The sequence below is a fragment of the Oncorhynchus tshawytscha genome, unplaced genomic scaffold, assembly GCF_018296145.1.
Source record: "Oncorhynchus tshawytscha isolate Ot180627B unplaced genomic scaffold, Otsh_v2.0 Un_contig_5137_pilon_pilon, whole genome shotgun sequence".
Lineage (NCBI taxonomy): Eukaryota > Metazoa > Chordata > Actinopteri > Salmoniformes > Salmonidae > Oncorhynchus > Oncorhynchus tshawytscha.
In genome coordinates this window covers 1-55,000 of record NW_024609438.1, presented here as the reverse complement: position 1 = coordinate 55,000, position 55,000 = coordinate 1, and the positions used below count along the sequence as shown (strand labels likewise).

Sequence of the window (55,000 nt, the reverse complement as noted above, 5' to 3'; positions counted from 1 at the left end):
GAAAGAGAGGGAGATAGAAGAGAGTGTCGAGATGGAGAGGGAGCGAGTGAAGGGAGAGGGACACAGAAAGAGAGGGGAGATAGAAGAGTGAAGGGAGAGATGGAGAGGGAGCGAGTGAAGGGAGAGGGACACAGAAAGAGAGGGAGATAGAAGAGTGAAGGGAGAGATGGAGAGGGAGCGAGTGAAGGGAGAGGGACACAGAAAGAGAGGGAGATAGAAGAGTGAAGGGAGAGATGGAGAGGGAGCGAGTGAAGGGAGAGGGACACAGAAAGAGAGGAGATAGAAGAGAGTGTCGAGATGGAGAGGGAGCGAGTGAAGGGAGAGGGACACAGAAAGAGAGGGAGATAGAAGAGTGAAGGGAGAGATGGAGAGGGAGCGAGTGAAGGAGAGGGACACAGAAAGAGAGGGAGATAGAAGAGTGAAGGAGAGATGGAGAGGGAGCGAGTGAAGGGAGAGGGACACAGAAAGAGAGGGAGATAGAAGAGTGAAGGAGAGATGGAGAGGGAGCAGTGAAGGGAGAGGGACACAGAAAGAGAGGGAGATAGAAGAGTGAAGGGAGAGATGGAGAGGGAGCGAGTGAAGGGAGAGGGACACAGAAAGAGAGGGAGATAGAAGAGTGAAGGGAGAGATGGAGAGGGAGCGAGTGAAGGGAGAGGGACACAGAAAGAGAGGGAGATAGAAGAGTGAAGGGAGAGATGGAGAGGGAGCGAGTGAAGGGAGAGGGACACAGAAAGAGAGGGAGATAGAAGAGTGAAGGGAGAGATGGAGAGGGAGCGAGTGAAGGGAGAGGGACACAGAAAGAGAGGGAGATAGAAGAGCGTGTCGAGATGGAGAGGGACACAGAAAGAGAGGGAGATAGAAGAGTGAAGGGAGAGATGGAGAGGGAGATAGAAGAGAGTGTCGAGATGGAGAGGGACACAGAAAGAGAGGGAGATAGAAGAGAGTGTCGAGATGGAGAGGGACACAGAAAGAGAGGGAGATAGAAGAGAGTGTCGAGATGGAGAGGGACACAGAAAGAGAGGGAGATAGAAGAGAGTGTCGAGATGGAGAGGGAGCGAGTGAAGGGAGAGGGACACAGAAAGAGAGGGAGATAGAAGAGAGTGTCGAGATGGAGAGGGAGCGAGTGAAGGGAGAGGGACACAGAAAGAGAGGGAGATAGAAGAGAGTGTCGAGATGGAGAGGGAGCGAGTGAAGGGAGAGGGACACAGAAAGAGAGGGAGATAGAAGAGAGTGTCGAGATGGAGAGGGAGCGAGTGAAGGAGAGGGACACAGAAAGAGAGGGAGATAGAAGAGAGTGTCGAGATGGAGAGGGAGCGAGTGAAGGGAGAGGGACACAGAAAGAGAGGGAGATAGAAGAGAGTGTCGAGATGGAGAGGGAGCGAGTGAAGGAGAGGGACACAGAAAGAGAGGGAGATAGAAGAGAGTGTCGAGATGGAGAGGGAGCGAGTGAAGGGAGAGGGACACAGAAAGAGAGGGAGATAGAAGAGTGAAGGGAGAGATGGAGAGGGAGCGAGTGAAGGGAGATGGACACAGAAAGAGAGGGAGATAGAAGAGAGTGTCGAGATGGAGAGGGAGCGAGTGAAGGGAGAGGGACACAGAAAGAGAGGGAGATAGAAGAGCGTGTCGAGATGGAGAGGGACACAGAAAGAGAGGGAGATAGAAGAGAGTGTCGAGATGGAGAGGGACACAGAAAGAGAGGGAGATAGAAGAGAGTGTCGAGATGGAGAGGGACACAGAAAGAGAGGGAGATAGAAGAGTGAAGGGAGAGATGGAGAGGGAGATAGAAGAGAGTGTCGAGATGGAGAGGGACACAGAAAGAGAGGGAGATAGAAGAGAGTGTCGAGATGGAGAGGGACACAGAAAGAGAGGGAGATAGAAGAGAGTGTCGAGATGGAGAGGGAGCGAGTGAAGGGAGAGGGACACAGAAAGAGAGGGAGATAGAAGAGAGTGTCGAGATGGAGAGGGAGCGAGTGAAGGGAGAGGGACACAGAAAGAGAGGGAGATAGAAGAGAGTGTCGAGATGGAGAGGGAGCGAGTGAAGGGAGAGGGACACAGAAAGAGAGGGAGATAGAAGAGAGTGTCGAGATGGAGAGGGAGCGAGTGAAGGGAGAGGGACACAGAAAGAGAGGGAGATAGAAGAGAGTGTCGAGATGGAGAGGGAGCGAGTGAAGGGAGAGGGACACAGAAAGAGAGGGAGATAGAAGAGAGTGTCGAGATGGAGAGGGAGCGAGTGAAGGGAGAGGGACACAGAAAGAGAGGGAGATAGAAGAGTGAAGGGAGAGATGGAGAGGGAGCGAGTGAAGGAGATGGACACAGAAAGAGAGGGAGATAGAAGAGAGTGTCGAGATGGAGAGGGAGCGAGTGAAGGGAGAGGGACACAGAAAGAGAGGGAGATAGAAGAGTGAAGGGAGAGATGGAGAGGGAGCGAGTGAAGGAGAGGGACACAGAAAGAGAGGGAGATAGAAGAGTGAAGGGAGAGATGGAGAGGGAGCGAGTGAAGGAGAGGGACACAGAAAGAGAGGGAGATAGAAGAGTGAAGGGAGATGGAGAGGGAGAGAGTGAAGGGAGAGGGACACAGAAAGAGAGGGAGATAGAAGAGTGAAGGGAGAGATGGAGAGGGAGAGAGTGAAGGGAGGGACACAGAAAGAGAGGGAGATAGAAGAGTGAAGGGAGAGATGGAGAGGGAGCGAGTGAAGGAGAGGGACACAGAAAGAGAGGAGATAGAAGAGTGAAGGGAGAGATGGAGAGGGAGCGAGTGAAGGGAGAGGGACACAGAAAGAGAGGGAGATAGAAGAGTGAAGGGAAAGATGGAGAGGGAGCGAGTGAAGGGAGGGACACAGAAAGAGAGGGAGATAGAAGAGAGTGTCGAGATGGAGAGGGACACAGAAAGAGAGGGAGATAGAAGAGTGTCGAGATGGAGAGGGACACAGAAAGAGGGGAGCGAGTGAAGGGAGAGGGACACAGAAAGAGAGGGAGATAGAAGAGAGTGTCGAGATGGAGAGGGACACAGAAAGAGAGGGAGAGAGTGAAGGGAGAGGGACACAGAAAGAGAGGGAGAGAGTGAAGGGAGAGGGACACAGAAAGAGAGGGAGATAGAAGAGTGAAGGAGAGATGGAGAGGGAGCGAGTGAAGGGAGAGGGACACAGAAAGAGAGGGAGATAGAAGAGCGTGTCAAGATGGAGAGGGAGAGAGTGAAGGGAGAGGGACACAGAAAGAGAGGGAGATAGAAGAGTGAAGGGAGAGATGGAGGGGAGAGAGTGAAGGGAGAGGGACACAGAAAGAGAGGGGCGAGGGAAAGAGAGAGAAACTGTAGCAATGAATTATTCACGGATGTGCCTGGACCCTGTCTGCATGGTGAATCATGTTGCACATTATTTCAACCGACGTCTTTTAAATTATCCCCCTCCATCATGCTGCTGCGTGTCTCTATTCTTACTGCTCTCTTAAGGAGTCAAGGTAACATTGCTGGAGTGTTTGTGTTGTAGACAGGACATTGGCTGCTGTACTTAACTTCCTTGACATTAAAACACAATCACGTAACATTTCTGTTTCCACACAGCACCAGTTGACTGATGTGAAGCAGGGAACTCTACAGTAAGTGTTTGTTCCCAGTGTTATTAGACCCACTCCACCACACCTCTGAGGAGGAAAGGAGAGAGAGAGAGAGAGAGAGAGAGAGAGAGAGAGAGAGAGAGAGAGGAAAACACACAGGAGGGTTGGTTTCAATTACATTTCAATCCCAGTCAATTCAGGAAGTCAACCAAATTCTAATTCCAATTCCAAACTTCCCTCATTGAAAAGCATTGAGTTGGAATTTAAATGTGAATTTCAGTATACTTCCTGAATTGACTGGAATTAAACTAAATGTTTTACACCAACCTTGGCAGACAGGCAGTAGCCCCTCAACAGACTAAGAATAGTATCTGACCAATCACGTGTCTGGGCTGTGACATCAGTCTAATATCCGTTGCGTGGAGACACAGAGTGGACAGGAAGAAGAGAAAAGAGAACACTTCCTGCACTTCGCCCTCGTCTGCCGCTGAATCAGAGAAAAGCTCTGACCAGTGGGATGAACTGGACCCTGACACTGTTGGGGTGTGTGTGTGTGTTTTAATGTGTGCATGTGCCTGTGTGTGTAAACATTCCTGCCAGAGTGAGAGCAAGTTGGAGGAGTCAGTTCGTGTTTGTGTGTGTGTGTGTGTGTGTAAACATTCCTGCCAGAGTGAGAGCAAGTTGGAAGAGTCAGTTTGTGTTTGTGTGTGTGTGTGTGTGTGTGTGTGTGTGTGTGTATGTGTGTGTGTGTGTGTGTATGTGTGTGTGTGTATATGTGTGTGTGTGTGTGTTTTAATGTGTGCATGTGCCTGTGTGTGTAAACATTCCTGCCAGAGTGAGAGCAAGTTGGAAGAGTCAGTTTGTGTTTGTGTGTGTGTGTGTGTGTGTGTGTGTGTGTGTGTGTGTGTGTGTGTGTGTGTGTGTGTGTGTGTGTATGTGTGTGTGTGTGTGTGTATGTGTGTGTGTGTATATGTGTGTGTGTGTGTGTTTTAATGTGTGCATGTGCCTGTGTGTGTAAACATTCCTGCCAGAGTGAGAGCAAGTTGGAGGAGTCAGTTCGTGTTTGTGTGTGTGTGTGTGTGTGCGTAAACATTCCTGCCAGAGTGAGAGCAAGTTGGAAGAGTCAGTTTGTGTTTGTGTGTGTGTGTGTGTGTGTGTGTGTGTGTATGTGTGTGTATGTGTGTGTGTGTATATGTGTGTGTATGTGTGTGTGTGTGTGTTTTAATGTGTGCATGTGCCTGTGTGTGTAAACATTCCTGCCAGAGTGAGAGCAAGTTGGAAGAGTCAGTTTGTGTTTGTGTGTGTGTGTGTGTGTGTGTGTGTGTGTGTGTGTGTGTGTGTATGTGTGTGTATGTGTGTGTGTGTGTGTGTATGTGTGTGTGTATGTTTGTTGTGTTTGTGTGTAAGCAACTGGGTAAATATATTTACTGTGCATATCAAAATATGAGTCTTCTCAAAACAAGTTGGGAATCAGTTCTAATCACGTGGGAAAGAGGGGGAAGGAGATATGAAGACAGGGAGAAGAGGCAGGAGATAACAGCCCTAGGTAATCATCTGAGGCTAATTCCAAGAGGCCTGTTAGATCCCAGATAAACACAGACAATAAAACCGAGAGTGACAAGAACAGCATCAGCCTCCTGACAACAACACAGCACTGGAGCAGAACCATTGTTCCTCAGACAGACACACACACACACACACACACGGCTACGGATGCTCAGCGAACCGACACACACCGCTCTGGTCCAACAGCTGACTCTGTCAAGATGAGTGTGTAGGGAAATGGAAGGCTGATGATTCCAATCCCATAAGCAGATGCATTATGGGACAAGGTATATCACCTCTACTGCTATTGTGTGTGTCATCACCTACAGTGGAATCTGACCTGAATCACCTCAACATACACTGGGCTTTAGATAGGTCTACCATGTAGGCTACATGTCACAGCGGATTGAGTTGATTATCCTCTGGTGCTGAGAGAATAAGCTACAGCCTACAACACTATGAATGGTACGTAAAGGAAGTGTTAAGGGCCTTGGCGACTTGGAGTTAGATCCCATCTAGTACATACAGTAGTGGCTGGGATTGTATAGTGTATACAGTATCATGTGAATATGAAGAGGATCCAGGCTGTACCACATCTCCACGGAGGGTTGGAACAGCTGGCCAGGCTGGGGATTGCTAAAACCATTTGTTAAACATGAACTGTTACAAGAGGGAACAAGCACTATCGCGGTTGAATGAAATCTGTAAACGCGTGTGCACGCACAAACGCACGCACACGCCAATTAACTAATGTGTGAATACACTTCATGGACATTGATAGCTATAGCTCTCTGATTTGAAGGGAAAATAACTGTTTTCAACGCACTTATTTCAGTGTAAACAGCTAAATATTTACTGTTTCTATGGATGACATGTACGGTTAATCATTCTGGCTGTTTTCAGTTGGTTCTAATGCTGTGATTTCTATAGTCTTTACCAACCATAACCCTTTAGTCTTATGTTATATCACTCTTCTCTTACCCACTCCTACCTCCCTCGTGTCTTTTTCTATATCAGTCAACCTTTATAGATGTTTCCTCCCAGTCCTCAACAGGGAAAGTAGGTTAGGATTTCTCTCTCCCTTTGTCCTTCCCCTCCATTCTTCAACTCTTTCATTTCATGCTCTCTTTTCCCAAAATCTCCTCTGTTAAATCCCTCTAAATTCCCTGTCGCCAGCCAAACAGCTAAGCCACAGCTGCAGATGAGGAACCGAGTATGTCTTTAGTGTGAAAAGCACAGAGATGCAGGAAGAGAGGAGCAGAAGCTGAAGAGAGTGAGAATGAGTGAGTAAAACAGAATTGGATGATGCTGGTAACTGGTCTCTGGGGTGCTGAGTGAAGCACGTCCCTCTGCCAGGACCACTGAGGTGTCTCTGCTTTCTGCCTGAGCGTAAAGGGATCAGTCATCCGTGCTGTGGAGCTGTGACTAACGAGTTCACTCTAATCACATTGCACAAGCGGGTGTATGTCTTCAGCTGTCACATACAGTACAACTAGATACTGGAACATAATCTGCTTATATCATACACATATGTACATTATACACACATACAGTATTACTTTACATGCAGGTATATGTAGGCTCCATCCCTCGGCCAATCAGGTCAGTAAAGAAACCTTCTCAGAAGGAACCAGGCTAATGCTACATGGAGCTGATAAGAGGCAAAGCTCTGCCATAAACTATACCATAAACTATACCATAAACTATACCATAAACTATACCATAAACTATACCATAAACAATACCATAAACTATACCATAAACTATACCATAAACTATACCATAAACTATACCATAAACTATACCATAAACCAAGCTATACAATAAAATACCATAAACTATACAGACTATACATAAACTAAGATATACAATAAAATATACCATAAACTAAGCTATACCACGAACTATACCATAAGCTATACTATAAACTATACCACAAACTATACACAAGCTACACCATACACTATACCATAAACTAAGCTATACCATACACTATACCATAAACTAAGCTATACCATACACTATACCATAAACTAATCTATACCATACACTATACCATAAACTAAGCTATACCATAAACTACATATAAACTATAAACTAAGCTATACCATACACAATACCATAAACTAAACCATAAACTAAGCTATACCATACACTACACCATAAACTAAGCTATACCATAAACTAAGTTATACCATAAACTATAAACTAAGCTATACCATAAACTATAAACTATACCATAAACTATACATAAACTAAACCATAACCTATACTATAACTATACATAAACTATAACTATACCATAAACTATAAATAAACTAAACCATAAACTATCCATAAACTATTCACAAACTATACCATAAACTATACATAAGCTATATACAAACTATACCATAAACTATACATAAACTAAACCATAAACTATACATAAGCTATATACAAACTAAACCATAAACTATACATAAGCTATATACAAACTATACCATAAACTATACATAAGCTATATACAAAGTAAACCATAAACTATACATAAGCTATATACAAACTATACCATAAACTATACATAAGATATATACAAACTAAACCATAAACTATACATAAGCTATATACAAACTATACCATAAACTAAACCATAAACTATACATAAGCTATATACAAACTATACAGTAAACTATACATAAATTATACCATAAACTATACATAAGCTATATACAAAGTAAACCATAAACTATACATAAGCTATATACAAACTATACCATAAACTATACATAAGATATATACAAACTAAACCATAAACTATACATAAGCTATATACAAACTATACCATAAACTGTACATAAATTATACCGTAAACTATACATAAGCTATATACAAACTATACCATAAACTAAACCATAAACTATACATAAGCTATATACAAACTATACAGTAAACTATACCATAAACTATACATAAGCTATATACAAACTATACCATAAACTAAACCATAAACTATACATAAGCTATATACAAACTATACCATAAACTATACATAAACTAATCCATAAACTATACATAAACTATACCAAACTATACCATAAACTATACATAAGCTATATACAAACTAAACCATAAACTATACATAAGCTATATACAAACTATACCATAAACTATACATAAGCTATATACAAACTAAACCATAAACTATACATAAGCTATATACAAACTAAACCATAAACTATACATAAGCTATATACAAACTATACCATAAACTATACATAAGCTATATACAAACTATACCATAAACTAAACCATAAACTATACATAAGCTATATACAAACTATACCATAAACTATACATAAGCTATATACAAACTATACCATAAACTATACATAAGCTATATACAAACTAAACCATAAACTATACATAAGCTATATACAAACTATACCATAAACTATACATAAGCTATATACAAACTATACCATAAACTATACATAAGCTATATACAAACTAAACCATAAACTATACATAAGCAAAATACAAACTATACCATAAACTAAACCATAAACTATACATAAGCTATATACAAACTATACCATAAACTATACATAAGCTACATACAAACTAAACCATAAACTATACATAAGCTATATACAAACTATACCATAAACTATACATAAGCTATATACAAACTAAACCATAAACTATACATAAGCTATATACAAACTAAGATATATACAAAGTAAACCATAAACTATACATAAGCTATATACAAACTATACCATAAACTATACATAAGCTATATACAAACTATACCATAAACTATACATAAGCTATATACAAAGTAAACCATAAACTATACATAAGCTATATACAAACTAAACCATAAACTATACATAAGCTATATACAAACTATACCATAAACTGTACATAAATTATACCATAAACTATACATAAGCTATATACAAACTATACCATAAACTAAACCATAAACTATACATAAGCTATATACAAACTATACATAAGCTATATACAAACTAAGATATATACAAACTAAACCATAAACTATACATAAGCTATATACAAACTATACCATAAACTATACATAAGCTATATACAAACTAAACCATAAACTATACATAAGCTATATACAAACTAAACCATAAACTGAACCATAAACTATACATAAGCTATATACAAACTATACCGTAAACTATACATAAATTATACCATAAACTATACATAAGCTATATACAAACTATACCATAAACTATACATAAGATATATACAAACTAAACCATAAACTATACATAAGCTATATACAAACTATACCATAAACTAAACCATAAACTATACATAAGCTATATACAAACTATACCATAAACTAAACCATAAACTATACATAAGCTATATACAAAGTAAACCATAAACTATACATAAGCTATATACAAACTATACCATAAACTAAACCATAAACTATATACAAACTATACCATAAACTAAACCATAAACTATACATAAGCTATATACAAACTAAACCATAAACTATACATAAGCTATATACAAACTATACCATAAACTATACATAAGCTATATACAAACTAAACCATAAACTATACATAAGCTATATACAAACTATACCATAAACTATACATAAATTATACCATAAACTATACATAAGCTATATACAAACTGTACCATAAACTATACATAAATTATACCATAAACTATACATAAGCTATATACAAACTAAACCATAAACTATACATAAATTATACCATAAACTATACATAAGCTATATACAAACTGTACCATAAACTATACATAAGCTATATACAAACTAAACCATAAACTATACATAAATTATACCATAAACTATACATAAGCTATATACAAACTGTACCATAAACTATACATAAGCTATATACAAACTAAACCATAAACTATACATAAATTATACCATAAACTATACATAAGCTATATACAAACTAAACCATAAACTATACATAAGCTATATACAAACTATACCATAAACTATACATAAACTATATACAAACTAAACCATAAACTATACATAAGCTATATACAAACTAAACCATAAACTATACATAAGCTATATACAAACTATACCATAAACTATACATAAGATATATACAAACTAAACCATAAACTAAGCTATACCATACACTACACCATAAAACTAAGCTATACCATAAACTAAGCTATACCATAAACTAAGTTATACCATAAACTATAAACTAAGCTATACCATAAACCATAAACTATACTATAACTATACCATAAACTATATATAAACTATAACTTTACCATAAACTATAAATAAACTAAACCATAACCTATACTATAACTATACCATCAACTATACATAAGCTATATACAAACTAAACCATCAACTATACATAAGCTATATACAAACTAAACCATCAACTATACATAAGCTATATACAAATTATACCATCAACTATACATAAGCTATATACAAACTATACCATAAACTATACATAAACTATATACAAACTATACCATAAACTATACCATAAACTAAACCATAAACTAAACCATAAACTAAACCATACCATACACTACACCATAAAACTAAGCTATACCATAAACTAAGCTATACCATAAACTATACATAAACTAAACCATAACCTATACTATAACTATACCATAAACTATATATAAACTATAACTATACCATAAACTATAAATAAACTAAACCATAAACTATACATAAACTATTCACAAACTATACATAAGATATATACAAACTATACCATAAACTATACATAAGCTATATACAATCTATACCATAAACTATACATAAGCTATATACAAACTATACCATAAACTATACATAAGCTATATACAATCTATACCATAAACTATACATAAATTATACCATAAACTATATAAACTATACCATAAACTATTCAAACTATACCATAAACTATACATAAGCTATATACAAACTAAACCATAAACTATACATAAGCTATATACAAACTAAACCATAAACTATACATAAACTATTCACAAACTATACCATAAACTATACATAAGATATATACAAACTATACCATAAACTATACATAAGCTATATACAATCTATACCATAAACTATTCAAACTATACCATAAACTATACATAAGCTATATACAAACTAAACCATAAACTATACATAAGCTATATACAAACTAAACCATAAACTATACATAAGCTATATACAAACTATACCATAAACTATACATAAGCTATATACAATCTATACCATAAACTATACATAAATTATACCATAAACTATATAAACTATAACTATACCATAAACTATAAATAAACTAAACCATAAACTATACATAAGATATATACAAACTCTACCATAAACTATACATAAGATATATACAAACTCTACCATAAACTATACATAAGCTATATACAAACTATACCATAAACTATACATAAACTAAACCATAAAGTAAACATAAGCTATATACAAACTACACCATAAACTATACATAAATTATACACTAAACTATACATAAATTATATACAAACTAAACCATAAACTATACATAAGCTATATACAAACTACACCATAAACTATACATAAATTATACCCTAAACTATACATAAATTATATACAAACTAAACCATAAACTATACATAAGCTATATACAAACTATACCATAAACTATACATAAACTAATCCATAAACTATACATAAACTATACCAAACTATACCAACTCTCAGAGAGAAAGTCATGCAAATAAAAAGAGCAACAGAGCAAAAGAGAGAGAAACAGTAGAGAAATGAGAGAGCAAGTGAACCAGATCAGAAAAGAGATAGAAAGAAGCGACAAAGGGATGGAGTGAATCATTTGATGGTGCGATCAGTGTAACGGCTCTGATCGAGCTCAGCAAAGTGATTATCATTGCGGTCAGTTAGATAATCGTTGTGATTGTGTTGAGGCTGAGCGGGACTGTGAAGCTGCCTGAAAATGGTCCTGCTGCACGGATACCAAACAGCACCACTTCACAGTGGCTAAACTAGACACTGTCATTCTCCTTACAATAATAGGTGACAACCTCTCTTTTCTTAATGGTGTGTACTATGTACCTTCACTTCAACCCCTCTCTACTAGATCTATTGTGTTTTTCTCATAGGGAGATAAAGGAAACTCCTACTCTCCCACCATCTCTTTCTGTGCCTCCACACTCAATCTTTCTCTATCCACTCCCTGTATTTCATCATCTGGTACTCTTCTCACCTTTATCAATTTGTCATTTCACCCTTGGCACTCCTCCTTTACCCCCACCCCCTTCCCCTCTGCACCTCTCCCTTTCCTCTGCACCCCTCCCTTACCTTCTCCTCCTCTGCACCCCTCCCTTACCCTCTCCTCCTCTGCACCCCTCCCTTACCTTCTCCTCCTCTGCACCCCTCCCTTACCTTCTCCTCCTCTGCACCCTCCCTTACCTTCTCCTCCTCTGCACCCCTCCCTTACCTTCTCCTCCTCTGCACCCCTCCCTTACCTTCTCCTCCTCTGCACCCCTCCCTTACCACCTCCTCCTCTACACCCCTCCCTTACCACCTCCTCCTGTACACCCCTCCCTTACCTCCTCCTCTACACCCCCTCCCTTACACTCCCCCTTACCTCCTCCTCCTCCTCCTCTGCACCCCTCCCTTACCTCCTCCTCCTCCTCCTCTGCACCCCTCCCTTACCTTCTCCTCCTCTGCACCCCTCCTTACCTTCTCCTCCTCTACACCCCTCCCTTACCACCTCCTCCTGTACACCCCTCCCTTACCTCCTCCTCTACACCCCTCCCTTACACTCCCCCTTACCTCCTCCTCCTCTGCACCCCTCCCTTACCTCCTCCTCCGCACCCCTCCCTTACCTCCTCCTCCTCCTCCTCTGCACCCCTCCCTTACCTCCTCCTCCTCCTCCTCTGCACCCCTCCCTTACCTTCTCCTCCTCTACACCCCTCCCTTACCTTCTCCTCCTCTACACCCCTCCCTTACCTTCTCCTCCTCTACACCCCTCCCTTACCTTCTCCTCCTCTACACCCCTCCCTTACCTTCTCCTCCTCTACACCCCTCCCTTACCTTCTCCTCCTCTACACCCCTCCCTTACCTTCTCCTCCTCTACACCCCTCCCTTACCTTCTCCTCCTCTACACCCCTCCCTTACATTCTCCTCCTCTACACCCTCCCCTTACCTTCTCCTCCTCTACACCCCTCCCTTACCTTCTCCTCCTCTACACCCCTCCCTTACCTTCTCCTCCTCTACACCCCTCCCTTACCTTCTCCTCCTCTACACCCCTCCCTTACCTTCTCCTCCTCTACACCCCTCCCTTACATTCTCCTCCTCTACACCCCTCCCTTACCTTCTCCTCCTCTACACCCCTCCCTTACCTTCTCCTCCTCTACACCCCTCCCTTACCTTCTCCTCCTCTACACCCCTCCCCCTTACCTTCTCCTCCTCTACACCCCTCCCTTAACTTCTCCTCCTCTACACCCCTCCCTTACCTTCTCCTCCTCTACACCCCTCCCTTACCTTCTCCTCTACACCCCTCCCTTACACCCCCCCTCTACACCCCTCCCTTACCTTCTCCTCTGCACCCCTCCCTTACCTCCTCCTCTGCACCCCTCCCTTACCTACTCCTCTGCACCCCTCCCTTACCTACTCCTCTGCACCCCTCCCTTACCTACTCCTTCTCTGCACCCCTCCCTTACCTACTCCTTCTCTGCACCCCTCCCTTACCTTCTCCTCTACACCCCTCCCTTACCTTCTCCTCTACACCCCTCCCTTACACACCTCCTCCTCTGCACCCCTCCCTTACCTCCTCCTCCTCCTCCTCTGCACCCCTCCCTTACCTCCTCCTCCTCCTCCTCTGCACCCCTCCCTTACCTCCTCCTCCTCCTCTGCACCCCTCCCTTACCTCCTCCTCCTCCTCTGCACCCCTCCCTTACCACCTCCTCCTCTGCACCCCTCCCTTACCTCCTCCTCCTCTGCACCCCTCCCTTACCTCCTCCTCCTCCTCTGCACCCCTCCCTTACCTCCTCCTCCTCCTCCTCCTCTGCACCCCTCCCTTACCTCCTCCTCCTCCTCCTCTGCACCCCTCCCTTACCTACTCCTCCTCTACACCCCTCCCTTAACTTCTCCTCCTCTACACCCCTCCCTTACCTTCTCCTCCTCTACACCCCTCCCTTACCTTCTCCTCTACACCCCTCCCTTACACCCCCCTCTACACCCCTCCCTTACCTTCTCCTCTGCACCCCTCCTTACCTCCTCCACTGCACCCCTCCCTTACCTACTCCTCTGCACCCCTCCGTTACCTACTCCTCTGCACCCCTCCCTTACCTACTCCTTCTCTGCACCCTCCCTACCTTCTCCTCTACACCCCTCCCTTACCTTCTCCTCTACACCCCTCCCTTACACACCTCCTCCTCTGCACCCCTCCCTTACCTCCTCCTCCTCCTCCTCTGCACCCCTCCCTTACCTCCTCCTCCTCCTCCTCTGCACCCCTCCCTTACCTCCTCCTCCTCCTCTGCACCCCTCCCTTACCTCCTCCTCCTCCTCTGCACCCTTCCCTTACCTCCTCCTCCTCTGCACCCTCCCTTACCTCCTCCTCCTCTGCACCCCTCCCTTACCTCCTCCTCCTCCTCTGCACCCCTCCCTTACCTCCTCCTCCTCTGCACCCCTCCCTTACCTCCTCCTCCTCCTCCTCTGCACCCCTCCCTTACCTACTCCTCCTCTACACCCCTCCCTTAACTTCTCCTCCTCTACACCCCTCCCTTACCTTCTCCTCCTCTACACCCCTCCCTTACCTTCTCCTCTACACCCCTCCCTTACACCCCCCTCTACACCCCTCCCTTACCTTCTCCTCTGCACCCCTCCCTTACCTCCTCCTCTGCACCCCTCCCTTACCTACTCCTCTGCACCCCTCCCTTACCTACTCCTCTGCACCCTCCCTTACCTACTCCTTCTCTGCACCCCTCCCTTACCTTCTCCTCTACACCCCTCCCTTACCTTCTCCTCTACACCCCTCCCTTACCTTCTCCTCTACACCCCTCCCTTACACACCTCCTCCTCCTCTGCACCCCTCCCTTACCTCCTCCTCCTCCTCCTCCTCTGCACCCCTCCCTTACCTCCTCCTCCTCCTCCTCTGCACCCCTCCCTTACCTACTCCTCCTCTACACCCCTCCCTTAACTTCTCCTCCTCTACACCCCTCCCTTACCTTCTCCTCCTCTACACCCCTCCCTTACCTTCTCCTCTACACCCCTCCCTTACACCCCCCTCTACACCCCTCCCTTACCTTCTCCTCTGCACCCCTCCCCCTTACCTCCTCCACTGCACCCCTCCCTTACCTACTCCTCTGCACCCCTCCGTTACCTACTCCTCTGCACCCCTCCCTTACCTACTCCTTCTCTGCACCCCTCCCTTACCTTCTCCTCTACACCCCTCCCTTACCTTCTCCTCTACACCCCTCCCTTACACACCTCCTCCTCTGCACCCTCCCTTACCTCCTCCTCCTCCTCCTCTGCACCCCTCCCTTACCTCCTCCTCCTCCTCCTCTGCACCCCTCCCTTACCTCCTCCTCCCTCCTCTGCACCCCTCCCTTACCTCCTCCTCCTCCTCTGCACCCTTCCCTTACCTCCTCTTCCTCTGCACCCCTCCCTTACCTCCTCCTCCTCTGCACCCCTCCCTTACCTCCTCCTCCTCCTCTGCACCCCTCCCTTACCTCCTCCTCCTCCTCCTCTGCACCCCTCCCTTACCTCCTCCTCCTCCTCCTCTGCACCCCTCCCTTACCTACTCCTCCTCTACACCCCTCCCTTAACTTCTCCTCCTCTACACCCCTCCCTTACCTTCTCCTCCTCTACACCCCTCCCTTACCTTCTCCTCTACACCCCTCCCTTACACCCCCTCTACACCCCTCCCTTACCTTCTCCTCTGCACCCCTCCCTTACCTCCTCCTCTGCACCCCTCCCTTACCTACTCCTCTGCACCCCTCCCTTACCTACTCCTCTGCACCCCTCCCTTACCTACTCCTTCTCTGCACCCCTCCCTTACCTTCTCCTCTACACCCCTCCCTTACCTTCTCCTCTACACCCCTCCCTTACCTTCTCCTCTACACCCCTCCCTTACACACCTCCTCCTCCTCTGCACCCCTCCCTTACCTCCTCCTCCTCCTCCTCCTCTGCACCCCTCCCTTACCTCCTCCTCCTCCTCTGCACCCCTCCCTTACCTCCTCCTCCTCTGCACCCCTCCCTTACCTCCTCCTCCTCTGCACCCCTCCCTTACCTCCTCCTCCTCCTCTGCACCCCTCCCTTACCTCCTCCTCCTCCTCCTTTGCACCCCTCCCTTACCTACTCCTCCTCCTCCTCTGCACCCCTCCCTTACCTACTCCTCCTCTACACCCCTCCCTTAACTTCTCCTCCTCTACACCCCTCCCTTACCTTCTCCTCTACACCCCTCCCTTACCTTCTCCTCTGCACCCCTCCCTTACCTCCTCCTCTGCACCCCTCCCTTACCTACTCCTCTGCACCCCTCCCTTACCTACTCCTTCTCTGCACCCCTCCCTTACCTTCTCCTTCTCTGCACCCCTCCCTTACCTTCTCCTCTACACCCCTCCCTTACCTTCTCCTCTACACCCCTCCCTTACACACCTCCTCCTCTGCACCCCTCCCTTACCTCCTCCTCCTCCTCCTCTGCACCCCTCCCTTACCTCCTCCTCCTCCTTCTCTGCACCCCTCCCTTACCTCCTCCTCCTCCTCTGCACCCCTCCCTTACCTCCTCCTCCTCCTCTGCACCCCTCCCTTACCTCCTCCTCCTCTGCACCCCTCCCTTACCTCCTCCTCCTCTGCACCCCTCCCTTACCTCCTCCTCCTCTGCACCCCTCCCTTACCTCCTCCTCCTCCTCTGCACCCCTCCCTTACCTCCTCCTCCTCCTCTGCACCCCTCCCTTACCTCCTCCTCCTCCTCCTCTGCACCCCTCCCCTACCTCCTCCTCCTCCTCCTCTGCACCCCTCCCTTACCTCCTCCTCCTCTGCACCCCTCCCTTACCTACTCCTTCTCTGCACCCCTCCCTTACCTACTCCTTCTCTGCACCCCTCCCTTACCTTCTCCTCTACACCCCTCCCTTACCTTCTCCTCTACACCCCTCCCTTACACTCCTCCTCCTCTGCACCCCTCCCTTACCTCCTCCTCCTCCTCTGCACCCCTCCCTTACCTCCTCCTCCTCCTCCTCCTCTGCACCCCTCCCTTACCTCCTCCTCTTCCTCTGCACCCTCCCTTACCTCCTCCTCCTCCTCTGCACCCCTCCCTTACCTCCTCCTCCTCTGCACCCCTCCCTTACCTCCTCCTCCTCCTCCTCCTCTGCACCCCTCCCTTACCTCCTCCTCCTCCTCTGCACCCCTCCCTTACCTCCTCCTCTGCACCCCTCCCTTACCTCCTCCTCCTCCTCTGCACCCCTCCCTTACCTCCTCCTCCTCCTCTGCACCCCTCCCTTACCTCCTCCTCTGCACCCCTCCCTTACCTCCTCCTCCTCCTCTGCACCCCTCCCTTACCTCCTCCTCCTCCTCTGCACCCCTCCCTTACCTCCTCCTCCTCCGCACCCCTCCCTTACCTCCTCCTCCTCCGCACCCCTCCCTTACCTCCTCCTCCTCCTCTGGATGGAATATGGGGAAAAATGCACCACAATTTTTCATCTTCGACCTAATTCATTGAAACTTACAAATGACGGAGTCCCCATGATTCACCAAACAATATTTTGGAAGAGGGAGCAAAGTTGTCATGCTCCCGCTCTCCCTCTCTGCCACTCGAGGCGCCAGGCTGCGCACACCTTTATTACGCACACCTGTCACCATCATTACGCGCATCAGCGCTCATTGGACTCACCTGGACTCCTTCACTTTGTTGATTGCCTTCCCTATTTTTGTCTGCTCCCCCGTTTGTTCCCTGTGTCAGCATTATTTTCATTATGTGTTCATGTCCAGACGCTGTCCTGTCCTGTTCCATGTCCGTTGATATTAAATGTTCACTCCCTGTACATGCTTCTCATCTCTACCAGCGTCGATCCTTACAAAAGTTTCAGTCTCCTCCTCGTTTCAGTCTCCTCCTCGTTTCAGTCTCCTCCATTCAACTTCTTGATGCAATTAAAGCCTTTAAGTCCGGGAAAACTCCATGGCTGGATGGCATAACAGTTGAGGTATACCAAACCTTTTTTGATGTACTCGGAGGACCGTTATTTGCATGTTTTAACCACTCCTATAAAAATGGTAGATTATCAGATACTCAACTTACTTAAACAGGATCCAAGTGGTAAATATAAAATCCAGTCCAGTAAAAAAAAAAATGGAGGCTCCTTACACTTCAGTGTTGTGATGTAAAGATTCTAGCAAAATTCATAGTGCATAGAATTATGAAGTTGAGCCTCCCAGGTGGCGCAGTGGCCTAAGGCACTGCATCGCAGTGCTAGCTGTGCCACCAGAGATTCTAGGTTTGAGCCCAGGCTCTGTCACAGTTGGCCACGACCGGGAGGCCCATGAGGCGGCGCACAATTGGCACAGCGTCGTCTGGGTTGGGGAGGGTTTGTCCGGCAGGGATATCCTTGTCTCATTGCGCACTAGCGACTCCTGTGTCACGCCTGTTGCAGTGCACGCTGACCAGGTCTCCAGGTGTACGGTGTTTCCTCCGACACATTGGTGCGGCTGGCTTCCGGGTTGGATGTGTATTGTGTCAAGAAGCAGTGCGGCTTGGTTGGGTTGTGTTTCGGAGGACGCATGGCTCTCGACCTTTGCCCCCTGTACCCAGACTTTGAACTACTCCCCTCTGGGAGCAGGTATAGGGCACCCCTCAGCAGGAAAAACACAACTAGACAATCATTTGTGCCAGGTGTGATATCCCTCCTAAATAGCTCGGGCTAATGTTCCTATCGACTCAGTAAGGCCAGCAGGCTAATGTTCCTATCGACTCAGTAAGGCCAGCAGGCTAATGTTCCTATCGACTCAGTAAGGCCAGCAGGCTAATGTTCCTATCGACTCAGTAAGGCCAGCAGGCTAATGTTCCTATCGACTCAGTAAGGCCAGCAGGCTAATGTTCCTATCGACTCAGTAAGGCCAGCAGGCTAATGTTCCTATCGACTCAGTAAGGCCAGCAGGCTAATGTTCCTATCGACTCAGTAAGGCCAGCAGGCTAATGTTCCCATCGACTCAGTAAGGCCAGCAGGCTAATGTTCCCATCGACTCAGTAAGGCCAGCAGGCTAATGTTCCCATCGACTCAGTAAGGCCAGCAGGCTAATGTTCCTATCGACTCAGTAAGGCCAGCAGGCTAATGTTCCTATCGACTCAGTAAGGCCAGCAGGCTAATGTTCCTATCGACTCAGTAAGGCCAGCAGGCTAATGTTCCTATCGACTCAGTAAGGCCAGCAGGCTAATGTTCCTATCGACTCAGTAAGGCCAGCAGGCTAATGTTCCTATCGACTCAGTAAGGCCAGCAGGCTAATGTTCCTATCGACTCAGTAAGGCCAGCAGGCTAATGGTCCTATCCACTCAGTAAGACCAGCAGGCTAATGTCCTATAGACTCAGTAATGCCAGCAGGCTAATGTTCCTATCCAGCCAGTAAGGCCAGCAGGCTAATTTTCCTATCCACTCAGTAAGGCCAGCAGGCTAATGTTCCTATCCACTCAGTAAGGCCTGCAGGCTAACGTTCCTATAGACTCCGTAAGACCAGCAGGTTAATGTTCCTATCGACTCAGTAAGGCCAGCAGGCTAACGTTCCTATCGACTCAGTAAGGCCAGGAGGCTAATGTTCCTATCCACTCAGTAAGTCCAGCAGGCTAATGTTCCTATCGACTCAGTAAGGCCAGCAGGCTAATGTTCCTATCGACTCAGTAAGGCCAGCAGGCTAATGTTCCTATCGACTCAGTAAGGCCAGCAGGCTAATGTTCCTATCGACTCAGTAAGGCCAGCAGTCTAATGTTCCTATCGACTCAGTAAGGCCAGCAGGCTAATGTTCCTATCGACTCAGTAAGGCCAGCAGGCTAATGTTCCTATTGACTCAGTAAGGCCAGCAGGCTAATGTTCCTATTGACTCAGTAAGGCCAGCAGGCTAATGTTCCTATTGACTCAGTAAGGCCAGCAGGCTAATGTTCCTATTGACTCAGTAAGGCCAGCAGGCTAATGTTCCTATTGACTCAGTAAGGCCAGCAGGCTAATGTTCCTATTGACTCAGTAAGGCCAGCAGGCTAATGTTCCTATCGACTCAGTAAGGCCAGCAGGCTAATGTTCCTATCGACTCAGTAAGGCCAGCAGGCTAATGTTCCTATCGACTCAGTAAGGCCAGCAGGCTAATGTTCCTATTGACTCAGTAAGGCCAGCAGGCTAATGTTCCTATTGACTCAGTAAGGCCAGCAGGCTAGTCTGACATTGATCAATAAAGTCAGTAAGTATTGTACGGTGATGATTCATGTTCATTTAAATACACCATTTCCTCCACAGCCTCATAGATGATCTAGATCAGTGGTCACAAGCGTTTTCTGAGTCAAGATCACTTTCGCAGTCAAAAGGCAACCTGAGATCTACTGCTCAGATTATTATTTTACATTAACCCACACAAACAGTTGTAGGAATGATGTTTGGGCATTAGGCCTAATACATATCACAGAATATTGTCTGTATGATTGGCCTGCCAATATTGTTAATCAGACCATATTATATTTCAAAACTCGAGCTTTGATAACAGAATAGATCAGTTGGTTTAGCACTTGTGAGGCACAGTGGAGCATGAATTGAAATAATAAGCTTTTTTATTTTACTGGACTGATGGTACCTGCATCTGACGGTCAACGAGGTCAAATCACGACATCAGTGATCTTCAGGTCGAAAAGTCGGAGCTGTAGAAAGATGCCGAGTTTCTGACTCGGAATTCGAGTTGGATGACCGTTCAAAACGATCCTTCCTTTCCTCCGGTGAGACTGACCAGAGAGAAGGGACACAGTCTTCCACCAAATGGCGAAACCCGAGTCGCACCGCATCTGCCTCATGCACAAATTCATGTTTTTCCTATGACCAGAGAAAGTTAAATATTCCTTCATATTAAAATCGTCACGACGAGCTGCTAATAATAAACGCAGGGCTGTCGATACTTGGCCACTCATTCATTGCAGCTGCAGCCCGAGCGGAAGTATGGAGAAGCACGTTTTGTAATAGTGTTGAATATAAACTTAAACATGAACTCACTCAAAAACTGCAGATCTTTGCTGTATTCGTTGACAGGTCTCTCTATGGTCATGGTTTTAAAGGTTATTAAATCTTACGTAGGTCAGTAGCCTTTAAACTTGGCTGTGGCCAGGGTCATGGAAGCTCTGTAGCCACGGTGATTTGAGCTATCCGATTGGGCAGCGCAGTAGATGCACTTGATTTAGTCACAGATTTGCCGGTCCGCCGGGTAGGCGGAGTTTGTCTCATGGGAACATTTCGCTTTCCCGGTGCGCAGGGCTTTTGAAACAAGTGATGAATTGCAATATTTACCTGGAGCCAACTCTGCAAATAGCTGCTGGGTGATTTAAAAGTCATAGTCAGTCGATCAATATAGTAATTCTCTCTGCAAAAATGTTTATCTTTTAATTTACTATCTGTAGAAAGTATGAGATTAGAAAAGTTCAGAACTATGTGAAACAGCCAGTGGAGAAATATGTGGCAAATAAAACCGTATGGTTTTCAGAGATAGATGGAGGGATAGCTGAAGGATGGGACTAAAAACAAACAAAAGACAACTATTGTAAAATATACTGTGTCTGGAAAATGCATATACAGTGCCTTCGGAAAGTTTTCAGACCCCTTCACATTTCCACATTTTGTTACATACCAGCTTTATTCTAAAATGGATCAAAATGCTTGATACCCCATTATCACAAAGCAAAAGCAGGTTTTTAGACATTTTTGTTAATGTATGATTATTATTATTATTTTTAAATCACATAAGTATTCAGACCCTTTACTCAGTACTTTGTTGAAACACCTTTGGCAGCGATTACAGCATCAAGTCTTCTATGGTATCACTCTACAAGCTTGGTACACCTGTATGTGGGGAGTTTCTCCCAGTCTTCTCTGCAGATCCTCTCAAGCTCTGTCAGGTTGGATAGGGAGAGTTGCTGCACAGCTATTTTCAGGACTCTCCAGAGATGTTCGATCGGGTTCAAGTCCGGGGTCTAGCTGGGCCACTCAAGGACATTCAGAGACTTGTCCCGAAGCCACTCCTGCATCGTCTTGGCTGTGTGCTTAGGGTCGTCGTCCTGTTGGAAGGTGAACCTTCGCCCCAGTCTGAGATCCTATGCGCTCTGGAGTAGGTTTTCATCAAGGATCACTCTGTACTTTGCTCTGTTCCTCTTTCCCTCAATCCTGACTAGTCTCCCAGTCCCTGCCGTTGAAAAACATCCCCACAGCATGATGCTGCAACCACCATGCTTCACCGTAGGAATGGTGCCAGGTTTCCTCCAGACGTGGCGCTTGGCATCTAGGCCAAAGATTCTTGTTCCTCATGTTCTGAGAGTCTTTAAGTGCCTGTTGGAAAACTCCAAGCGGGCTGTCATGTGTATTTTACTGAGGAGTGGCTTCCGTTCGGCCACTCTACCATAAAGGCCTAATTGGTGGAGTGCTGCAGAGATGGTTATCCTTCTGGAAGGTTCTCCCATCTCCACAGAGGGACTATATAGCTCTGTCAGATTGACCATCAGGTTCTTGGTCACCTCCCTGACCAAGGTCCTTCTCCCCCGATTGCTCAGTTTGGCCAGGCGCCAACTCTAGGAAGAGATGGTGGTTCTAAATTTCTTCCATTTAAGAATGATGGAGGCCACTGTGTTCTTGGGGACCTTCAATGCTACAGACATTTTTTGGTATTCTTCCCCAGATCTGTGCTTCGACACAATCCTGTCTCGGCGCTCTACGGACAATACCTTCGACCTCAGGGCTTGGTTTTGGCTCTGACATGAACTGTCAACTGTGTGCCTTTCCAAATCATGCCCAATCAATTGAATTTACCACAGGTGGACTCCAATGAAGTTGTAGAAACATCTCAAGGATGATGAATGCAAACAGGATGCACCTGAGCTCTGAGCTCAATTTCGAGCTGTTTTTTGCTTTTAATACATTTGGAAAATGTTCTAAAAATCTAATTTGTCATTATGGGGTATTGTGTGTAGATTGCTGAGGATTTTTTTTATTTAATCCATTTTAGAATAAGGCTATAACGAAACACAATTTGGAAAAACACCAGTCTCAACGTCAACAGCGAAGAGGCGACTCCGGGATGCTGGCCTTCTAGGCAGAGTTCCTCTGTCCAGTGTCTGTGTTATTTTGCCCATCTTAATCTTCTATTTTTATTGGCCAGTCTGAGATATGGCTTTTTCTTTGCAACTCTGCCTAGAAAGCCAGCAACCTGGAGTTGCCTCTTCACTGTTGACGTTAAGACTGGTGTTTTGCGACTACTATTTAATGAAGCTGCCAGTTGAAGACTTGTGAGGTGTCTGTTTCTCAAACTAGACACTCTAATGTACTTGTCCTTGTCCTCAGTTATGCATTGGGGCCTCCCACTCCTCTTTCTATTCTGGTTAGGGCCAGTTTGCGCTGTTCTGTGAAGGGAGTAGTACACAGCATTGTATGAGATTTTCAGTCTCTTGGCAATTTCTCACATGGAATAGCCTCCATTTCTCAGAACAAGAATAGACTGACGAGTTTCAGAAGAAAGTTATTTGTTTCTGGCCATTTTGAGCCTGTAATCAAACCCTCAAATGCTGATGCTTCAGATACTTAACTAGTCTAAAGAGGGCCAGTTGTATTGCTTCTTTAATCAGAACAACAGTTTTCAACTGTGCTAACATAATTGCAAAATGGTTTTCTAATGAACAATTAGCCTTTTAAAATGATAAACTTGGATTAGCTACCACAACGTGCCATTGGAACACAGGAGTGATGGTTGCTGATAATGGGCCTCTGTACGCCTATGTAGATATTCCATAACACAATCAGCTGTTTCCAGCTACAATAGTCATTTACAACATTAACAATGTCTACACTGTATTTCTGATCAATTTGATGTTATTTTAATGGACAAAAAAAAAGTGCTTTTCTTTCAAAAACAAGGACATTTCTAAGTGACCCCAAACTTTTTAACGGTAGTGTATATATTTACAAAAATATATATGGGGATTGGAAATTATGCAGACAATTCCATTGATGGAAGCCACAATCTGTCTGCAATATTAAAGCTGATCTAACCCCCCAGTTCCCAGCCTCTGAGCAGCAGGGAGACGCAGGAGAGAAAACATCTTCTCTGGGTTAAATTGCCATCATCCACATGGTAATTAGAATGTAAGCTAACGAGCAAAGACTCTCGGTCAGCTCCGAGACGAAAGGTGCTAATTGGGAGGTGAGACATGAAGGGTGAGGAGGGGTGAGGAAGGGTGAGGAGAGCAAAGTCAGCTGACAGGGTATGGGACACCTAAAACGTTTCTGTCTGCCAGTTGGATCATGTGCATGAGATCTCACTTCGACTTGGCCTGATGGAACTGTACTGAACAAGCAGTTCTAGAGCTCACCCATAGAGCTAACATCGAACCCCATTTCTAAAGGCTAACTGTTAAGAGACGCTAATCTTAGATGACATCTTACTTACACAATCCCTTATTACTTTGATGTCACTAAAGTAAGAAATAAGAAATGACATGGTAATGGTAACTGGCAACTCTTATCCAGGTTTCCCCAACTGGCAAGCCTGTGCAAATTTGGCCAATTTTCTGAGTAAAAAAATGTATGTTTTTTAAAATTAAATGTGTATTATTTATAATTTTTGTTGTTGGACATATAATACTGTACAAACACTAGGAAGTCAGCTCCAAGTGATTTTAATTTCAGAAATCTCTTCCAAGTATTCCCAAGCAGAGGCACGTGATCGTATACAAATGTAAGCAAGGTTTGAAATTATGTTTTAGTCAAATATTAATTCTGTTTGGGCTTCTTGCAGTTAATTTGCAAATTATTTGTTATTATGTTCCGACCCCACGACCATCCACTCAAGAAAAAAAAACATTGCCCATGGCTGAATTTATTTGACGATCCCTGTTCTAGTCTATTTTAAACACAGACAGAGGAGTCAAAAAACTCTTGTTTCTTCCATTAGGGCTACCTGTCATCCCCATGACCTTTTCCTGATATGAAGAGACTGGATGGGCAGACGTGCTATGGTATGAGCCTATTTGCTAGCAAAACCAAGGACTGCTAGTGTGAATTCCTCAGGTTCCTGTTAGATTCAGCTTCTCCTCAATGAGACACACATAATGGGCACTAAGCACATCGTTTCCATCTGTTCTGTCCTCTCAGATAACTGTTGGAGTAGAAGAGGATGATTTGCCACAGTAGAGTATTGGGATTCACCCCAGATTCAGTATTTCTCTCATAGGCCTACAATACAGTATATGCCACAAAAGTATTCTCTGGTGAGCATGTTTGGTAGGCCAAGTGATAGTCCATTAAGACTGAAGTGAGAGGGCCGTCCAGAGGATCCATCCTCTTTATCTCGGCAGATATTTTGATGGGGGGAACTAATAAAGGACTCTTGGGATGATGCGTCAGATCTCACTACATCTCTGCATGACAATGTAGACACACACATACACACACTCATCAAATGTCAGATAGAATCTACTATAAGACATGTTCTCTCAGGTCAGCCCGCTCCTCCGCACACGCCACTGGCTTCCAGTCGAAGCTCGCATCCCCTACAAGACCATGGTGCTTACCTACGGACTAGCAAGAGGAACTGCCCCTCCCTACCTTCAGGCTATGCTCAAACCTTACAACCCAACACAAGCACCGTGGTCCTCTCACCCCTACAAGGGGCAGCTCCCGCTCAGCCCAGTCCAAACTCTTCTCTGTCCTGGCACCACAATGGTGGAACCAGCTTCCCCATGAAGCTAGGACAGCAGAGTCCCTGCCCATCTTTCGAAAACATTCGAAACCCTACCTCTTCAAACATTATCTTAAATAATCATCCTCCTCACCTCGACCCCCCCACCAATAAAAAAAAAAAAAAACATATCCAGCACTTGACCCCCCTTTCTAGCTCTGACTCCACTCATAGCTACGTTATTGAGAAAATGTTTATTTTTATGCCTGTGATATGTGATTGTCCCAACTATCTATCTTAAGATGAATGCACTAACTGTAAGTTGCTAAATGATGTAATGTAAATAAGCCTCAGACCTACTTCTAAGATTTCCTACAATAAACCAAACTCAAGTGTGTGTGCACGCGCTTGCTTGCATGTGTGTGACGATCTGCGTCTGGACCAGGGGCCACAGCAACTGCAAATGCAGCAACAGCCTTGGGGTAAAAGCCCACAGTATCCTACTGGATGGAATGCATTAATAAATAAATAAATGCAGAAACAGCCTTGGGGTAAAAGCCCACAGTATCCTACTGGATGGAATGCATTAATAAATAAATAAATGCAGAAACAGCCTTGGGGTAAAAGCCCACAGTATCCTACTGGATGGAATGCATTACTAAATAAATAAATGCAGAAACAGCCTTGGGGTAAAAGCCCACAGTATCCTACTGGATGGAATGCATTACTAAATAAATAAATGCAGAAACAGCCTTGGGGTAAAAGCCCACAGTATCCTACTGGATGGAATGCATTACTAAATAAATAAATGCAGAAACAGCCTTGGGGTAAAAGCCCACAGTATCCTACTGGATGGAATGCATTAATAAATAAATAAATGCAGAAACAGCCTTGGGGTAAAAGCCCACAGTATCCTACTGGATGGAATGCATTAATAAATAAATAAATGCAGAAACAGCCTTGGGGTAAAAGCCCACAGTATCCTACTGGATGGAATGCATTAATAAATAAATAAATGCAGAAACAGCCTTGGGGTAAAAGCCCACAGTATCCTACTGGATGGAATGCATTAATAAATAAATAAATGCAGTAACAGCCTTGGGGTAAAAGCCCACAGTATCCTACTGGATGGAATGCATTAATAAATAAATAAATGCAGAAACAGCCTTGGGGTAAAAGCCCACAGTATCCTACTGGATGGAATGCATTAATAAATAAATAAATGCAGCTGTCTTTTTAAAGTTCACTTGTTTTTCTGGAATAATTCAGTTAACGTGCGTGCATACACACACACACACACACACACACACACACACACACACACACACACACACACACACACACACACACACACACACACACACACACACACACACACACACACCACACACACCACACACTGACACACACCCACACACACACCCACACACACACACCACACACACACACACACACACACACACACACACACACACACACACACACACACACACACACACACACACACGTGTTTTTGAGATAACATTAAATCAAAAGCCAGCTTCAGAATGACGTCACTCCAGCTGAATGTAAACTCCATGGGGTCTGGCTCCCTGCAGGGATTCAGCTCTGCTTCCGTGTAAGGCAGAGTTTCCCAACCCTGGTCCTCCGGTACCCCCAACCGTACACATTTCTATTGTAACCCTGGACAAGCACACCTGATTCAACTTGTCAACTAAGCCCAAGATTTTGTCATCAAGCCCAAGATGAATTGAATTAGATGTGTTTGTCCAAGGGCTACAGCAAAAGGGTGTACGGTTGGAGTTGGAAAACACTGGTGTAGAGGATACTGTCATCCTGAGTGGCGCAGTGGTCTAAGGCACTGCACCTCAGTGCTAGAGGCGTCACTACAGACCATGGTTCGGTCCCGGGCTGTATCACAACTGGCCGTGATCGAGAATCCCATAGGGCGGCGCACAATTGGCCAGTGTCGTCCGGGTTAGGGGGAGGTTTGGCCAGGGTAGGCCGTCATTGTAAAATAAGAATTTGTTCTTAACTGACTTACCTAGTTTAATAAAAAATTTAAAAATGCCTCAGCGTGATAACACTGGTGTAGAGGATCCTGTCATTACCTCAGAGTGATAACACTGGTGTAGAGGATCCTGTCATTACCTCAGAGTGATAACACTGGTGTAGAGGATCCTGTCGTTACCTCAGCGTGATAACACTGGTGTAGAGGATCCTGTCATTACCTCAGCGTGATAACACTGGTGTGGAGGATCCTGTCGTTACCTCAGCGTGATAACACTGGTGTAGAGGATCCTGTCGTTACCTCAGCGTGATAACACTGGTGTAGAGGATCCTGTCGTTACCTCAGCGTGATAACACTGGTGTGGAGGATCCTGTCGTTACCTCAGCGTGATAACACTGGTGTGGAGGATCCTGTCGTTACCTCAGCGTGATAACACTGGTGTAGAGGATCCTGTACCTCAGCGTGATAACACTGGTGTGGAGGATCCTGTCGTTACCTCAGCGTGATAACACTGGTGTAGAGGATCCTGTCATTACCTCAGCGTGATAACACTGGTGTGGAGGATCCTGTCGTTACCTCAGCGTGATAACACTGGTGTAGAGGATCCTGTCGTTACCTCAGCGTGATAACACTGGTGTGGAGGATCCTGTCGTTACCTCAGCGTGATAACACTGGTGTGGAGGATCCTGTGCATAAACACTGGTGTGGAGGATCCTGTCGTTACCTCAGCGTGATAACACTGGTGTAGAGGATCCTGTCGTTACCTCAGCGTGATAACACTGGTGTAGAGGATCCTGTCGTTACCTCAGCGTGATAACACTGGTGTAGAGGATCCTGTCGTTACCTCAGCGTGATAACACTGGTGTGGAGGATCCTGTCGTTACCTCAGCGTGATAACACTGGTGTAGAGGATCCTGTCGTTACCTCAGCGTGATAACACTGGTGTAGAGGATCCTGTCGTTACCTCAGCGTGATAACACTGGTGTAGAGGATCCTGTCATTACCTCAGCGTGATAACACTGGTGTAGAGGATCCTGTCATTACCTCAGCGTGATAACACTGGTATAGAGGATCCTGTCGTTACCTCAGCGTGATATCAACTGCTGCCCATTCATCATCCACCCTCACAAAAAAAAAATCACAGTTTTTTCTAGATCACTCACAACACCTTTCTAGTAGAGCCCACTGGATACTGACACTACATCATCACGATGTCATTTCTACAAATACTAGGTCTAACCACTGGACTGGTGACCACCACAGACACTCGGGACAAAGTTCCAACACGGTGTTGTACATAAAACAGCTATGAGATCTGTGACGGTATCACTGTACTGTAAATGCTGCTGTCACAGCAGAGACCCACAGGGCCATCATACAGTAGTACTTCATACATAATGCAGCATTCTAAGAAAAGGGGTCAATCATCAACAAGCACCAACTGAAAAATCACAGACTAGGCGTGAAAGTGGCCAAACAAAGTTCCCTCTTTGGTCTGTGTGGATACTGTTGGCCTCTAAGCAGGGGACTGGCTCCTAATGCAGAGAGCTGAGACGTCAAAGGATGACTGACTACTTTAATTAGGATAGAGGGGACCCCTGGGAAGATAAGTGAGGAGGATAGTCCCAACTACTAGCCCTGGAGGACTGGCACTGACCCAAATACACTGGCCAACAAGAAAAGGTAAAGGACTGACTGGTGCACTGTACTGTAGCTGTTGGGAAAAGGGATCAAATGCCTCTAGACTAGAGTCAACAACAAAATGACAGAGGTACTATAGGCGGGAGGTGTCATGAATATGCCTGCCCACTGGTTACGTGTTTGGCCCCTGTCAGTTAAGGTTAGGTCAGGTTTTGGCTGTGGTCTGATGCAGTGAAATGAGGCTTGACCCAGGTCAAATCTTGGTTAATGCACTTTAAAGCTGTTGTGGTCTTTTATTGTGTAGATTGAGGTGGTTTTCAGCTAAGGCTGGTATTGTCTGTTGTCTGAAACAAGGAAGCAGGTTTGGCCTGTGTTGTTCAGTGCCAGGTGCTCCATGTTTTACTCCCACTGAATCTCTCACACTGACAGCTCCACAACATTGGTACCCTTCCATCCACATTACCATCTCTTTTCTATCCACCATCTCTGTGGTTCTTTGTCTCTCTTTATTGTCTCTCATCTTCATTCAATTGGCCTTTCTGTCTATTTCAAATGAAACCCACTGACCTTATCACCCTCACAGCCTCTAAAACGTTGCTGTTTCCATGTTCTGTTTCCTCACCCTCTCGCCAATCGTTTCTCAGACTCTGTTTGTTTCCATTACATCTTTACGTCTGTCCATACACAGCTTTCTCCACAAGCCTGAGCTCTCCTCCCTGGCTGACCACACACACACACACACACACACACACACACACACACACACACACACACACACACACACACACACACACACACACACACACACACACACACTTTCTGTGACAGGCTCTGAAATGGAGGGAGGGCGCTCCACGTGGCTCACCAATCTGTTCATCATGTCTGTCATAAAGCAGAGACGCATTGGAGATGCTTTGACTCACCAACATTCAGACAAACTATGAATGGTAATATACAGATCCAGAGCCGAGCCCCCCACACACACACACAGGATTAACCACATAGTCTTACCGTGAAGCATGGGATGCCTGTAACCAGTGAGTAGACCAGCAGTGGGGGTATCTTGCTGGTTTCATCCGGGCCGGGGTAGGGCTTGGAGAACGTCTTGTCGTAGCAGAAGAAGCCCTGGATGTGCACGGGGAACGTGTCTGTGTACTCAAAGTAGTACGCCAGGAGAACCGTCCCTGCCATGATCACCAGCTGGAAATAGAACATGATCCCCGCGTTAGGCAAGAAGAGGAGGAGGAGGTGGCGGAGGAGAGGAAGGGGGGAGAGTCAAGTCCCGGTTCCCCTCATCCACGGAGAGAGGCATAGGAGTGATGGGAGCGAGAGAGAGGTCCGGTGAAGAGATCAATAGAGGGAGAGAGCACCTACTGTAAGCCTGACCAGTGCAGCGGGAGACAGAGGAGTGCGTGTGTGTGAGAGAGAGAGAGAGAGAGAGAGAGAGAGAGAGAGGAGAAGCAATTACAGGGGAGAGGAGGAAGATGGAATAAAGACAGGAAAAATAGAATTCTACTGCAACATGAAGAGAGAAAACAAAGAATATCAGAGAGCGAAAGAGAGACTGGGAGTGAGGAGGGTGAAAAGAGTGTGAGGTAGAGGTAGTGGGAGAACTGCTTGCATTGGTATCGGTGCCGGCGCACCTGAGTCTACTACGGAGGAGCAGTGGGTGTATTTTTGGATGCTGTGTGTGAAGAGTAGTGTGAATGTGATCATAAGCATCCTCCAAACCAGTTATATGAGCTGACATCCCCTGTGACTGATTGATGTCTGACTCCAGGGTTTTTCTTATATAGGCAGATCCATGGATATCAGAGATAATAATACACTACTGAGATATCAACTCAATTGCAAGTCGTCCTACAGTTTAAAAAAAATATATGAAAATGGTGTCTACATGTAATATTTTCCCCCATATTGAATAGACCAAAAAATATTCCATTACCTTTTGTATCTCATGGAATGTACACTGTACAGTAGTATGGTGGAATGGAGCATCATCTGACTTAACTCAAATACACAAAACAAATCCTAGCTGTATGGCCTGGTTTATCATGGAAGTGAAGGGATAGTAATAGCCCCTTTCCTTCCACTTAGCTAGGGACATGGTGCTGGGTGAGGGGACATGTTTCAGCTTCACACTCCCTTAGGATATTATCTGTGCTCCATCTCCCTCTGACCATAGACACTGCAACACACACACACACACACACACACACCAGGGTACTCAGATATTTATATATTTTTGGATTTGTTCAGAATCCTCTTCACTCTCTCTACCCTCCCTTGAGAGAGAGACATGTTATGCCATGTGCGGTTGTCATGGTGAAGAATGTAACGGTAGAGATGAGTTCACAATATTGTGTAATTTCATTTCCTCTCAACAGGATTTATGATTGCATAAAGTGTGAAGGTATAGTATATTTAGGTTAGCGTGATCTTGTCCTCATTCAGAATGATTCAAGGGAGAACATTGAAAGAGTAATGAAGACCAGCAGCATCACTGAAAGATACATAAGAACTAAACAAACTCATATACTTTATAAATGGCGTTATATTAAAGTATACTGTTTATTAACTGTATGTTCTATACTAACAATGAGTATGCAGAGTAGGTTTATGTTTAAGTAACACATCTGCAATAGTGTAGCCTATTCCAGATACAACATTATCTTATCAACAATGATACCCAAAGCCCCTGATTTATCACATCCCAAGCCAATGTTATTCTCTCATTGTGTATCTTTATCCCCAACAGCCTGGAGAGAAACATAGATATTTTGAAGTAGGAGTGAGTCATATCATTTCCCCGTACCATTATTTTACATATGATCTGGGTTGGATTTGAATCACTACATTCTGAGAACTGTCCATCTCACAGTAATGCATTTGAAAGACATCTGAGAAAATGTATGGCATTGTGTTATTAGCAGTACATTGTTCAATAAGACACAGTACAGTACAGTAGTGAGGACATTATTCTCATTTAGGTGGCCTCTTGTCCAAATCCAGTTGTGAGTTTGTTGTTTTTTGTGCCAGTCTCACTTTCATCTGACTCGTTGGACCGGTGATGTTCAGACACATTATGTACACCCTGACACCTCCTCAACCTCCCTCTGCTGCTGCTCTCTCTCTCTCTTCCTCCCTCTCTCACACTCAATCACTGTCTACAGTATCTCTCTCTCTCTCACACACACACACACACCAATCTGCTTGTATCTGACTGGTCCAGCTGTGCTGCTGTCAGAGCTCATGTCAACCAATCCCTGGTCAGTCATAATTCGTAACCTGTGATTGGATGGTCACAATGTGAAACATGGCAGTACTGTTTACAATGTGGGCCGGTCCCATTTAATATTAGCCAGTATGAAAAAAATCCTTTAAAAAGGGGCAGAATAGTTTTAAAAAAAAAAGATATTTTTTTCCACTTTATGAGGTCAAAATAACACTCTGAAATTGTGAAAATGATAATGCACTTACTGTGTAAGAGCTGTTGAAAAAAAATCATGGAATTTCAGCCTGTTCAGTTGGGATGGTGTTGTTTTTTTTCCAGGAAATGATGGTTCCGTTAGCCTGGAGGAAGAATTTGCACACTGCAGAGTGACAGGCACCTCTTCTCCTCTATTCTAAGATCATTAAGTGTTAATTGACGTGGACCTAGCTGAGGACCACCCGCAGAGCGCAGCGCCCAACTAGAACGCTTTTCCTTTATTCTTAGTCACACACTTCTGGGTCGTGGCCAGAGACTATCTAATGTGATGATGAATGTTAGAACAGTGTGTCCTCTTCATTAAGCATGCTTCAGAAGACTGAATAGTTTAAAAGATCTACATTTGAAACTATTCTGTTTCCGAGCCTAAGCAAGTGGACATTCGCTCAGGCATCCTGACTGTGGTTATACAGTTATACAACTATGTTCTCCTGATCAGATGTTTTGTGGGGAGTTATTGTGCTAACTAGTTCCATTTTAGTGTTGTTCTAGCGCTGTTATGTGTCATTTGTGGTGGAATCGTTTCAAAATGACCTACATCCCTCGCAGAGAGATACTTTTCTTGCTTGGGATCTTGCATTGTTAGCACTCAAACACAGGGGGACATAATTGTCATTACCTTCAATGACCACAGTTTGAGTAGCAGTCGTGACACCCACACTGCTGAACACAGTTACCCTGTCGTTCCCCTTTTCAACAAAGGCTGGCCTGTCATGCACATCCTCACAGCACCAGTATTCAAAATGACACAGACAGGAAGCAATTTTGCCTTTTTCTGAAAATAGTGTTCCACCTTGCTTAAGTATGAAGTTATGAATTTCACATTGTGTGTATATATTTTCCTTTCAATATGTCCCATGTCCCTGTCTTTCTTCATCTTCCTCAAATCTTAACCTTTTACTTTCCCCTCTCTCAACCCCCTGATTCACCTCCTAAAATACTCTCTCCCCTCAGGTCTCCCCTCAGGTTTCACTGTTCTCCACATCTCCTCCCCTCGTATTTTCCCAGCTGTTCTCTAGCATAGAATGCTTTAACTGTGGTGAATATTTCATAGCTGTACATCTGTGTTCAGGACAGACCAGAAAGACATGAAATTCTTGAAGACACCATTTAGACTACGCCAATAAACTCAGGGAATACTCCATCACTCTCACCCCAAGCTTCCAGATAAAACATGTATCTTAGTCCTAACTCCACATCCTAATCCTAATCCTTGGGTGTAATCCCAAATCTTTTCTTCTGTCCCTTTCATTAAAAAAATGATTGTAATCCATGTTCCTTATAATAATGATACAAGAACTCAGATCAAGACTGGATTGGTAAGGGCACGCTGTTGACACTGAATGTACAGAACATTAGGAACACCTTACTAATACTGCGTCGCACCTCCTTTTGCCCTCAGAAAGCCTTGATTTGTTGGGCCATGGACTCTACAAGGTGTCGAAAGGGTTCCACGGGGATACTGGCCCATTTTGACACCAAGTTAGTTGTGCTTCCCACAGTTGTGTCAAGTTGGCTGGATGTTATTTGGGTGGTGGCCCATTCTGGTACACACAAGAATTGGTGAAGCGTGAAAAACCCAGCAGCACTGCAGTTCTTGACACACTCAAACTGGTACGCCTGGCACCTACTACCATACCCCGTTCAAAGGCGCTTAAATATTTTGTCTTGCCAATTCACCCTTTGAATGACAAACATAAACAATCCATGTCTCAAGGCTTAAAAATCCTTCTTTAACCTGTCTCCTCCCCTTCATCTAAACTGATTTAAAGTGGGTTTAACAAGTGGCATCGATAAGGGATCATAGCTTTCACCTGGATTAACCTGGTCAGTCTACAGTGTGTCATGGAAAGAACACGTGTTCCTAATGTACACTCAGTGTATCTCCCTAAAGAGTACATAATATACTATTATTGACCTGTGTGCCTGCCATTCATGTGTAAGCAGGCCTGTATGTTATATGATGTTTTATGAATGTTATGGGGGATTACAGATGTAGGATCTTAATTTGAGCCAGTTTTCTGCAGCAGGAAAATAATCCTGCAGCAACAGAAAATGTGAATCATTATGTGGACATTTTTGTAGGGGTTGATGCATTTTTCATGAGAGAAAATCAATTCTGACATTTTTAAGTGGAAATGACTGTCACGTTCTGACCTTTATTTCCTTTGTTTTGTATTTAGTTAGTATGGTCAGGGCGTGAGTTGGGTGGGCAGTCTATGTTTGTTTTTCTATGATTTGGGGATTTCTATGTTTCGGCCTAGTATGGTTCTCAGAGGCAGGTGTCATTAGTTGTCTCTGATTGAGAATCATACTTAGGTAGCCTGGGTTGCACTGTTTGTTTGTGGGTGATTGTCTATGTTGATTGCTTGTTTCAGCGCAGTTTGCATTTAGCTTCACGGTTGTTCTTTCGTTTATTGTTTTTGTAAAGGGTTTCAGTGTTCAGCGTTTTCTGTATTAAAATGAATGATGAACACATACCACGCCGCATTTTGGTCCTCCGATCCATCTCGCCTCTCCTCTTCAGATGAAGAGGAGGACGACCGTGACAATGATAAACTTTAGAAGCCTTTTTAAGACTCAAATACACTTTGCTAGTTTGCATTTCCTGCTGGGCAGAAAAATTCTCGGCATCAAAAGAATGAGGAAATTAAGATCCTACATCTGTAGAGATGCTTTTTGCTTTTCAACGTGCTTTTCTCTGCCTCCATGTATGATGCATTCTCTCCCTCCATTTTATAGTACACGGTCTAACCTTACTCCATCACTCCAAGCTCTGCTGACAGACCCCACCCCCCACTGAGAGGACAACTTTGCAGATGGACTCCCATGCTAAGTGGACAAGACTGTGTAGCGTGATGCTCACTACCACTGACCACCATACTCTAACACAGGGTCAGCTGAAATATTTGTACATGGTTTTGTCTCAACGTACAGTATGTTTTTCTCAGGAGGAACAGCCATGTCCCTTGGTGCTGCTAAAGCAGTGTGCTCTGAAAGAGCAGTTTTGTGTTTAGCTGGGTGGGGTGGTCGGGTTCAGATGGAGAGCTGGGCACAAGGGCCCACGTCAAACACATGCTGTCCATTAAGAGCCCCCAACAGCCTTCCACTCTACTGCCATCACACACGCTACACTGAACCGCCCAGACATGACAGGAGACATGGGGAGAGAGGAGGGGGAATGCAGGGAACAGGTGCAGGACTAGGGGTGGTGGTGGTAGCAGCAGAAGTCCCCTCTCTCCCCCTTCCACAGTCACAAAAATAACATTCACTAAGGACCAGGTCCAACGGTGAGGGTAGAGGGCACAATAACAGATGATTTTATGATTCACTAAGTGTGTAGATTAAAGAAAATTCCCTTCAACTTGCTTACCTTACCCTGTGTGCATACAAGTGTTTGTGTGTGTGTTGGTGTGTGCTGAATCGTATGTTGATCTGGGAGGCTCCTCTGTAACTGACTGTAAAGTGGGCTGGGAGGGTGCTCAAATGGACGTTGTGTAACCTTTAAAAACTCACACCCCACTCCAGGGTATGGACCAATGCATGTGGAGAAGAGAGATCACTCCTGCCCTCCACACTATAAGACACGATGCACCAACACAGAGACGGTTGTCACTGGCATCCTCAGTCTAAGGACTTGGTGTTGCCCTCATTACATACAACTTAATATACTCCTATTGTGTGTCAACAACCAAATCTCTCCTAGGTAGATGTTCCCATCCATGCAGCTGACAGCAGGTCAGTGTTAATTATAGTTCAGCTACAGACTACAGTAGAGTTGGCAGGGCTGTGGTCTAATCCTGATCTCAGGCCTGTGCCAGACAAACAGGTGAGCTGAATGGGAAATTAGTGAGGCTGGAATGGAGATACTTTTCTTCAATCAATCTATACTCTTAATTTTATTTATTCCTTTCTCTTCATTTCTTTCATAAGATCCATCTCAACATCTATCAGACTCACATGTTGAATAGCTAGCAACATTAGAGATAGTAATTTTTGCTCATTCTGCCAGCCAGAAGCTGATCATGTGACTATTAGACAGAGCAGATAATAGTCAATAGAAACGTGTGAGTGTGAGAGAGTGTGAGGGTGAGAGAGAGACAGACAGAGAAACAGAGACAGAGACAGAGAGAAAGAGAGAGATGGAGAGAGATAGAGAAACAGAGAGAGACAGAGAGAGAAACAGACAGAGACAGAGAGAAAGAGAGAGACAGAGACAGAGAGAAAGAGAGAGACAGAGACAGAGGGAGACAGAAAGAGAAAGAGCATGAAAGCATGAGAGAGAGCAAAATAACGGAGATGGAGGAGGAAAAATAGATGGACGAGGAGGGATGGGAGATTAAATTAACAGGAAGTATGTCTCACTGTGCATTGTTGGGTCTGTACAGATCCCAGTGGTGGGAGGAAGAAAGGAAAGCAGAGGAAGAGGAGGTGTACAAGGATGGAGGGAGGAAAGAGAGGACAGGATGGCGGGGGAGTGGAAGGGACAGGAAAAGAGAAAGGTTGAGAGGGGGTGAGTGAAGAGAGAGGGAGGAGAGTGAAAATGGCATATGAGAGGTACTGTAGCATGGAGAGGTTGGTAGTTTGGCATGCTTTCAGGGCTGTGTGTGTCTGAGAAAAGGGGAGAGAGGGAGAGATAGAGAGATAGAGGGAGAAAGAGTAAGAGCGAGAGAGGAAGAGAGAGAAAGAGGAAGAGAGAGTTGACCGATCTGTGTGAAAGAGTGGAGGAGGGGGAGAGTAGAATGGGTACAAAAGAGAGAGATGTGAGCTGAGCTTAGATCATCCTCCAGAAAACATCTCTAGGGCTCCTTCTTGAAATATCTCTTTCTCTCTGTTTCTGCTATTCAATCTTCACTCCCTCTCCCAACCACTCTTTCTTTTCCATGTAACTTCTCCGCTATGCAACTCTCCTCTGATTTCCCCCTCAGCTCTTCTTTTGTCCCAGTGATGCCTCTGTCGTACACTAGGTGAGGATGGGTGGGGCTGTAAACTGGGTTATAATGGCTGGTAAACAGACCCACAGACCAACACACAGGGGGGCCTGAATCACTGGGTGTAAATATTCAGTCAGATCCACACCCCTGCATAGTGTGGGACCAGGGAGGAGACCCTGTACTCACATTACACTGATTACACTGCAAAAACACATACATTAATGCTACAGCACATATCACAGTTCCTGCTTCTTACGAGTGTAGACACACTCACCTGAAAATGATGTGAATGAAGGCTTATAAAATCCTTATATTGCAGGTCCGTTATAAATATGTAATTACATAGGAATAGCAGTAAAAGCTGCAGTCTACGGTGTTGGGGACTAAATTGAAATATTGAAATATCCTTAGACATGTAACCATATTAGAACTGGGTGTATGGAAATCTAGAGTGAGAAAGGGGAGTGCAGAAAGTTATGCAGCCAACTGCTTAAGGTGTTTCCACATATTCTATGTTTTGAAACAAATTTAATCATAAATGAGGTATTATAAATGAAACTAAAACTTTCGACTGTCAATCACCTCATTCTTATCGACAGAATCAACAGCCTTGGTTTCTCAAATGACTGCCTCGCCTGGTTCACCAACTACTTCTCAGATAGAGTTCAGTGCGTCAAATCGGAGGGCCTGCTGTCCGGACCTCTGGCAGTCTCTATGGGGGTGCCACAGGGTTCAATTCTTGGACCGACTCTCTTCTCTGTATACATCAATGATGTCGCTCTTGCTGCTGGTGATTCTCTGATCCACCTCTACGCAGACGACACCATTCTGTATACCTCTGGCCCCTCTTTGGACACTGTAACAAACCTCCAAACGAGCTTCAATGCCATACAACACTCCTTTGTGGCCTCCAACTGCTCTTAAATGCTAGTAAAACTAAATGCATGCTCTTCAATCGATCATTGCCCACACCCGCCCGACTAGCATCACTACTCTGGACGGTTCTGACTTAGAATATGTGGACAACTACAAATACCTAGGTGTCTGGTTAGACTGTAAACTCTCCTTCGACTCACATTAAGCGTTTCCAATCCAAAATTACATCTAGAATCGGCTTCCTATTTCGCAACAAAGCCTCCTTCACTCATGCTGCCAAACATACCCTCATAAAACTGACTATCCTACCGATCCTCGACTTCGGCGACGTTATTTACAAAATAGCCTCCAACACTCTACTCAGCAAATTTGATGTAGTCTATCACAGTGCCATCCGTTTTGTTACCAAAGCCCCATATACTACCCACCACTGCGACCTGTATGCTCTCGTTGGCTGGCCCTCGCTTCATACCCGTCACCAAACCCACTGGCTCTAGGTCATCTATAAGTCTTTGCTAGATAAAGCCCTGCCTTATCTCAGCTCACTGGTCACCATAGCAGCACCCACCCGTAGCACGCGCTCCAGCAGGTATTTTTCACTGGTCATCCCCAAAGCCAACTCCTCCTTTGGCCGCCTTTCCTTTCAGTTCTCTGCTGCCAATGACTGGAACGAATTGCAAAAAAAAAAAAATCACTGAAGCTGGAGACTTAGATCTCCTCACTAACTTTAAGCATCAGCTGTCAGAGCAGCTCACAGATCACTGCACCTGTACACAGCCCATCTGAAAATAGCCCACCCAACTACCTCATCCCCATACTGTTATTTATTTTTGCTTTTTTGCACCCCAGTATCTCTACTTGCACATTCATCTTCTGCACATCTATCACTCCAGTGTTTAATTGCTAAATTGTAATTATTTTGCCACTATGGCCTATTTATTGCCTTACCACACTAATCTAATATAGATTTTTCTATTGTGTTATTGACTGTACGTTTGTTTATCCCATGTGAAACTGTTGTTGTTTATGTCGCACTGCTTTGCTTTATCTTGGCCAGGTCGCAGTTGTAAATGAGATTTGCTTTGGCCTTTATCTTGGCCAGGTTAAATAAAGGTGTTCTCAACTGTTGTAAATGAGATTTAAATAAAGTTCTCAACTGGCCTACCTGGTTAAATAAAGGTGTTCTCAACTGGCCTACCTGGTTAAATAAAGGTGTTCTCAACTGGCCTACCTGGTTAAATAAAGGTGTTCTCAACTGGCCTACCTGGTTAAATAAAGGTTTCTCAAATTAAATAAAAAATTAAAAAAATGAACAAAAAAACTTCCTCAATGCAAAATGGTGGAATGATTCAATCAGGAATGTTTTAGAGCCTCTTTGATGACACAAACTAGGTCCGGGAGAGATACTTGTGTAGTGTAAAGAGACGGATTTAGATTCTAATCAAATCATCAAATGCAATTTTATTCGTCACTTCGTAAACAACAGGTGCAGACTAACAATGAAATGACTACTTACGTGTCATTCCTAACAATGCAGAGAGAAAGAAAATAGAGAAACAATAGCAAAGTAAAACACATAATAAAAGTAATAATAATGAGTAACGATAACTTGGCTATATATACACGAGGTAGAATGACTGAGTGGATGTGCAGGGGTACGAGGTAATTGAGGTAGATACAGTATGTACATATAACTAGTAACTAAGTGATGTGATGATAGATAAAAGTAGCAGCAGTGTATGAGATGAGTCAAAAACAGTTTGTGCAAAAAGGGTTGATGCAGATAGTTAAATAGTTAACCATATAGCTAGCCAGACTAACTAGTTAGTTGTCTCATGGCTTGGGGGTAGAAGCTGTTCATGGTCTGTTGGTTCCATACTTGGTGCATCGCTACTGCTAGCCATGCGATAGCAGAGAGAACAGTCTATGACTTGGGTGACTGGAGTCTTTGACATCATTTAGGGCCTTCCTCTGAAACCGACTGGTATAGAGGTCCTGGTTGGCAGGGAGCCCGGCCCCAGTGATGTACTGGGCCGTACACACTATCCTCTGTTGCGCCTTGCCGTCGCATACCAAGCAGTTGCCATACCAAGGGTGATGCAGCTCGTCAACATGCTCTCAATTTAAATCTCTCTTTAAGAGATGTCTCCCACACTAGCTCCAGAGGTAGTGTGGAAGACATCTACATCACATACCGCCCTCTGAATGGTACAGTGTAAAGACAACAGCTCTCCCACACCACATGTCCATGCAAGAATTACCTTAATTACACCAATACCAGGCAGCATTTTTGCTTTGCCAAATTTGTGAATCGTTGCGTTAATCAAGTCTGCAACACTATGTGCAATATGGTTTAGATGAGAAGCTCCTGTATAGTTTGAATTGCTATCCTCATTTTGTTTGTCCATATACAATGACATTAACAGTATGCTAATAGCTACACTCCCACATGAAGCAGGAATGTGGCTTTGGCCACACCACATCAAAGGCTTATGTAAATAGAAAAGTTGCTAATCTGATAGATCTCACTAGACATATTTTACTCATGTAAATCCACCTTTAATATACACTCCCCTATGTATTTATTAATATTTATTTGGACAGTGAAGCTAGAAAGTTTAATTTGGCTCTATGCTCCAGCATTTTGTGTTTGAAATAAAATGTTTAATACAAGGCAACAGTACAGAATGTCACCTTTACTAAGAATTCAAGGCACACCAAACCAGCATGGCTACCACAGCATTCTGCAGTGATATGCCATACCATCTGGTTTGTGCTTAGTGGGTCTATCATTTTTTATCAACAGGACAATGACCCAAAACACACCTCCAGGGTGTGTAAGGGCTATTTGACCAAGAAGGAGAGTGATGGAGGGCTGCATCAGATGATCTGGCCCCCACAAGCACCAGACCTCAACCCAATTGAGATGGTTTGGATGAGTTGGACAGAAAAGTGAAGGAAAAGCAGCAAAGAAGTGCTCAGCATATGTGGGAACTCCTTCAAGACTGTTGGAAAAGCATTCCAGGTGACTACCTAATGAAGATGGTTGAGAGAATGCCAAGAGTGTGCAAATCTGTCATGAAGGCAAAGGGTGGATACTTTGAAGAATCTAAAATATATTTTTATCTGTTTAAACACTTTTTTGGTTACTACATGATTCTATATGTTATTTCATAGTTGTGATGTCTTCACTATAATTCTACAATGTAGAAAATAGTAAAAATAAAGATGAACATAAAGTAGGTGTCCAAACTTTTGACTGGTATTGTATATGTTTTACCATTTAGAAATAAAAGCACTTCATGCATCAACTCTCCCACCACACCCATGTAGCGCAGCGGTCTAAGGCACTGCATCTCAGTGTAAGAGCATCACTACAGTTCCTGGTTTGAATCCAGGCTGTATCACATCTGGCCGTGATTAGGAGTCCCATAGGGTGGCGCACAATTGGCCCAGTGTAGTCTGGAGTAGGATGTCATCGTCAATAAGAATTTGTTCTTAACTGACTTGTCTAGTAAAATAAATATTTCAAAGTGTCATAAGTATTTTGTCAAATTCTCTTACAGTGCTTTCGGAAAGTACTTATGACCCCTTGACTTTTTCCAAATTGTTACGTTACAGCCTAATTCTAAAATTGATTAAATCATTTTCCCACCCTCATCAATCTACACACAATAGCCCATAATGACAGCAAAAACAGGTTTAGAATTTTTTTGCAAATTTATTAGAAAGAAAAAACTGAAATATGACAGGCACAAAGACCACACCCCCAATACATACTTTTTGGAGGGTATGATATTTATGCCTCTGTAACGCTCTCACTCATCATTATTCAGAATTAATCCCATGAAACATTCACTTCTATTGGGTACAATATAATCTGAAACAAAAGAAAAACAAACAATGAATTTGTCCAAATACTTCTGAAATAGGGACCTCCGAATCACAGTCTTTCACCAGTCATTCATGCTTCTCTCATTATTTTACTTGAACTACTACTTTCCCTTCCACAGTGCAGAGCTGCTGAAAACACTGTGCTCAAGCTGGACTGGCTGGCTGGCTGAGTGCATTCTCCCTGCTTTGATTCAGAGGCCAAAACATAATGCAGGGGCAGCTCTTTAATGGACATTTACCAGATGGCAACCAAAGGAAAAGGCAGTTTTCTTTGTGTCTTAGCGCTCCAGCTGATCACAGCACTCGAAAAAAATGTGTGTGTGTGTGTGTTCTTTGTGCACTTCACTTGAAAGACTCCCTCCGACAGGTGTTACCCACCATCACACACTGGGGTTATTTTTAGAGACGGAGGAAGCAAAAGAGAAGGTGTTTTTTCACCTATTTAAAGTGTTAATGAGGCTGTGTGTGTGTGTGTGTGTGTGTGTGTGTGTGTGTGTGTGTGTGTGTGTTCTTCTGAACAATAATTAAAATTCTATGAAAATGAAGGCAACTCGTTTTCAAATTGACAGATGTGGAATATTCATTACCGTAAATTGTCACCATTACCATTCCTTGTCCTTACTGTGAATAAACCAACACAACAAAACTGAGCTTCATTGGCTAAATACAACATTAGCAGGATATAAAGACAAATTGACTCTGGTTGGACACAAAACCATGACGATACAGTATTACTGAGCTTCCAAAAGCAGCTCTGAAAGCCTTAACAGTATATCAACAGTGCCCTCTGGTGGGTATAGAGTCCTATAGAGTCCTCCCATGGAACGCAGAGGGGAATGGTCCATCACACTGCATGTGGTGAGAGATAGATGATGCCCACACACAAACACAAATGAGTACTGCTCATTATGAGTACTGCTCATGCCAAAGACATTAAACACCCCTGCAGTCACGGAAATCTCCAACGTGATTCTGACTCATAACCATTCAGTTCATAACAGTGGCTGAGAAACGTGGGACATGTTCAATAAGAGGGGAAAGCACATAATGTATAACAGAACGGGTCATTTAACGTCCAAATAAAACATTTGAAACATTGAGAGTAAATCAGTTATCGTTGCTTTTTAAAAATGTTAGAGTAGAGTGTGTGTAGAGCATATTACTTGACTACTTCTTTATGGTTTAAGTTTTTGTTCATTGAAGTTCATGTTTCCAACTATTCGGTTAGGTTATTCCTGCTTCCATATTGCAGCTGCAGCCATTATACAAAACACATTCCCACACTTCATAAACTGAATCTGTGACCACCCATACATGGTGCTGTGTGGACAGGACACATCAATATTAGGTTACAAGATGCACCACACACCCCAATCACATGACACCGGCTGTCCAATAGCAGTACATCCAAAGCTATCAGAGGGGCATGGAGGGGGACTTTGTATTTCCTCCTCCATTGGTCTGGATAACTGTTTATGTTAATGTGGCCTTTACAACCCAAAAGCTGAGTTCTCTGCTACACCTGATTACTTATACACACACACAGTAGATTATTTCCTAAAAGCATGTCTGTGTTCTGACAATGGCATTTCCATGCATCTTTTGTATCAACCCAGTGCTGAGAGGAACTGACCCGTATGTATTTAAGCCCTATTGATGTTGAAATTCACATTCAGATAGAAGAGATGGATGGAGATATCTATATCTAATAAATGTCTATGACTTTCAGGGAGGGAGGGAGGGAGAGAGAGAGAGAGAGAGAGCGAGAGAGGCTAAAGCCTGCATAAGAGGGTAGGTAGTGGATGAAAGGAGGCAGAAGAGAGAGAGAGAGAGAGAGAGGCTAAAGCCTGCAATAAGAGGGTAGGTAGTGGATGAAAGGGCAGAAGAGAGAGAGAGAGAGAGAGGCTAAAGCCTGCATAAGAGGGTAGGTAGTGGATGAAAGGAGGCAGAAGAGAGAGAGAGAGAGGCTAAAGCCTGCATAAGAGGGTAGGTAGTGGATGAAAGGAGGCAGAAGAGAGAGAGAGAAGCCTGCATAAGAGGGTAGGTAGTGGATGAAAGGTAGGAGAGAGAGAGAGAGAGAGAGGAGAGGCTAAAGCCTGCATAAGAGGGTAGGTAGTGGATGAAAGGAGGCAGAAGAGAGAGAGGCTAAAGCCTGCATAAGAGGGTAGGTAGTGGATGAAAGGAGGTAGAAGAGAGAGAGAGAGAGGCTAAAGCCTGCATAAGAGGGTAAGTGGATGAAAGGAGGCAGAAGAGAGAGAGAGAGAGAGAGAGAGAGAGAGGCTAAAGCCTGCATAAGAGGGTAGGTAGTGGATGAAAGGAGGCAGAAGAGAGAGAGAGAGAGGCTAAAGCCTGCATAAGAGGGTAGGTAGTGAAAGGAGGTGAAGAGAGAGGTAAAGCCTGCATAAGAGGGTAGGTAGTGGATGAAAGGAGGCAGAAGAGAGAGAGAGAGAGGCTAAAGCCTGCATAAGAGGGTAGGTAGTGGATGAAAGGAGGTAGAAGAGAGAGAGAGAGAGAGGCTAAAGCCTGCATAAGAGGGTAGGTAGTGGATGAAAGGAGGTAGAAGAGAGAGAGACAGACAGAAGGTATCCAGCCGATTGGTTTCCATGGAAACGGGCTGATGAGGTGTGCGTCTAAATAAAAGAGCAGGTCCTGGTTCAGTCTAAATCACTGTCTGTCTGTGACACACCGCTGGGGAGGGGAGGGGGACAGGGGAGAGGGACAGGGGAGGGGAGGTAAAATGGTTGGATCTCAGTCAGACCACACTGTCACATCTTCTGCACTCACTCACTGCTACCTCACATATTGCACATTATGATTCCACAAATCCCACATATCATTACAACTGTACTGAATACCACAAGGTATGTAGCACTTCATTCCTCATACAATTCTTTTCACCTTACATGTCATACATCACACCTCACATACAGACCTCACATATTTCACATGACACAGAACACCTTGTACCTCAAATATCGCCTATTCCACCTCACATTAAATATGTATGAGGGATGGCACAGTGGACTAAGGGAGTGCTTTTATTGTGGATCATAATCTAACAGCATAGAGACCTTCAATACCCTCTGAGTAATGTAGCTCCCACAGCAATACGGGACACGCCTACAGGAGACCCTGTCCTGTGTGTGCGCGTGTGTGTGCGCCTGTAATCTGTATGTGAGTGTGTGTGTGTGTGTGTGCGTGCGTGTGTGCGTGCGTGCGCGTGTGTGCCTGACAGTGTGTGCAGAGCATCCAGTACCTATCAAAACACAGTTAGCTGTGATATCACTAAATACTTCAATGGATCAGATGCAAAGACTCATATAAACAGGAAGCAGAGATCACATATTGTAGCAGTGTGAAGACAGGAAGCTCCATCTGAACAGATTACATACTATAACAACTATTTTATACCCACTTGATCCATGTTACTCCGTCTCAGCCATGGCAGAGAGACCGTGGCAGTGAGGTGGATGTGTGTTGAGCTGACAATATTTACAACATTTTCCACTGATGCTAAATATGAGAAAGTGGTCCCTGGCTGCTGGACAGCAGACAACAGCCAATGAGGTCAAGTAGTAGAATGAATGGAGCTCATTGAGCTCTGAGAGGAGCGGAGGGGGTGAGAAACTGAATATGGGGAAGGTTAAGGGATACGGAAATTCCCCATAAAGAGATATCATCAACCAGCATGAAGAGGCCCTACTGGACCCATGAGGAGCCAGAGGTCCATCAGCTCCTCCCAGTAGTGTCATTTAGCCAATCAGGAAAAGAAAGACTTGGCAACTCACCTCAACAAACAAGAAGCAGGGAACTATGGAGCTGCTGCTCTTCAAACCCGCTTCTCCTCCTCCGCCGCCATCATTCTCTCGTTCTCTCTCTCCTGTCCTCTCTCCAGCACTCTCTCTCTCCTCACACCTGTGAAGGAAAGAGCGTTCCAGGTCAGTAAGAGTTGTCTTGATCTAAAGGCAGCTTGAGGCTCAAAGTACAACATTAAGTTTTATCCCATGACAAGAATGTAGCGTTGGAGGAACAATGGGTCTTGATGTTCTTATACAGAATAACACTTTTGTTTACATGTTACCTCTGTGGCCATGAGACAAAGTGCAAAGAGCCTACCCCCACCCACACTCCCTCCCACTCTCCTCAACAAACACAAAGAAACAACTAAATAGTATAAAATAAGCCTATCAGTGTTCAGTAATGAGCCTCTCCCTCAGTCCTGATGAGTCAGTGCTGAAATGAAAATACAGATTGTGTCTAACACTGAATGCCACTATAATGAATGGAACCTTTATGAGCTAGAATAAACATACATCCAGCCAATACACAACACAACATGGAAATAGCATATCTTGATGATGCATGCTACAAAAGTAGTCTTAGATTAGAAATATGCTCTTGACATTTGCATAATCACATTTATGTTCTCGTCTATACTGAATTAGACTATATTCCAACCAAGGCACAACCCTCTGTCTGCATGTCTCATTCAATGTCATGTCTACACGCTTTACACCTCTGTCTGCTTGTCTCATTCAATGTCATGTCTACACGCTTTACATCTGTCTGCATGTCTCATTCAATGTCATGTCTACACACTTTACACCTCTGTCTGCATGTCTCATTCAATGTCATGTCTACACGCTTTACACCTCTGTCTGCATGTCTCATTCAATGTCAGGTAAGGGTGCTCTCAGTGGCTAGATGTTCTTTACCATTCGGGCCATCAGATTTGCCACCAATGCTCCTTATAGGACTCATCACTGCACTCTATACTCCTCTGTAAACTGGTCATCTCTGTATATCCGTCGCAAGACCCACTGGTTGATGCTTATTTATAAACCCTGTTAGGCCTCACTCCCCCTATCTGAGAGATCTACTGCAGCCCTCATCCTCCACATACAACACCCGTTCTGCCAGTCACATTCTGTTAAAGGTCCCCAAAGCACACACATCCCTGGGTAGCTCCTCTTTTTCAGTTCACTGCAGCTAGCGACTGGAACGAGCTGCAACAAACACTCAAACTGGACAGTTTTATCTCAATCTCTTCATTCAAAAGACTCAATCATGGACACTCTTACTGACAGTTGTGGCTGCTTTGCATGATGTATTGTTGTCTCTACCTTCTTGCCCTGTGTGCTGTTGTCTGTGCCTGATAATGTTTCCACCATGTTTTGTGCTGCTACCATGTTGTGTTGCTACCATGTTCTTGTCATGTTGTGTTGCTACCATGGTGTGTTGTCATGTGTTGCTGCCTTGCTATGTTTATTGTCTTAGGTATCGCTTTATGTAGTGTTGTGTCTCTTGTCTTTATGTGTGTTTTGTCCTATAGTTATATATATATATATATATTTTTTTATCCCACCCCCGGTCCTGCAGGAGGCCTTTTGCCTTTTGGTAGAATAACAATTTGTTCTTAACCGACTTGCCTAGTTTTTGTAACAGTATTTTTATTGGAATTTCACAATTTTCACCCATATTAAGAGATACAACAACAGAGACAAAGCACACAGAACAAAAACAAGAAAAACAGCACCCACTTACACACACTATATGTATATATATATATATATATACACACACACACACACGTACGCACACACACATACATTCGTACACCATTTTCCTCTTCCCGCTCGGTGCTTCTCTCACCCCATCACCATCATTGCGTCTCTCAATACATACATTTTAAACAAACTTACAAACAGAAATTAAACAAAAAAGCTCAGTTTAAACCAAGAGGTTAGGTTCCACACATGAACGTACAGTGTAGTTCTGAAATACATAGATCCCCGCCATTCTACGAGAATCCTTGCAGCATAATAGCTGATACCTCAGGTTCTAGGTAATTTAGATAAGGTTCCCATACTTTGTAGAACTGGTCTGTTTTAGAATGCAATGTACATGTCAGATATTCCAGAGGCACCCATTCAAATAGTATCTTATGCCAATCTTTAATAGAAGGAACCTTATCACTAATCCACTGTAAAAGGATGTTTTTCCTCACTGCGAAGGTAAGGATGTTGCAAAGCCTCCTTTTACCCACAGAAGTAACATGCCTACTAGGGAGACCTAACAGTAAAGAAACTGGGTCCAATTCTAGATCAACCCCTAGGATCTTTTCAATTTCTTGCAGAACACCAGACCAGTATCTTTGTATTTTGGTACATGACCATAAACAATGTGTTAGGGTGCCTGTATCAGTTTTGCATTTAAGACACTGAGGGGAAGAGGAAGTGGGGCTAAAAGCATGTCTGCGATTTGGGGATATATGCAATCTGTGTATTATTCTTAATTGGATTGCTCTAGTACGGTTACATATAGATATTGTTTTTGCATATCTCCAAATGTCCTCCCACATCTCTTCGTCAATAGTAACAGACAATTCTTTCTCCCACACTTGTTTCACCCTCTGTGTGTTGACAGCAGAAAAGGACCTTAAAGTATCATAAAACAGACTTACAGACATTTTCCCTTGTGGGAAAAAAAACATTATTTCAATGACAGACACATCAGGGTTACCAATTAAGGTGGTGCTCTTCAGAATATAATGTCTTACTTGTAGGAAGCGGAAAAAGTCCTGCTTTGGGAGTCGATATTTCTCGACCATCTGCTCAAATGACAACAAAATCTTATCAGCAAATAAGTCATTTAGCCTGCGTATGCCCTTATTAAGCCATAAGTTAAAGCCAGCATCCAGCAATCCTGGACTGAAATCTGGGTTGTTAAGAATTGGGGTAAGAGCAGAGGTTAGTTTGGACCTTCCCAGGAAGCGTTGAACTGACCTCCATACTTTGAGTGTGTTAAGTGTAACGGGATTATTGCAGTGATCTTCTACAGACTTGAAACTTCTGAAAAATAAAAGATCCTGTAAGGGGTATTTTGAAAGAGAAGTCTCAATGTCTAACCAAATAGAGGAGTCATCATTTGTGATCCAGTCAGAAATATAACAAAGGTGGGCACACCATTGATAGAACCTGATATTGGGCAGGTCCAAGCCGCCCATAGAACTTGGCAGCTGCAATATTGCCATCTTAAGTCTTGGCTTGTGTTTACTCCATATAAAGGAACTTAGCCATCCATTTACATCCTTTATTACCTTATTGGAGAGTAATACTGGGATCATTTGGATTGGGTAAAGTAGTCTAGGTAAAATGTTCATTTTCAAGAGGGATATTCTACCCAACCAAGAAATCGGAGAGAGTTCCAGCGCTCCAAAGAGATGTAATTGAAGTCTCGGGACTAGAGATGAATATCAGGACATCATCAGCATACAAGCTTATTTTATGGTGAACATCACCAATGCGCAGCCCCTGTATAGCAGGCGTTACCCTGATGGCCTCGGCCAGTGGTTCCATGACGAGTGCAAAGAGGACGGGATAAAGGACAGCCCTGTCTGGTACCTCTGTGTATAGAGAAGCTATTTGACCGTAGCCCATTAGTAAGGACAGCAGCCTGAGGATCATCATATAAAACTTTCACCCATTTTATAAAGTTGTCACCCAGACCAAATTTATTTAGAGCAAATAATAGGTAAGACCACTCCACACGATCAAATGCTTTCTCAGCATCTATGGAGAGCACAAGACCATCCACAGCACTTTGTTGGTAGGCTTGAATTACATTAAGAAGCCACCTGACATTGTTGTATGACTTACGGCCTGACTTGCCTAGTTAAATAAAGGTGAAGTAAAATAAAAATACACTGTATCCCCAGCAGAATTACCTTGAGGGGAAGAATACAACAAGCTAGCCTTATCGGTTCAAGGCAAGGCTAAGGGACAGACAGGAACAATGCAAACTGGACATGGTGCTCGGTCAGTGAGGAGTCTCCTGAGCTGGGACCTGAGGTTTTCCTGACTACAGAAAACTACAGGCCCTAGTCATAGGCTATTGCGAGTCAGGTGAAAAAGCAGGGACCTTCTTATGACCATCCAACCTCTGTGTACCAGAACTCCTCCTGAAAAGATCCTATAGCTTGGATCTGGTCTGTGAGAGTTCCCATTTCCTGGGCGTTGTCAGATTGACCTCTATTCGGAGAAATTAGTGTTGTGTGCCCCCCCACTGACAGTCAGTCTGGCAGGATGTCAGAGAATAGGCTGTGAGGATGAATAAGGAATGACACTGGGCTCTTAGCAGAGAGAGAACGAAGAGAAGCAGGGCTGCTTTTTAGAAATATCTCTCTCTCTCAAACATCTTGTAGCTGTGACTGAACAAGCTGAGGCACCAGGTAAGGGAAAATCACACAGGTATTTTGCGATCCTGTTTACTGATCCCAGCAGCTGATGGGCAGCTGATGGGCAGTGTAATGCAGCCTGAGGGGACGGCCAGGTGTCTAGATCAGGATGCCAGGAGGAGGATGAGAGCAGGTCAGAACACAGGTGTTGCTATTTGAGATGGAACAGTGTCTGTCAAAGAGAAAGCCTCTGTGTCCACATGTGCTACATACCGAATAAAAAATATGTAGTATTTTGTAGAAACCTTTGGGTGGGCAGGAGAGAGGAGGAGAGAGAGATTTGTTGAGGAAGATAAAAGTAGGACACCAAGGGCAATTTTACCCAGAGATAGGAGAGAGAGTGTTGTTTGTTAGCATATGCCTGCCAAGGCGCATGCGTGTGCATGTGTGTGAGTCCAGCTGGATTTGATCTGAAAGGGAGGCAGGGTGACAGGAGTCCTGATCTTGTTGGCTTGCCATCCGTCAGAGAGCCCAGCCAGCCTGTCATCACTGAGACACTGCAGCCCACAGACACACACGCAAACACAAAAGTGAGAGAAATTGAGGAAGAGAGGAAAATACCAGGGAAAGAGAGAGGAAGAAAAGAATGAGAGAAGGGGTTAGGAGGAAAGGACATGTGAAGGGAATGAAAGAGGATGAAGTTGTTAATATGAATAGACTAGTGACTAGTTAGCTGACACAGAGGAGGTGGAGAACTATACAATATCCTGCTGGTCTGAATCTACAGTCATAGGAGAGGAGCCCAGGAAACCATATGTCCACTCTCCTCCCTCAGACACACACACGAACATGCACGCGTGCGACACACGCACAGGCACATGTACAGACACACACCGCCTGGGGACACAAAGGCTAATTGGACACTACAATCTGGATCACGGCTGCCTTCACGTCCAGCTATTTCTACCACATACTGAGAGATACTACACACAAAATATGTTACAACTGCACAGATATATATTGTAATATTTTATATGAACATAAAAGAGCAAAGTACAATGTACAGTGCCTTCAGAAAGTATTCATACCCTGAACTTATTCCACATTGTTGTTACAGCCTGAATTCAAAATGGATTCAATATTTTTTTTCTTACCCATATATACAATACCCCATAATGACAAAGTGAAAACATTTTAGCAAATTTCCTGAAAATGAAAAATCTCATTTACATCAGTATTCACAGCCCTGAGTCAATACATTTTATAATCACCTTTTGGCAGCGATTATAGCGGTGAGTCTTTCTGGGTAAGTCTAAGAGCTTTGCATACCTGGATTGTACAATATTTGCACATTACTCTTTTTAAAATTCCTCAAGCTCTGTCAAGTTGGTTGTTGTTCATTGCTAGACAGCCCTTGTCAAGTCTTGTCATAGACTTTCAAGCCTATTTAAGTCAAAACTGTAACTAGACCACTCAGGAACATTCAATGTGGTCTTGGTAAGCAACTCCAGTGAATATTTGGCCTTGTGTTTTAGGTTATTGTCCAGCTGAAAGGTGAATTTGTCTCCCATTGTCTAAGTAGTCTATCAGCAGACTGAACCAGGTTTTCCTCTAGGATCTATTCCATTACTTTTATCCTAAAATACTCCCTAGTTCTTGCCGTTGACAAGCATACCCATAATATGATGCAGTCACCACCATGCTTGAAAATATGAAGTGAACTGTTGTGCTGAATTTGCCCCAAGCATAACGCTTCGTATTCAAACAGGATGCATGTTTTGGAATATTTTTATTCTGTACAGGCATTCTTCTTTTCACTCTATCATTTAGGTTAGTATTGTGGAGTAACTACAATCTTGTTGATCCATCCTCAGTTTACTCCTATCACAGCCTTTAAAACTCTGTTTTAAAGTAACCATTTGACTCATGGTGAAATTCCTGAAAGGTTTCCTTCCTCTCCAGCTACTGAGTTAGAATGGATGCCTGTATCTTTGTAGTGACTGGGTGTATTGATACACCATCCAAAGTGTAATTAATAACTTCACCATGCTCAAAGGGATATTCAACGTCTGCTTTTTTTAAACCCATCTACCAATAGATTACCTTCTTTCTGAGGCATTGGAAAACCTCCCTTGTCTTTGTAGTTGAATATGTGTTTTAAATTCACTGCTAGACTGAGGGACCTTACAGATAATTGTATATGTGGGGTACAGAGATGAGGTGGTCATTAAAACATAATGTTAAACAATATTATTGCGCACAGAGTAAGCCCATGCAACTTATTATGTGACTTGTTGAGCAAATATATACTCCTGAACTTATTTAGGCTTGCCATAACAAAGGGTTGAATACTTATTGACTCAAGATATTTCAGCTTTTCATTTTAATTAAATTGTAAAACGTATTTCCACTTTGACATTATGGGGTATTGTGTGTAGGCCAGTGACAAAACAATCTTCATTTAATCCATTTTAAATTCAGACTGTAACATAACAAAAATGTGGGAAGACCAGGGCGTAAATACTTTCTGAAGGGCACTGTATATGGCAGTCTGGTTGATCCTTTCATCCTTGAATGTAGCCATCCCCCTGACACAGTACTACTCAGAGAGGTACAGGGTAGTATATTCAATGTGTTTGTACAGCCCAATGCAGCATTTACATGGCACTGTCTGCTTCTTTCTTTCACCCTTTGTGTGGCTATCCTGTGCTGCTGAATACTCTCCTATAACCAATCACGTTCAAAGAGATCAGTCCAAGTCCCTTTAATCACTGCACTGTTGTCTTGGTGCATTACCAAGGTGTGTGTAGTTAGCATGCAGTATGGTAGTATGTTCACTCAAACCAGACCACATGCTGAATCTGCAGATATCCTGTGTGCAGAATACATGACCCCCCCCCCCTGCCAGAGAGACAATCCCACTTCACGCTATTAATTGGGCGGTGTAAGTAAGGGGGGGGGGCCCTAATAGGATTTCAGAACGCTAGGTTATTAGAGCTTCCCTTTGGGGAATACCATCGTGAAACATTCCTCACCACCACAAAAAGACCAAAACACTCTTACTGCCTCTCTGCATCAGACCACAGTCTGAACCATTGACATACAGCGCAATGTTAGCATGCTAATGCTCCTTGTACTGCAACCCATGCAGACAGAGGAGAGGAAAACAGACGGAGGAGAGGAAAACCCTTCACCCCCCCGCTCCTCTTACCTTAGACACCTCGCTGCTGCCTAGCTCCTCTGTTGCCGTGGCACCAGATTCCTACGCGGAGGCCATATCAGATGAGGGAAAGTGTAGTGAAAATCTCACCACCCAGCTGCCTCTCTATCTCTTTTCTTCTTCTTCTTCTTCTTCTTCTTCTCTCCTCCTCCTCCTGCTCCAGAGTGAAGCGTGGTACTGGAGCTCCTCAGACAGACACACGCGCACGGAGATAAAGAGCGCTAGCGACTCCGCAGCCCTCCTCACACACTCGACACACTCCCCCTCTAATTAGCCACTTCAAATAAGCAGCCTGGGCTAATCAATTAAGTGTCGGGAATTACTGCATGTGCTGCGCTGTCTTCCAATACAGACCGAGAGGCAGCGTGTGTGGAAGATTGTGTATTCGTGTGTGAGTAAGAGAGAGAGAGGGATGTGTGGTATCTGTGCCACTAGAGAGAAGCTCATTTGTATTCAAAACTGGTTTCCTTCCATCCCTCTCTCTCTGTCCTCCCTCTCTCTCACACAGTGAATGAGGGAGGGAGGGAGGGGATGTAAACCCCAAACAGAGTGGTGTGTGTGAGAGAGAGAGAGAGAAGGATTGAGGGAGGGGGGGAGCTCAGGTGTGCCTCTGTGTCGGGCTGCAGCCTGCCTGCCTCAGGGCACACAATCCAATGAATACATGGCTATTGATCTCGTGCTGGTGTGGGTTTAATACTGCAGGTCAGGACTGATAAGAGATAGGGGTTGGCTGCCTGCCTGCCACTGTTAAACAGGACA

The 55,000-nt window shown here is 44.1% G+C and overlaps 1 long non-coding RNA gene across 1 annotated transcript; it reads right to left on the bottom strand.

The window, feature by feature from the left end:
- Positions 1-30,668: 30,668 nt before the first annotated feature.
- Positions 30,669-54,652, bottom strand: LOC121844787. Its single transcript, XR_006082187.1, has 3 exons — positions 54,233-54,652; positions 46,634-46,760; positions 30,669-30,851 (listed from the first exon to the last, which is right to left on the bottom strand). It is a non-coding gene; the product is annotated as an uncharacterized LOC121844787 (long non-coding RNA).
- Positions 54,653-55,000: the final 348 nt, after the last annotated feature.